The sequence below is a fragment of the Mirounga leonina genome, unplaced genomic scaffold (genome assembly GCF_011800145.1).
Source record: "Mirounga leonina isolate KUSES-001 unplaced genomic scaffold, KU_Mleo_1.0 Mir_125, whole genome shotgun sequence".
Taxonomy (NCBI): domain Eukaryota; kingdom Metazoa; phylum Chordata; class Mammalia; order Carnivora; family Phocidae; genus Mirounga; species Mirounga leonina.
The window spans coordinates 14,374,690-14,442,768 of NW_023270305.1; the positions used below are offsets into that span (position 1 = coordinate 14,374,690).

At 49.6% G+C, this 68,079-nt stretch overlaps 4 protein-coding genes and 1 pseudogene across 12 annotated transcripts in view; 2 read left to right on the forward strand and 3 right to left on the reverse strand.

Moving 5' to 3' along the window:
- Window positions 1-5,412: 5,412 nt before the first annotated feature.
- LOC118007409 lies at window positions 5,413-7,527 on the reverse strand (annotated as a pseudogene).
- A 9,065-nt stretch (window positions 7,528-16,592) lies between these two features.
- SLC5A6 (solute carrier family 5 member 6) lies at window positions 16,593-28,491 on the reverse strand. Of its 6 annotated transcripts, XM_035000774.1 has the most exons (19): window positions 27,891-28,068; window positions 27,648-27,714; window positions 27,494-27,565; window positions 25,308-25,402; window positions 23,807-24,348; window positions 23,417-23,482; window positions 23,019-23,070; window positions 22,567-22,634; window positions 22,119-22,273; window positions 21,349-21,489; window positions 21,020-21,149; window positions 20,385-20,473; window positions 19,852-19,964; window positions 19,454-19,521; window positions 18,957-19,043; window positions 18,627-18,808; window positions 18,330-18,433; window positions 17,987-18,105; window positions 16,593-17,568 (listed from the first exon to the last, which is right to left on the reverse strand). In XM_035000774.1, exons 5-19 carry the CDS (start codon window positions 24,197-24,199, stop codon window positions 17,416-17,418), a joined length of 1,920 nt encoding a protein of 639 aa, XP_034856665.1. In that variant the 5' UTR covers window positions 24,200-24,348; window positions 25,308-25,402; window positions 27,494-27,565; window positions 27,648-27,714; window positions 27,891-28,068; the 3' UTR covers window positions 16,593-17,415. The 6 variants fall into 6 exon arrangements, with proteins under 6 accessions (XP_034856665.1, XP_034856664.1, XP_034856662.1 ...); XM_035000773.1 differs by lacking the exons at window positions 25,308-25,402; window positions 27,891-28,068 and adding an exon at window positions 28,404-28,491; XM_035000771.1 differs by lacking the exon at window positions 25,308-25,402.
- Window positions 28,242-33,963, forward strand: ATRAID (all-trans retinoic acid induced differentiation factor). Its single transcript, XM_035000777.1, has 7 exons — window positions 28,242-28,617; window positions 29,315-29,436; window positions 31,989-32,060; window positions 32,273-32,344; window positions 32,445-32,566; window positions 33,292-33,389; window positions 33,613-33,963. Exons 1-7 carry the CDS (start codon window positions 28,519-28,521, stop codon window positions 33,715-33,717), a joined length of 690 nt encoding a protein of 229 aa, XP_034856668.1. The 5' UTR covers window positions 28,242-28,518; the 3' UTR covers window positions 33,718-33,963.
- An 80-nt stretch (window positions 33,964-34,043) lies between these two features.
- Window positions 34,044-58,463, forward strand: CAD (carbamoyl-phosphate synthetase 2, aspartate transcarbamylase, and dihydroorotase). 4 transcript variants are annotated; one of them, XM_035000767.1, is made up of 46 exons: window positions 34,044-34,437; window positions 34,691-34,830; window positions 36,708-36,837; window positions 37,915-38,057; window positions 38,230-38,371; window positions 38,561-38,732; window positions 38,940-39,125; window positions 39,307-39,419; window positions 39,748-39,893; window positions 40,164-40,295; window positions 40,437-40,670; window positions 40,803-41,024; window positions 41,228-41,416; window positions 41,674-41,798; window positions 41,976-42,106; window positions 44,635-44,747; window positions 45,192-45,436; window positions 45,642-45,888; window positions 46,255-46,353; window positions 46,543-46,767; window positions 46,845-47,027; window positions 47,237-47,455; window positions 47,748-47,915; window positions 48,695-48,877; window positions 49,014-49,118; window positions 49,548-49,787; window positions 50,031-50,112; window positions 50,304-50,470; window positions 50,629-50,793; window positions 50,935-51,066; window positions 51,253-51,454; window positions 51,846-52,036; window positions 52,145-52,285; window positions 52,503-52,604; window positions 53,057-53,153; window positions 53,404-53,454; window positions 53,746-53,790; window positions 53,895-54,064; window positions 54,176-54,250; window positions 54,790-55,002; window positions 55,168-55,293; window positions 55,488-55,643; window positions 55,730-55,831; window positions 56,040-56,134; window positions 56,243-56,299; window positions 56,924-58,463. In XM_035000767.1, the coding sequence occupies exons 1-46, from the start codon at window positions 34,356-34,358 to the stop codon at window positions 57,015-57,017; spliced, it is 6,777 nt and encodes a 2,258-aa protein (XP_034856658.1). In that variant the 5' UTR covers window positions 34,044-34,355; the 3' UTR covers window positions 57,018-58,463. The 4 variants fall into 4 exon arrangements, with proteins under 4 accessions (XP_034856658.1, XP_034856660.1, XP_034856659.1 ...); XM_035000769.1 differs by having other exon boundaries at window positions 56,243-56,295; XM_035000768.1 differs by lacking the exon at window positions 53,404-53,454.
- A 6,894-nt stretch (window positions 58,464-65,357) lies between these two features.
- The window catches only part of SLC30A3 (solute carrier family 30 member 3), an 8,260-nt gene continuing 5,538 nt past the window's right edge, over window positions 65,358-68,079 (reverse strand). The window contains exons 5-8 of the mRNA XM_035000459.1: window positions 67,944-68,079; window positions 67,596-67,701; window positions 67,204-67,338; window positions 65,358-66,282 (exon numbers count right to left, since the gene is read on the reverse strand). The exon at window positions 67,944-68,079 is cut by the window's right edge and continues 63 nt beyond it. Coding sequence (XP_034856350.1) covers window positions 66,134-66,282; window positions 67,204-67,338; window positions 67,596-67,701; window positions 67,944-68,079 — 526 coding nt within the window. The 3' untranslated portion in view covers window positions 65,358-66,133. The remainder of the gene's footprint in view (window positions 66,283-67,203; window positions 67,339-67,595; window positions 67,702-67,943) is intronic.

The following is a 68,079-nucleotide window of genomic DNA, read 5'->3' on the forward strand; positions in this document are numbered from 1 at the left end:
CGCTCTCTCAAATAAATAAATAAATCTTTAAAAAAAAAAAAAGAACTTACACAACTCAACATGAAAAAACCCCAAATAATCCAATTAAAAATGGGCAGAAGGGGTGCCTGGGTGACTCAGCAGTCAGTTAAGCGTCTGACTCTTGCTCTCAGCTCAGGACTTGATCTCAGGATTGTGAGTTCAAGCCCTGCATTGGACTCCACACGGGGTCTGGAGCCTACTTAAAAAAAAAAAATGGGCAGAAGTCATGGATAGACATTTCTCCAAAGAAGACATACAGATGGCCAACAGACATATGAAAAGATGCTCAACATCACTCATCATCAGGGAGATGCAAATCAAGACCACAATGAGATATCACCTCACACCGGTCAGAACAACTAACATAAAAAACACAGGAAACAAGTAAACAAGTGTTGGTGAGGATGTGGAGAAAAGGAACCCTTGTGCACTGTTGGTGGGAATGAGAACTGGTGCATCCACTGTGGAAAACAGTATGGAGGTTCCTCAAAAAATTAAAAATAGAATTACATATGATCCAGTAATTCCACTACTGAGTATTTACCCAAAGAATACAAAAACATTAATTTGGAAAAATATATGCACCCCTATGTTTATTGCATTATTTACAATAGCCATATTATGGAAGCAGCCCAAGTGTCCATCACAGATGAATGGATTAAGAAGATGTTGGCGCCTGGGTGGCTCAGTCAGTTAAGCATCTGCCTTCAGTTCAGGTCATGATCCCAGGGTCCTGGGATTGATTCCCACATTGGGCTCCCTGCTCCGTGGGGAGCCTGTTTCTCCCTCTGCCTCTGCCTTCCTCTCTCTCTGTCTCTTATGAATAAATAAAGAAAATTTTTTTAAAATGTGGTATATATATACAATGGAATGTTACTCAGCCATAAAAAATAGTGAAGTCTTGCCATTTACAACATAGATGGCTCTAGAAAGTATAAGGCTAAGTGAAATCAGTCAAAGAAAGACGAATACCATATGATTTCACTCATGTGTGGAATTTAAGAAAGAAAACGAACAAAGAAAAAAGGAGACAAATAAAAAACCAGACTCTTAATTATGGAGTACAAATTGATGGTTACCAAAGGGGAGGGTGGTGGGGAGATGGGTCAAATGGTAAAATAGGTAAAGGGAATTAAGAGTACACTTATGATGAGCACTGAGCAATGTAAAGAATTGTTGAATCACTATATTGTACACCTGAAACTAACGCTGTATGTTAGCTATACTGGAATTAAATATTTTTTTAAAAAGGGGCAAAGAGGGCGCCTGGGTGGCTCAGTTGGTTAAGCGACTGCCTTCGGCTCAGGTCATGATCCTGGAGTCCCGGGATCGAGTCCCGCGTCGGGCTCCCTGCTCGGCAGGGAGTCTGCTTCTCCCTCTGACCCTCCTCCCTCTCATGCTCTCTGTCTCTCATTCTCTCTCTCTCAAAATAAATAAATAAAATCTTTAAAAAAAATAAATAAAATAAATAAATAAATAAAAAGGGGCAAAGATTTGAACTGACACTTCACCAAAGAAGCTATATGGATGCCAAATAAGTACATGAAAAAATGCTCAAAATCATTAGTCATTAGGAAACTGCAAATCAAAATCATAATGGTATACCATTTCATACCCACTGAGATGGCTATAACAAAAAATACAGACAACAACAGGTGCTGATGAGGATGTGGAAACATTGGAACTCCAGTCCACCACTGGTGGGAATGTAAAATGGCACAGCTGCTGTGAAAAACAGTTTGGCAGTTCCTCAAAAACTTAAACATAGAATTACCACATGATCCAGCAATTCTACTCCTGGGTATATAGCCAAGAGAACTGAAAGCACGTTCACACAAAAACTTGTCCACAAATATTCATAGCAGCATTATTCATACTAGCCCAAATGTAGAAATAACCTAAATATTTGAGTGATGAATGGATGAGCAAAGTGTTGTATATCCATACAATGGAATATTGTGGAATGAAAAGGAATGAACTATTAATGCATGCTACAACATGGATAAACCTTGAAAACATCATGCTAGGTGAATGAAGCCAGACACAAAAGGCCACGTGTTGCATGATTTGATCCCATTTATACGATTGTCCAGCATAGGCAAACCCATAGAGACAAAAAGTAGATTAGTTATTGTCAGAGGATGAGGGTAGAAGGGGTCAACAGGTACAGGGTTTCTCTTGTGGGGTATCTTAATCAACTGCAGCTGCCGTAACAAAATACTATACACTGGGTGGCTTAAACAACAGAAATTTAGGGATACCTGGGTGGCTCAGCTGGTTAAGTATCTGCCCTTGGCTTAGGTCATGATCCTGGGGTCCTGGGATCGAGTCCCATGTCGGGCTCCTTGGTCAGCAGGGAGCCTGCTTCTCCCTCTGCCTGCAGCTCCCTCTGCTTGTGCGCATGTTCTCTCTCTCTCTCCCTCTCTGTGACAAATAAATAAATAAAATCTTTTAAAAAAATAAAATAATAACAGAAATTTATTTTTCACACTTCTGGAGGCTGGGGAGTCTAAGGTCAAGGTGCTGGCAAAGTAGGTTTTATTCTGAGGCTTCTCTCTTGGCTTGTAGACAGCCTTGTTGTGTGTTTACGTGACATTTTCTTGGTGTGTGCGTGCAGAGAGATCTCTCCTCCTCTTCTTCTAAGTGCACTAATCCCATCATGAGAGCCTCAAATCTCATCACGTCATCTATCTCGAATTACCTCCCAAAGACCCATCTCCAAATACCTTCAAATTGGGGAGTAGGGGACTTCAACATGAATTTCGGGGGCAATTCAGTGCAAGCAGAGGCTGATGGAAATGTTGTGGAATGAGATACTGGTGGTGGTTGTAAAACTTCATGACTATACTAAAAACCACTGAACTGTATACTTAAAACACACACACACGCGCGCGTACAGTAAGATACCACCACACATCTGCTAGAATGGCTAAAATTAAAAATAAACAAATAAATAAAACACAAATGACCATATATGAAGTGCTGCCAAGAATGCAGAGGGACCAAAAGTCTCATATATTGCTGATGAGAGTGCAAAATGGTGCAACCACTCTGGAAAAGAGTTCGGAAGTTTCTTACAAACTTAAACATACGCCTACCACATGACCCAGGAATCTCACCGCATGTTATTTGCCCAAGTGAAACAAAAGCCTGTGTTTAGAGAATAACTGAAAAACAAAAAACACCACACAAATGTTTACAGTAGCATTATCTGTCATCACCCAAACCTGGAAACAATCCAAAAAATTGTGGCACACCTATAAAATAGATTGCTAGTTAGCCATTAAAAGGAAAAACAGAACTGATGCTACATCGGCACGAATGACTCTCAAACACATTACGCTAAATGAAAGAAGCCAGATTCGAAAGACTTACATATGCTGCATTCCATTTATGTAACATCCTGGACAGGCGAAAGTGCAGGGGCAAAGAACCAATCAGCGGTTGCCAGAGATTCACGGCGCTTCCGCTTCCTGACCCTCTGCGGTGTTCTGCTGGGCCAATCAACTTGCTCTTTATTGGTGTGCCCTCCACTCCCCACCTCTACCTGCAGCACCCCTCCCTCAGGCTTAAGCTTCTCCATTGCACTCAATCACTTCTATTATCCTCCATCTGCTTTCATTTTCCAGAATTGTGTGGACATTTCTTTCTTGCTTTTTTTAAGATTTTATTTATTTATTTGACGGAGGGAGAGAGAGAGCCCACAAGCAGGGGGAGTGGCAGGCAGAGGGAGAGGGAGAAGCAGGCTCAACCCTTGGATCCTGACCTGAGCAGAAGGCAGACGCTTAACTGAGCGAGCCCCCCAGGCGCCTTGTGTTGACATGTCTTAACTCCTGTCATCTTCTCTCTTCTCTTTAACCCTATGGGTTTATGGTCTTTGTATTTATTTATTTTTTACTGTTATTATAGTGAGGATTTGGGAGGGAACAGATAAATACCTATTCAGTCTTTCATGTTAGCTGATACAGCTCTTCTTTAATCAAGTCTACAACATAAATATACTTTAGGGGTGCCTGGGTGGCTCAGTTGGTTAAGCCACTGCCTTCGGCTCAGGTCATGATCCTGGAGTCCCTGGATCGAGTCCCACATCGGGCTCCCTGCTCGGCAGGGAGTCTGCTTCTCCCTCTGACCCTCCCCCCTCTCATGTACTCGCTCTCTCTCATTCTCTCTCTCTCAAATAAATAAATAAAATCTTTAAAATAAATAAATAAATAAACTTTAGGAAACGGATACTATTTTCTCATGAATATATATAAAGTTTATCGCTGGTCAACCTTGGAAAACATAAGTGTTTATCAGACATGACCCCAGTAAGTATATCCACTCAAGCCATCTGATTTTTATCTCCCAGAGGGGACTCATTTAAAAGAGTCATCTAGTCTAATAGCGAGAATTTCCAACAGCTGCCTAGGCTATGGGCCAGAGCTCATGGGAGTATGACAAACCCACGGTTTTACTTGGAGCTGTGTGAACAGGGGCAGCCCCCTAACAGTGGTAAGCTGGTGACTCAGCAAAGGAGTTGTAGGTTTGTGTATGTCTATGAGTAACACCCCAGCAGTCCCACTTGTAATCGGGACCCAGAAATGCCTTCTCATTACTTACATCATAATCATCCCCTTACATAAATGCATAAAAATAGTGTTGAAACAGCTTTGACTCCCATAGGAAACATTCCTGTTCTCTCTCATCATTTCTATGGCACCATGCTCTTCAATCCCAAGTGATCTTTGAAAAGGCAGTAATACTCAAATCTTCCACATCAGGAAAAATCCAAGGTCTCAGGGAGCAGCTGGGCGGTTGTTTACCCCTCCTTTAGAGGCCGTGCAGCAAAGCTAAAGAACACTAGGTAGTGGCATTTAAAACTTTGGCTCATACAAATGTAAATTACAGGTTGTAACATGCTCTACACACATCTTACTTTTAACAATTCTGTCACTGGGGACGCCTGGGTGGCTCAGTTGGTTAAGCGGCTGCCTTCAGCTCAGGTCATGATCCCAGGACCCTGGGATCAAGTCCCACATCCTACTGCTTGCTCAGCAGGGAGCCTGCTTCTCCCTCTCCCTGCAGCTCCCCCTGCTTTTACTCTCGCTCACTCTCTCGCCTATGCTCTCTCTCTCTAGCAAATAAATGAATAAAATCTTAAAAAACAAAAAACAAAAAACAATTCTGTCACTGTTCATTTTTGCCAGCTCACACACACGCACACACACACACACAACTGGGCACCTTTGTGCTATGTGAAAACCCTGGGCCGTGTAAACCAGGACTTTTTCTTTTGTGTGTGAGGGTGTACAGTGTACTTTATTGATGGTCCACAACAAGGTAGGGCTCCCTAAATGCCTCTCCTTCTTCAGGGGTCTGGGATGGAAACTGTGTGGAAGGTAAGAGATTTTCAGTATATCAGGAGGTCTATCTGGGGCAAGGACTCCCCAGCACCTGAGCCTCTCCTGCTCTCCCTGGGGCTGGTGTTCCTGGGGCTCTTATTCCTGGGAGGCCATGTGGACCACAAGGTCCATCACCCTGATGCTATAGACAAATTCATTTTCATCACAGGAAACGAGCTTGACAAAGTGGTCACGGAGGGCAATGTCAGCCCTAGCATCGAAGGTGGAAGAGTACATGTCACTGTTAAAGCTGCAGGAGACAACCTGGTCCTCAGCACAGCCCAGGATGCCCTTGAGGGGGCCCTCTGCTGCCCACTTCACCACCTTTTTGATGTTGTCATATTTGGCAGCTTTCTCCAAATGGCAGGTCAAGTCCATGACCAACACCCACAAGGTTGGGGAAAGCCATGCCAGTGAGCTTTCCCATTTCAGCTCAGGGATGACCTTGCCCTCAGCCTTGGCAATACTGGTGGAAACAAGGACAATGTTGTGGACAGCTCCTCAGCCATCACCACTTACCTTCTCAGAAGGGCCTTCTACAGTTTTCTGGGTGGCAGTGATGGAATGTACTGTGGTCATGAGTCCCTCCATGATGCCAAAGTTGTTATGGACAACCTTGGCCAGGGGACCAAGCAGTTGGTGGTGCAAAAGGCATTGCTGACAATCTTGAGAAAGTTGTCATACTTCTTTTTCATGGTTCATGCCCATCACAAGCAGAAGAGGCAAAGATGATGACCCTTTTGGCTCTACCCTTCAAGCGAGCCCCAGCCTTCTTCAGGATAGTGAGGATACCAGTGGATTTCACGGTAAGTTCAGCACAGACCTCATTTTGTTTGATGTTAGTGAGATCTCCCTCCAGGAAGATGGAGATGGGCTTTCCATTAATGACAAGCTTCCCATTCTCAGCCTGGACTGTGTCCTTGAACTTGCCATGGGTGGAATTATACTGGACCATATAGACCATGTATCGAGGTCAATGAAGGTGTTATTGATGGAGACAATATTCACTTTGCTAGAGTTAAAAGCAGCCTTGGTGACCAGGCACCCAAAGTAGCCAAAGCCATTTAGTTGGGCCTTCACCATCATGTCTCAGGGACACAGCTGTTGTCAAATAGGGAGGGGCAGAGAGCCAAAGGGAGCCAGGATTTTCTTGAACAGAAGTTGAAGGAAATCTTGTAAAGCAAAGAGGCAGACGGTTGATTGCTACTTTTAGGCACCACTGTCTTATTCTTGCTAATGGAACACTGATTTTGTTAAGTATGGTCTGGCAACAGACTCAGGAAAGATGAGGGTGTCACCCAGCAGCATTGCCAGAATCTCAAATAAAAATATAGGACAGCCAGTTAAAACTGAATTTCAGACAAACAAGTAAGGGGCAACCCTTTTCACCCCATCCTCCATCCTCCCCCGGGGGTGAACTGTGATTGGTTAAGACAAGCGTGATAATCCTGTTACCCCTTGCTAAAGATTGGTTAGGAGGTGGGCATGTCACACACTTCTGACCAACTGCATATGGTGGAGAAATCTTCTGGGGGCTCTGGGAAAGATTTTCCTCCCTGATTACAAACAGAAGAACCAGTACTCGAGCAAGTGAGAGAAAGCACAAGAGCAAGCAATGTGGAAGTCCTTCATGCTTCGTGCCTTCACTAATCTCACGTGAAGGTATGTGCTGGGAACAGCAACAGTCATTTTGTCGCCATGAAGGAAAAGTCTTAAGTAAGTCAGAGAGATTGAGCCAGAACTCTGCCATTGTTGAACTTCTGACTGAGGCAGCTCTGGAATTCTTTTCACCAGACTTCTTGTTATGTGAAATAATGAATGTCCTCACTGTTTGAGCTTCTTTTAGTTGGGGTACTCTGTTTATGCTGCTGGGAGCATCTTAAATAATTCAGCTGAAAGTATTTTGAATCTCACTCAGTGGGTGTTAAATGGCTGTGGTTAATAGACCCAATCTTCTACCCAGATAAACAAAACTATTTTGTTATAACATCTCCTGGCCTCGTAATGTCGCTTGGCTCTTTCTCAACTTCTCACAAAAGAATCACAGAAACCCTCCCACAGACTTTTTGGGGTGGGCAGGAGACCATTTCTTGCTCCTTAGGATGGAATAATTATTAACAGTTCTCTGTGTCCTCAAAGTCACTGACAGCTTCAGAGATCTGAACTGGGTGCTTGGGGAGTGCTGGCCAGGCACGCCAGTTTTATGGGACAGGTGGATGCTGTTCCACAATTTGGGGTTTGAGATGGGCAACCTTTAGCCCAGACGAAGTTGAGGTTGTTGACCCTGAGATATCATTAGCCTCAGTGGTATCTGTGCTCTCACTTTTAATCCCAATATAGATAATACCCACTGTTCATTGGCTTTATTTCCAAACATTCTGAAGTGAATAAAATTTATGAAATGTTTACTGGCCACAATTTGTATATGTGGCAAACATTTTTACTTTTTAAAATTTTGAATAGATTATATATGCATATGGCATATACAGAATTCAGACCAGTACGTCCCCCATCCAGCCTGGTCTCCTTTTTCCCTTCTCCAGAAGCAGCCATTGTTATCAGGGTCTTGTGTATCCTTCCAGACTTTTGTATACCTGGACAAATATATAATATGTATAGCTCTTTTTAAGATACAAATGACAGAATATGGTACATATTAATTGTATCTTGGAGATTCTCCCACATCATTATTTTTTAAACTACCTTACTCTGTTCAAGAGCTGCATTGTCTTCTAATGCATGGATGTGCCATAACGTATTAGCTATCTCCAATTAACAGACACTTCAATGGACATTTGTCATGTTTTCTGGTTGGCCAACTTCTTTGGAACATTTTTCATGTTCGTGGAAATATTCACTCTCCAGTTTCCTTTGAAATTCCACCAACCAGCTGTACCCATGCCAATCTCCAAATCAGAAATGGACCCCAGGAGGAAATGGGCTTTGGGTAGGATACCTATTATGGCTGGCAAGGGTGCAGCATGGCCTTATGGCTTTGGGGACAGCATGGATTTCAAAGCCTGAGTTCCTGATGCAGAAGAGGTATTAGTGGTGCTGGTGTGAGTGACAGTTCCAACTGCAGTCAGGTTCTTGGTGGCAGTGCAAATTTAGCATCTAGTTTTTGGTGGCAGCAGAATTCTTCTGGGCCTTTCACACATCAGGCTATTTATATATGTGGTTTGTGGCTTTAATTCTTGAGGATTATCATCAAGCCTATTCTCTAGTCCTCACAGCCACGTTCTTTATAACAAACGACTTTCTGCTCATCAGCCAAAGTCACTTCTGCTGCTTGCAACCAAGAGCCCAGTCTGAGACAAATATTTTGTTTCCTTCTAATCTGTAGTTTTATCATCTATTTTGTAATTTGTATTTTCCTTGCATATACGTCTGTGTACCTGTGTGCAAGCGAATCTGTGGCATAAAATCCTAAAAATGGAAATGCTCTGAAAGAATATTTGAAAGACACATCTGATAAAGGAGTATCATCCAAAATATACAAAGAACACTTAAAACTCAACAAGACAACAATCCAACTAAAAAAATAGGCCAAAGACCTTACTAGACATCTCATCAAAGAAGATACATTAAATAAGCATATGGAAAGATGCTCTACAACATATATAGTCAAGGAAATGCAAATTAAAACAACAATGAGAAAAAAATTTTTTAATAAAATTCTGATTCTTTTCTGGAAGCGAAAATGTTCAATAACAGCCCCCAAAATCTGAAAAAGAATATTGAGTGGGAATTTGCCCTACAATATATGAAAATATGAATTTAAAGGTATATAAAGCTATGTAAACATAACACAAACAGATTTAGCAACCTACAATGAAGGGATAAAAATAGATCAGTGCAATAAAGTGCGAAACATCCATATATCTGTGCAAATGTTTATGGTTAGAGGCAATGCTTATTTATTTAGTTAGTTAATTTCGATAGTGGCAACATTTAAATCTATGAAGGAAGGGTGGCTTTTTCAACAAATCATGTGAGATAATTGGCTATCCACTGAAGAAAAAATAACATTAGATTGAACCTCCTCCCCATCACATCAAACACAGCTGGTACAAATAATTAAACATTTAGAAGGAAAAGGTTAAAATATCTTAAAGGTTTTTAAACTATAGTTTAAATAATATTGGGGTGGAGAATGCCTGCCTAAACAAGACACAAAACCCAGAAGAGCCATAAAAAACTGAGAGATTTGTTCTCAAAATTTAAAACTTCTGTTAAAAGAAATGCTCTAACAGAAGTTATAAGAAAAGGGAAAGTAAAAAAAAGGGGGGAAAGTGTGGGGGTAAATTATTGCATGGAATTAATATCCAGAATATACACAGAATTCTGACAACAATTATTTAAATCAACAGAGGATATGATCAGGAAACTCACAAAAAAATCCAAACCAAAAAAGAAGGAGGTAGAGGAGGAAAAAAAGGAGGTGGAGAAGAGGGGGAACAAGGAGAGGAGGAGGAGGAAGAGAAAAAGTAAAGGTGCTCAAACTCAATTATATTCAAGAAAAGTAAATTAAATGAAATATTTTTTTTTACCCATCAGATTGTTCAACATTTAAAAGCTTGCTTGTCTAATTGCTCTGTAATGCTCTAGTTGCAATATAATTCTGAAATGGTTTATAATTTCCAGTTTTAATGGTTTAAAATTTCCAATTTTATCTTTGATACAGGTTTATTTAGAAGTATTTTTTAAACTTCCAGATGTATAGGGCTTTAAAAATATTTTAGTATTGGTAATACATGAATTGTTCAACATCAAAATGTATAAGAAAGTGTAGAGAGATGGGAGACAAGGTGACCCCCCACCTCTGTCTTCTGGTCACCCCATCCCCTTTCACAGGCAGGGAGACTCCCCTCTTCATCATTGTAAGTTTCTTTTGTACCCTTCCAGAGACACTTTGTGCAGGTACAAACAAGTATTAATGTGGTCTTTTCCACATCATTTTTACTACAGTGACATGTACTATTCTGCATCTTGCCTCTCTTCTTAATAATATGTTAGGAGAGGGCGCCTGGGTGGCTCAGTTGGTTAAGCGACTGCCTTCGGCTCGGGTCATGATCCTGGAGTCCCGGGATCGAGTCCCGCATCGGGCTCCCTGCTTGGCAGGGAGTCTGCTTCTCCCTCTGACCCTCCTCCCTCTCATTCTCTCTGTCTCAAATAAATAAATAAAATCTTTAAAAAAAAAAAATAATATGTTAGGAGAGACAGCTATGTGAGTGAATGATATTAGCAGATTAAATTTTTTACTGAAAAATGTACATAGAGGGGCGCCTGGGTGGCTCAGTCATTAAGTGTCTGCCTCCGGCTCAGGTCATGATCCCAGGGTTCTGGGATCGAGCCCCGCATCGGGCTCCCTGCTCGGCGGGAAGCCTGTTTCTCCCTCTCCCACTCCCCCTGCTTGTGTTCTCTCTCTCGCTGTCTCTCTCTGTCAAATAAATAAATAAAATCTTTAACAAAAATAAAAAGAAAAAAGAAAAATGTACATAGAGCCTATAAGACATAGTTGTAATGTTTACAGTGAACCTTTATGATATTCCCATTCAGTGAAGAACTAGAATATTGCAGGTGCCTGCAAAGCCCCTCCCTGATCACATTATCCACACTTCGCTTGAGGTCATCTCTCTCCTGGCTTTAGGTTAATCATTCCTTTGCTTTTAAAATTTTTTTAAATTTTTTAAAATTTTTAAAGATTTTATTTATTTATTTGACAGAGAGACACAGCGAGAGAGGGAACACAAGCAGGGGGGGAGTGGGAGAGGGAGAAGCAGGCTTCCCACAGAGCAGGGAGCCCTATGCAGGGCTCGATCCCAGGAATCATGACCTGAGCCGAAGGCAGACGCTTAATGACTGAGCCACCCAGGCGCCCCCCTTGCTTTTTTGAAAAAATGGTCTCACCACCTTGTATAGTTTTTTCTGTTTTGAACTTTAGCAAATGGAATCACAGTGTTTTCCTCCATGACTTTGCTTTCTTTTGATCAACACTTGATGTGTGTGGTTGTGGTTAATTTTTTGTCACTGCTAGATAGCATTCCTGTAAGAATGTAACACTAGTTTTTATGGACTTTGGGGTTGTCTCCAGTTTGGCAGTATTATGTTCCTAAGAAAGTTCTTGTACATCTCCTTGCTTAAGGTAACAGTTCCTAAAGTGTGGTCCACCAACCCCTAGGGCTCTCTGGGACCTTATCAGGGAGTCACTGAAGTTAAAACTATTTTCTTTCATGCTAATACTAAGATGTAATTTGCCCTTTTCACTCTGTGAACATTCGCACTAGTTGCAGTCACCTTAGCACAAATCAAGTCGATTTGGAGTCATTTTTTGCCAGTTTGGTTAAGTATGTAATTGCATGTTATTTTGGTTTTAATTGTCATATCCCTGGTTACTAATAAGACTGAATTCTTTTTGTCATATTTATAGATCATTTGGATTTCCTCATTTGTAAAATGCCAATTCAAATCTTTCCCCCATTTTTGAGATGTCTTTTTTATGTTCTTAGTTCTTTATGGTCATTTAAAAAAAAGATTTTATTTGTTTATTTGACAGGGAGAGACACAGCGAGAGAGGGAACACAAGCAGGGGGAGCCTGGGATCATGACCTGAGCCGAAGGCAGACACTTAACTGAGCCACCCAGGCGCCCTGTCATATGTTCTTTAAGTCAGATATATGTGTTGCAACTTTATTTTCCCTTTTTCTATGTTGTCTTTTTCACTTTCACGGAAAAGTTTTTGACATGTCAAATTCATCACTTTTCCTTTGTTTTGAGCTTTTGTGTGCTCACTAGAATATCAAGTACAAAGGTGAAATGAAATTATAATAGCAAGCATCTTTATCTTGTTCCTGATCTCTAAGAGATAACTTCCAAACCTCATCATCAATTTTTCCCCCACTGTTTCCCTTTTTAAAAACAACTTTGAGGAGCACCTGGGTGGCTCAGTTGGTTGGGCGACTGCCTTTGGCTCAGGTCATGATCCTGGAGTCCCGAGATCGAGTCCTGCATCGGGTTCCCAGCTCAGCGGGGAGCCTGCTTCTCCCTCTGACCCTCTCCCTCTCATGCTCTATCTCATTCTCTCTCTCAAATAAATAAAATCTTTAAAAATAATAATAATAAAAAAATAATAAAAACAACTTTGAGGGCGCCTTGGTGGCTCAGTTGGTTAAGAGACTGCCTTCGGCTCAGGTCATGATCCTGGAGTCCCGGGACTGAGTCCCGCATCGGGCTCCCTACTCAGCAGGGAGTCTGCTTCTCGCTCTCCCGCTCCCCCCTCTTGTGCTCTCTCTCTCTCAAATAAGTAAATAAAATCTTAAAAAAAAAAACCCTCTTGATTAGAGTTAAAAGAATTAAATTATTTTACCTTTAATTTTGGTTATAGTTTTAAAAGTTTTGTTGTAGATTGTTTTCATAGATACCCTTAATCAGGTTAAGGAAGTCCTTCTAGTGCTAGCTTTTCTCCTAAATGAATGTTAAACTTCATGAAACTGTTTCTGCATCTGTTAAGATAGTGAGATTTTTGCTCTAATCTGTTAATGTTAAGGATCATATTATTTGAGTTTCTATTGTTAAAACAACCTCTCATTTCTGAGATAAACTCAATGATGATATATTATCTTTTTTATATACATTGCTGAATTCAGTTCACTAATATTTTGTAATTTTGCAGCTATGTTTGTAATATTGACCAATAGTTTTCCTTTCTTCTTATGCTGTCTCTGCCTGGTTTTGGTATTGGATTGATGCTGATAAAAGATTTAAAATTTCATGCTTTAAGTGTTGCTGGAAAACAGAAAACACATTCAGGAAGGTTCCCTCTTCATCTATACTCTGGAAGCATTTACATAAATTTAGAATTATTTATTCCTTCAAAGATTAGAACTCAATAGTGAAGTCATGTGGGCCTGGGGTTTTCCTCATGATTAGATGGTTTTATTTATTATTGTTTCTATTTCTTTTTTTTTTTAAGATTTTATTTATTTATTCATGAGAGACAGAGAGAGAGGCAGAGGCAGAGGGAGAAGCAGGCTTCCTGCTGAGCAGGGAGCCCGATGCGGGACTCGATCCCAGGACCCTGGGATCATGACCTGAGCCAAAGGCAGACGCTTAACCAACTGAGCCACTCAGGCATCCCTGTTTCTATTTCTTTAATGGGAATAGGACTATTCAGCTATCCTATTGTTTCTGGAGTCTGTTTTAGTGATATTTTTCTAGTAATTTGTCCAGTTTTATCTAAAATTTCAAATTTGTTGGCCTAAAGTAGTTCATAATCTGATTACCATGTTAATATCTAGATATCTGTAATTACGTACCCTTGTTATTTCTGGAATTATTTATGTCTTCTCTTTTCTCTTATTTTGCCAGTTGGTTTTATTATTCTTTCAAAGTCCCAAATTTGGACTTGTTGAGCAATGTGAAATTGGACTGCAAATCCACAGGAGAGCTGATTTGTGATTTTCCAGAGATTTTATTCACTGTTCTGTTTGGCTGTAATCCAACTCTCCTTGCACTGGGCTGGCCCCTGTGCAGGTGTCCATCACCCTGCTTAGGCTGACATCACACCCAGACTGCCTCACCCTACTTGGGCTCCCATCTGACTGCAGGTCTTCCTCCCATACAGATGCACTCACTCCCACGTTCTAACAGCCCAGGCTGGGCTGCTCCCATGTGCAAATGCCCTCTTCATTCTGCAAACTTTGATTCTCCAGGTGGGACACATACAGACACATACACACTGGCTCTGACAACTCCCGTCAGGCCACCTTCTATGTGGTTGCCCTCCTCCCCCTGCTCAGACTCTGACATGCACACCAGACAGCCCCCAGCACCAATGCTACCTTGCACTGTTCCACCTAATGGCTTTAGGACTGAATTATGCAGGAAGAGAAGGGAAGAGGCATTTTTTTCATGAAGTGTTTTAGTAACATAATGCAATGTATGAGTGTATGGGATCATAACACGAACATATTCTTTTTTAAATATTTTATTTATTTATTTTTTGAGAGAGAGAGAGAGAACACATGAGAGGGGGGAGGGTCAGAGGGAGAAGCAGACTCCCTGCTGAGCAGGGAGCCCGATGCGGGACTCGATCCCAGGACTCCAGGATCATGACCTGAGCCAAAGGCAGTCGCTTAACCAACTGAGCCACCCAGGCACCCATGAGCATATTCTTAACTGTGGGTCTGTCAAAGGTTTGAAAGCCACTGACCTAGAAAGGTTTTGGAATGATGGTATAGTAACGCCCCATTTAGAGCATTATAGTTTTCTGGGCTACTGCCTCAAGATTCCCTGCCACCTGTGTGGACACCCCATCCAAACGGACGCTTCCCTGGCTGACAACAGAGATACAACTTTGGTGGGCTACTGGGAGTCACAGACCTGAGTTCTAGTTCTGCCCCTCAACTTCTCACCAGCCAAGCAATCTGGTTATCCTATACACTAAAAATGCAGATGATACGCGCCATACCTCCCTCCCAAGGCATAAAATCAGGTAGTACATGAAAAGTGCTTTGAAAACTACAGCAAATATACAATAACTGACATCTAATGAATGTTTAAGTCCTTTACATGCAATGTAACTGAATCTTTAAACAACTCTGAAATTCACATTTAATAGATGAGGAAACTAAAGCTTAAGGAGGTTGAATGGATGAGAGGGTATTTGAATCCAGGTCTGCGCATTCAACTATACCCTCATCATCATTAAGCAGTATTTTTTTTGTTGGTTTGTTTTTAACAGAGAGCGAGAGCACACAAGTGGGGGAGTGGCAGGCAAAGGGAGAAGCAGGATCCCCACTGAGCAGGGAGCCGATGTGGGGCTTGATCCCAGGACCCTGGGATCATGACCTGAGCCAAAGGGATTAAGCAGTACTTTTAAAGATTTTATTTATTTTTTTTAAAGATTTTATTTATTTATTTGACAAGAGAGATAGACAGAAGAGCACAAGCAGAGGGAGTGGCAGAGGGAGAGGGAGAAGCAGGCTCTGCACTGAGCAGGGAACCCGATGCGGGACTCGATCCCAGGACCCTGAGATCATGACCTGAGCCGAAGGCAGATGCTTAACCATCTGAGCCACCCAGGCGCCCTAAAGATTTTATTTTTAAGTAATCTCTACACCCAACGTGGGGCTCAAACTCACAACCCCAAGATCAAGAGACGACTAATTTTCCGACTGAGCCAGCCAGGCACCCCGTAAGTGGTACTTTCATCATATGTGAATGAAGCAGAGCATCTTTGTTCTGTTACAGAGTTTTATATGGATATGGAGAACCAAATGTATTTACCATTTCCCCATTAAACATCCTAATTCTTGAAAGCTTTGAATCCTGCGGACTTTCACCTTTTCTATGCAAATATAGCTAACAGGCAAGGATCTGAGACTAAATGAGGTCACTTTGAAATGATGGTGGTACCTATACAGGGTCCAGTGGTGGCAGTCAGTTCCTTAGCTGCAAAATGGTGGCCAAGTTTAAGGCCCTTGCACGTAGGCAATGGATAAATATGTTGAAGAACGAACAAATGGGAGCCTGGTTAGGTCTAGAACTCTGGCAGCTTGGTGGGGTGGGGTAGTTAGCCAAGAGCAACGGCCCCTCAGCCCCCAGGTTGAAGGACTGTCAAGAAGAGAGCAGACCTCAAGGCAGAGTCCACTTGGCATTTTCTGAAACTGTCCACAGATCTGCCTGGGATCAGGTCTCTGCTGAGGGGCCTGGAGAGTCTGTGTAGAGCTCCTTCTGAGCAGCTGGATGAGTCCAGGGCAGGGCAGGGCCCAGGGGTGGATGGGTTTGAGCACAGTGTTCTTCACAAGAGTCCAGCTCAAATGTTCTATTTTTAAAGCCAAATAACAGCATTCTTCCTCCAGCCCCAAAAGTGAAAATCTGAGCAGCAATAATTTTTCTGGCCAAGGACAAGGTGGAGGTGGGACAGGAGACAGAATGAGCCACAGGGGATGAAAAGCAGCAGAGAGAGAGTGTGCATTTCCACCCAGATGAGTCCACTGCTGTCCCTGAAGACATGCCAGCCAGTCTCCAAATCTCCACAAGCCAGTGCCAATCCCCTTCCACCTCTCCTCAGCAGAGGAACACCTGTGCAGGGGAGGGAGCACTTTACCCCTGCCATGGATGGGACCGGGGGGATGGGGGCAATGACGATGACAAGAACAGCTGTGAACAGTACAGAAGCCCAGATTCTAGGTCCAATAACAGTTTTTATTCCCTTGGAACAAAGATCTGTGGGAAAGAAACTCCAAAAAGGAAACATGAACATGAACAACAAAATGACACTAGAGTGGTGTGCCAGGTGGATGGCACACTCCACAGTGGACCTGGTCATGCCCTGGTTTCTTGGATCAATATTTGCTCCGCCCCCAAGTGCCCATGACAGGTGGAGGGTGGGGGCAGTGAGGTGGAAAGCTTCCCTACTCTATGCAAGGGAGATGAATGTCACTCTGAGGTCTCTCAGGGACACCAAACCCTCCCCCTCAAGAATAGAGGTAGACAGGTAAGAATGAGAGGGACCTGGGTGTCACAGATAATGAGAAAGTAGTCATGGACCCTTTGTGGCCGACAGAATCTATGCTTAAAATAGTACCACAAGAGAAGCAACAGCTCGCTGAGACAACTTTGTGTTTCATGGTAAACATGGCCAACCTTGTCAAACCAGGCCCCAGAGCAGTGGTAACTAGCACTACTGTTTCTATTCACTTCAAAGGAGCCTGGTGGTGGTTAATCGGAAGCCATTTCCCATTTCCCAGAGGATTTGCTTCGATCCCCTTTTCTAGCAAAATCCTATCCCCTGCAAGCCTGGTCCTCTATAGAGAATAGGCTGTAAAAACCCTGTCCTACCCTCACACTTCCCATGACACGACAGCTTCTACTGCCGCCCAAACACCTAAAAACAAGGTCCTTTGGTGGGCTAGATAATCCAGTTCTCGATTGTCCCTACATTGTGTATCACCTAACTCATCACTATACTACAGGATGGCCTCTGGCACTGGGACCCGAGCCTAGATCACAGTGAGGTCTCCTGGAGGATGAAGGTGGGGCTGTTCCCTTGGTGGGCTGAGCTTTCCTCAGGCACTGCCATGACCTCCTTGTCTCTGCTGTTCTTCAACATCCCATTACTCATCTTTTCCGGAAACGTAGGAGTGTCCACTGAGAGGTCCTGGAGAACACAGAGCAAAGAGAGTGGAGGGGGTGGGATGAACATGAGACAAAGGGGTGAAGGAACTCAGGCAGAAAAGGTGGAAGACCCTGCTTTGATCCCTGCTGGAAGGGAGATCAGCAAAGGGCAGTGGGGGAGAAAGGGAGGAGCAAAGCATGAGGTGAGTGGTGGTGGTGGTGGGGGGGCGGTAGGGAGAGGAAAGGCCAGCACACTAGGCACCTCTCTGGGCTGAGACCCTTCTGCCCACCAAGTCAGCACTCCCCTGAGGGTAGAAGCCAGGGCAGTTACTGGGGGATGGTCCAGGTTCAGACAAATAATGAGAGCTGCTGGGGAGGAGAAAGGAAAGGGAGGGAAGAGAATCTGGAAGGTCCGGCAGTAAGAGAGGGAGGGGAGGGTATAATCTGGACAACATAGCTGCTACCTGGCTGTAGCTTATGCAGTGAAATCGCTTCTGACAGGACAGGGGCAGCAGGGCAACGAGCTTTGGTAACACTGGGTAAATGGTCCGAGGATTCAGGGTCCGGCCCCGCATTCCTCCTGAAGGCAAAGGCACTTCTGAGTCTCCTACCATGTAACCAGTGCACACCCAGCAAGCCATCTGTTCTCAGGGCTCTGGGTTCCCAGCCCCTGCCCACCTCCCAGAGCTCAGCCAAGAAGCCCAAGGAGCCCAGAGGGCTGGGTCAGTTTTCCCCCAGAGCCAGATTCCCTGAGTGGCCTCCCTCAGTCTCACTTCTCTGGGTCCCCATTCCACACGCCCTCACCAGTGAGCAGACTGACAATCAAGCCCACCACAATGACTGTGGTTGAGTTGTGAGCGCTGTACCATAAATACGACAAGGAGTAGAGACGCTGCAGTCCTGTAGGCCTGGGGAGAACCGAGATAAGGACAGTTAGCAATTCGCTGACAGGGCATTCCTCAGGGACATAGCCCCCGGATGTTGGGACCCAACACCTAACATTTCCCTGAGGACTCTGGTGGCCCATCCCTTAGCAAGACCCCTGGGAAACCCCTCAAAAATGAGCTATTCTCACCAAGGAGAGAGCGAGCCCCAACTCACTTGGAGAGGGTGGTTGAGGGCATCAGTGTGGTCATGGTGACAGAGGTCAGGTTGCTAGGCAGGGAAAAGCTGGATATATTAGGAGGAGAGGGTGCCATGCGGGAGGCCATGTTGGTCACTATGCTCCCGATGCCGATCCAGAAGGCCATGATGAGTCCAGCCAACAGGCCCACAATGGCACCCTGCCCAGAGACACAACACATTCTCCTGTCATGATGCCAGCCCTAATAAATCTTCACATCAGTTCCCAGAACTCATGGGGAGAGCCCGGCCAAGATAATTCTCAGGTCCACCCCTGTACACGACTGTGGAGCCAGATGGATCACTCACAGGAGGGTTGGCACAAGGAAAGAACATCCCAAGACAGAAGAGTCCGAGCAGCGGCCCCCCAACCATGCCAAAGATGCTGAGTGCTGCCTGTGGGCGACAGGGATGAGGAAAAAACGAGAGAACATTCAGGCTCAGAGAACCCCAGCCTCACCAATGTAGAGCACAGCCACCTGCCAATGCCTCAGCGCCCCACTTGTCGGATCTGCCTGTATCTTCTACCTGGAAACATCAGAATGTAGGATTCCAGAGGGCAAATCCTGGGAATGTTAAGGGAATGTACTTTGGGTTGTCCTCTGTGGCTGATCCCTCAGATGTCTCTGAGCTGACAATGTCCTGGGACTAACTCTAGGGAACACAGCTAACGGTGGTCCATCAAAGGTCAATTTTTGACACCCATCCCTATACCATTCCCTTCACATCAGCTGTCTTCCTCAACTTCCTGTTTCAATCGCTCCTTTCTCCCTTAAAAATTGCTTTCTTCTCTGCACAGTCCTTACCTGTAACACGGGTCCCATCTGGGAAGAAATATAGGCCATTCCCAGACAAAGTAGCCCATAGCCAAAGGCTGGAGAAAAAGAAGGGAGGAAAAAGGCAGAGATAAGAAAGGAGAAAAAGTAGAGCAAAGCTCCTTCCCCAGCCAAACCATTACCTCTGTGTCCCTGGAAACAGCATATTCCTTCCTGCCCCAGCTCCAGGTCCCTCCCACCTGGTCTTCCCATCTATGTGACTCAGAGACCTTCCCAGGGAATGCCCTGAGATGCCAACAAGTTTGTGTGCTTCGTTTGGCAAGCACTGAGCCCAGACTAAAGCTGGTGCTGTGAAGCAGACTGATGACAGTGCTTAGAGTGTGTTTTAGAAAGAATACAACTAAAAAAATGAGGAAACATAATCCCACCGAGGATTCTGGAAAGCATGATGGCCTGGACTTCAGAGAATTGAGGGAACCAGGGTCGGATCAGATCTTCCATTGTAACAGTTGCCAATGAGTTAAAAGCAGAAGATATGGTGCTGAAAGGAGGAAGACAAAGATGAGCTGTGCTGAGCCCGGGAGCTGAGGGCAAAACCAACAGGGGCCCTACTGAGGGAAGAGCGCCCTAAAGGCAGGAGAGGACATATGCAGCCAGGAGCCATCCTCATTCCTCATGGTTGGCAGCTGAGGAAGAGGTCCAGAAGGCAAGGGCACTTGTCCTTTCTGAACGGGATACAGGTTTTGATCAAGTAGAATCAATTCCTAGAAGAATCCTTCTCCAGCAAGGGGGATCCCCTGGGAGAGGATATGCGCTATTCTACACAGATGAGCTGTCCCTCATCATCTATAGATGGATGGGCACACTGAGAAACTCAGAGAGATCCCCTCTTCTACCTGTCACCTTGGGCCAAGTAGGGCTCAGCTGCACCAAGCCTGAGGGAAACGGTCGAAGAGGGTACCTGAGGGAGCCACTGAAGAGGCAGGCAACAAAGAGCCCAGGCAGGCCTGGCAGGTCTTTCAGGAGATCCATCACAAAATACAGGACGAACTGCAGGCAGAGCAGAAGTGCACAGCTCTCTTGAGAGAGGAACGCTTCCCCAGAGTGAAGCGTGTGGGAAGCCCCCTGCACGTGCCCCTACCAGTCTATGGAGAGTGAGTGACTAAGAAGGGGGCTAAGCACTGAGGGTGTCCCAGTTAGTGGAGAGAAAATGGGCTCTAGGTAGAGAATGACGCAGTTCAGCTCCCAACCCTGCCCCTGACTAGCAGTGTGACGAGCATTCCGGCCACCTCGATGAGGCTTTTTTTTTTTCTTTTCTGTAAAATGAGACAGTTGTAAGGATTACAGGAGACCAGGTACAGTCGTGAGCCAATAATAAAGGCAGGTCCCACCCCAGCAGGGTGAGCACTATGATTAGGTGATGCTGGCCAGGGGCTGGGACCCTCATGTGCTAGACTGTAGAATCCCAAGTGGAAAACGACTTACATCCATTTCCTACCCAGGGTGAGAGTCCTTTCTGCAGCCAACCAGACACTCCTCCTGGGGAGCCAAGCTGGCCCTCATGGGCAAAGAAGGGTGCCAGGGAGGACTTCTCACCTGGTCAGGGGCTGCTTGAGCCTGCTGGGTGCTCATGGGATACTCCTGGTAGTAGACAAACATGACCAAGCCAATGAGGCAGCTCATGCAGAGGACCAACTGCTGGCAAGGGAAGACTGCATAGCAGGAGCTGCAGAGAGACCAGTGCCAAGGAGACAGAGGCTGTTAACAGACACCCTCAGGCACGTCTCCGAGCTCCAGAAAGCAGACCCATATCCTGACCCCAGTGGGTGTGTGTGTATGCTCTGGCATCCTGCCCCAACCCCACCTGCCCCGTGGAACGGGGCCCCCCCCCCGCTCCTCCCCGGTCTTCCTGTCCCTGTACTCACAGCACAGCAGCCTTCTCCGTGCGGGAACTCAGGTAGCGCTGCACCTGAGCCTGGTTCACCCCATACAAGGAGAGCATCATGAAGACACCCCCAAAAGCCAATGTCCAGAAAGTGTGCCGTACAAAAGGATCTGGATCCAGCCTACAACAGACACTGACTGGTCATTGTGGCATAGCCCCAGACAGACACAGCCTTCCTCACACTCCTACAACAGGGGGCAGAGCAGAGACGCTGCTGCAGGGCAAAGGAGCTACTGAAGGCAAGAACTGGGTGGACACAAGGGGCGCCTGGGTGGCTCAGCCGTTAAGCGTCTGCCTTCGGCTCAGGTCATGATCCCAGGTCCTGGGATCGAGCCCCACATCGGGCTCCCTGCTCCACGGGAAGCCTGCTTCTCTCTCTCCCACTCGCCCTGCTTGTGTTCCCCCTCTCACTATGTCTCTCTCTGTCAAATAAATAAATAAAATCTTTAAAAAAAAAAAAAAAAGAACTGGGTGGACACAAGAAACAGCACAGCAAGATGGAGGAAGGGTTCTATCCCTCCAACCCACAGCCTCATGCCAGGTACTGAAAACATCTTGACCCTCCTTTACCCACCAGCCAGATCCCTGTGATCACCCTCCATCTCTGCAGTGCCAGCTTCCCACCTGTCTCACTGCTGCCCCTAAGGCTTCCACAGCTTGTCCTGTTTACTGCAGCCCTGAGTTCAGGTTCTAGGATGGGCTCGGCCCCCCGGCACTACAGACCCCAGCCAGGGGAAGGGGTGTACTTACACGATCCCAGAGATGCGGCCATGCTGGGAAGCCACTTCCCACACATGCCTCAAGCCGCCCACCTTGGCTGACCCCACAATGATAACCACCAGCTGCCCTAGGAACATGACCAGCGTCTGGAACACGTCTGTCCAGATGACTGCCTTCAGCCCGCCCTGCAAGGCAAAGACAGCATGCCTGCCACAGACGTCTTTAAAGCCATCCACAAGTGAAGACACGACACCTACCACCAGCAGGCGACTATACTGCCACCAGGGGCATAACTGCTGAGCCTCTGTTGACATCAGTCCCAGTCCGTCTCCTACCCCACCAAAGTCCCAGCCCGTCTCCTACATCCTGACTCGTCCCACTCCAGAGCTCCATCCCACCTCACCTACATTTTTACCTCATCCCTTCCCTTCTTTTCCCTCCCATCTCCTCTCCCTCTCCTAAGACTTACTACACTTACCAGAGCAGTATAGACAGTACAAACAATGCCTAGGGTCAGCACTGACAGCCACAAGTCAAAGCCAGTCACTGTAAACAGATAAAAACCACATTCCTGTCTCTGGAAGAGGGTTTCCCAACAGAGAAACCAGAAAAACCCTAGTAAGACATGAGGCATTTGGTCATTAAGGATGAAATAAATCATTCACCACAATGGAAAAAAAAAAATGTTTGAATCCCACCAAAAGGTGTTGATTAACCAGTTCAGATGAGACACGGTAATGTTTGATTAGCTTTCGGGTGAGGTGAGCCAAGGCACTTCCACCTCCAGCGGAGACCAGTCAGGAGTCCTTGCAGGGAAGTAACTCCCTGGCCAAGGTCGGATTCTTTTCTGCACACTCTCCTCTACCGGCCCCTCCCAAAGGTGTTTTCCCAGTCGGCTGTGGCTGAGAGCCAAGGGCTGTGACTCCTCACCTGCATTGAGGGCCAATGATGGTGCATAGAGCACGACTCCCATGTAGATCACCTGTTGCATATGGAGAAGAGAACGTGAGGGGGAGGGGAAAGGAAGGTGGGCAGAGGGAAGGGAAAAGATGGACCTCAGCTCCAATAACCTGATGGCCTCCCTTTGTCTCGGCTCGCTTCCCTCTCCCTTCTTCCAAATCTTGGCCTGCTGCCACCATGGTGACTGTGCTGCAACTGGAAGGAATAGGAAGCAGGCTGCCTCTGGTGGCTTCAGGGACACTGGCCCCTAGTGGGACCTTCAATCTTGCCAGTTTGAGAGCAGGAAAGGCTCAGAATCCTTCGACATACCCGAGTTTGGGTCCCTCTACCATATCTCAAGCTCAAATTCTACCCTCATTCCTACTTACCATCTGAAAGATGAAGGTCAAGGTCCCACAAACCCGCACAGCTTTATTGAATCGGAGCTCCAGGTACTAGGTAGGAATACGTATGTACACATACACATATATATAAGTAAGTAAAAGTATTCCTCCCCACTCTACCCCATAATTCGACTTCCCTCAAGAAACCCCGGAATGTGAAGGAACATTCAACTCATATCTGCTCTGGGCCTCCCAGCACAGCACCCTCCTCTTCCCACCTGACCTCACCCAGAAAGAACTTGGAAACACACAGTGTGTCTCATCATTCTCATTAGGCAGAAGAGGTCCAGCGACCCAGATCCCTCATATATGGCCTCTTCCTTCTTTCTATTCCTGACCCTGATGGTCCTATGTGCTCCTCTTCCCCCCACTCACCTCATAGGCACTGGTGAGATGCAGGCGGTAGAAGACAGGGATGAAGACGTGTGCAGGGATCAGCAGGCCCAGAAAATAGCAGCAGCCCAGGAACCAATACTGGGTCCCAAATCGGTAGATCTCGGACGGCACACCCAAGATGGCCACGGCTGATTGGAAGGTGGCCAGCAGAGACAGAGCCACAGGAAGACAGCTCATTTTTCGGTCTGCCATGAGCAGTTGGCCAACAGTATGCCGGCCCCAGCCACGAAAGGCATGGTAGAGCCCAATAGCAAGGGAGAGAACCAGCAGCAGCACAAACACTACATAGTCCACAAGGGAGAAGGTAGATGTGACAGTGTTTGTGTCTGAGGCCGGGAGCAGGGGAGCAGAGGTGCTCACCACCACACTCATATCTTCGCCGTGTCTGTGGCCTATGGCCACGTGCTGCTCCTGGGCTCTGGGCTGCCACTCAGCTGGGCAGTGGCAGGCAGGTGGCTACAACCTGGCTTCTAGCCACGATCTCACAGTCCTTCTCCACCAAGTGACATCGTCCAAGTGAGCTGCAAAGGAATCAGCTCCTAGTCAGGCTTACCCTGCCTTCATGGGCACCCATCCTCAGGCCTATATATCCCACACCCATCAAACCTGAACCAGCCAGCTCTGTACAGCCCTTGTAAGTCTAGAGGTCCTAGTATGGATTTGGTAGGGGAGGAAGGAAGCAGCAGAGTGAGACAGCCAGGTGACAACTGCTTGTCCAAGATCATTTTGGGCATACACAGCTGTGAAACATAAAAACCTTCTTGGGGTGCCTGGGGGTTGCAGATTGTGAGATCGAACCCTGTGTCAGGTTCTGCACTCAGTGTGGAGTCTGCTTGAGATTCTCTCTCCCTCTGCCCCTCACCCTCCTCTCCAAAATAAATTAAATCTTAAAAAACAAAAACAAAAAACTAACCTTCTTAGGTCTCCACCCCAATCACAAAAGAAAAATCAACTCTAGCCCACATTTCTTCTCAAAGACTTCCCTGCCCCCACTTGCAGGCACAGACCCAGTCACTACAGCATGCTAAGCCAGCAGACCCCAGCCTGGCGCCACAGCCCAGCAGGGAAGAAGAAAGGGAGACTAATAACAGCATGGTTTCCTCTCTTTCCCCCAGCCTCAGCCCCCATCTCCCCTATTCTCAATGTCACCTTCCTAACAGGACCCCTTTTCAGCACTGATCCCCAGTGCGATTACCTACATGGCAGCCCCAAACTCCATTCCACATATCCCCAGGCCAACCACTTCGTTCTCCCCAGCACTACTAGAAAAGCCCTGCCACCCATCTCTCAGCAACTCTCCCAGCAACACTACAGTCAATAGCAGATCTGGGGAGAGTGCTGGGATTCAAAAGTGTGAGGGCAATGTGCGGGAGCCAGGAGTTCAGAGTTATGATACAGAGAAGCAAACCAGCCAGGGAGCTGGGGGCAAGGGAATAACAGCCAGGGAAAGTGCGCCTCTCCTCCTGGAGCAGGAACCTACCTAGAGAAGTAATCTCTGTTCTGAGGCAGTGCTGCCTGGAGAAGCTGTGTGTGTCTGGAGCTGAGCAGAAGCTGAGGGTCTGGCTCTATAAGTAGCTGAGGTGAAATCAGGAATTAGGGGCGGAGTGAAGCTCAGCAGCTATTTGCTCTGGCCCCTTCAGGGAACCAATCAATGTGATTCAAATGGCCCTATCACCCTATGGCCCCCAAACTCCAGCTCAGTCCTAGAGGCTCCAGAGTGGGGAACAGGGAGCTCACATTCAACAGCATTCCTAGCTAGATTAGGCTTTCACTGTAAGTCACACTTGGCACTGTGTGCTAGAGGGAATTACAAAGTAGGAGCCCAGGGAAACGGGAGTTGCTTTTCTGACTCCTGCACCAAAAATACTAATCCTCAAAGAAATACAGCATTATCCTCAGAACAAGGACAGGATTATGCTACTTCAAAACTTAAGGGAACATTCAGAGATCACTATCATGACCCCCCTCAGTTACCAACAAAGATACTGAAGCCCAGATGACTCAAGTGATCTTTCCAGAACCACAGAGTCGATTATTGTCAGTCTAGATTAGAGCTCAGGTCTACTGATTCCCCATCCATCCACTCTTCATTTATACCATAATGTCTTTAGAAGATATCCACGACATACTCATCGATATGGAGAAAAAAATACCAAAGCATGTAGGTTTTCAGATAGCCTAAATGATGACAGTTAACACTTTTTGAACACCACCCCTTTTTTTTTTAGTGAAGCAACTCAGCTCTTACTTCTTGTAACCCAGCTGTGTGCCGTGAACTTTACAAACTTTAATAATGATAATGAAAAAGTACCCTTTGCTATCACTTTTAAAACACCACCTCTTGTTTATGAACTTTAAATGAACACTCTCTAGCTCTCAAGGAAACGGAGTCAGAAAAGTTAAAGAACTTCCTTAAGGTCACATGGCATGATACAAAACAAGGGAGAAAGAAAGAGTGCTATCTGCAGGTAGGACAGGTGATTTACCAAGGGGCCCATCCTTACCATTCCTAGAACCAGGGCGGGAGCAGAATGTTAATTGTAGTCAGTCATTCACGGAACAAAGTTTAGATTCCAACTAGTGTAAATACACATTAATATAATCTATGTCTTCTGTTCTTGCCCACTAGGAGAAAGATCAGCCTGGCTGTCTTCTGGTTCACTCACACTGTGTTCTTGGGCAGATGTCGCCCGGCTGGCAAGATATGGTCTTACAGAGACCAAACCTGAACTCTGAACCTCGTGGGGCCAACAAAGAGAGGAAATCAGAGGCGGCAACTCTAGGATCACATGTTCTACGAGTCACAAATGTTCGTACCCAGAATAGTATTCCCAACAGGCCACTCTGGTTTAACCTAAAGATGCCCTGGGCCTTTGTACATTGCAACATCTTTAGTTCCCACTCCTCTTTGGCAAATTTTACTATGATAGAGGTGATGGAAAATACTGGAGAATAAGAGAAGATGTCTGCTGTGTGCAAATAAGAATGCGTAGCTGTAAAGGGTTAGTGATAAGGCTACGCTGGTTACGGAAAGGAAAAACGATCTCAGTGTAGACTAGAACACAGACATACAGAACTGGAAACTCTCCTGCTGGGGTAAATTGGTGAAGCTTCTAGATAGAATTCTATTTGCATGAGGTGTAGAGAACCTTCCTGGATGGCTGAAGACAGAGCCAGGCAAGACAGGAAAAACCTGACCCAGTAACAACGTGTTCCTCAGACATGATTCTGATTCTAAGAACAGGATAGTGGCTTTCTAAAAACTACACTGCTCTAAACCCCATGGACTTGCATCTCCCTGAGAGAGGAGGAGCCAAAACAGCAGAGTGGTTTCACTAAAACTGTAACACACAGGGCACAAAATAGTGGGCTGTGAGACCCCTTTCTAAAAGTATGACACACACAGAAACGGAAGACCATCATTCTACACCACCGTTACCCCCTTTGACAGCCTGCACTGAATTGCCTTGACTCCTACAAAGGGCAAAGGGGGCCACTGCAGGACCCACTGTCCCAAAAAAGATTCCTTAAAAATCTGCCCTTGTGCTTAGAATTCCTCGAGGTCTGAAAGCTTCGGTACCCTCATTAAAAGGCTAAGAACTATCAACGCCTCAGAGAACGTGCCAGCCAGCTGAAAGTAAATCCTTTCAAGGAGATTCCACATACCTGCGGTGTGTGGAAGGGAAGCCGGGGCCGGCCACTCAAGACGAGTCAGCTTTGACGAGCTTTTGCCTGGCCCTATAATCAAAGGCAACACTCAGTCCCTCCGGGCGCGGGGCTCCCGAGGGCCACCCTGGGGTAGCGCTCGCCTTTCCCTTACCTCCGTGGCTCCGCCAGGGCTAAGAAGGTCCAGTCGTTTGTCCTGAGATCAGCATCGCTCCGTTTTTCTGGGAAGGAAAAGGAGTTGGGAAGGCAGGCAAGCGCCTACCCCGCCCCTCCCTCCTCACCAAGGATCCGGCCGCCACGCGGTCTCCGGACTGAGGTGAAGGTGCCAGGGCCCGGAGCCTCCCCAGGCTTGTCTCCTCCCGCCGGGGTTTGCCCTTCACTCTTCTATCACCCTTACCCTCTTTATTTGCTGGCTTCCCGCCTTCCCTCCACACGTGAGGTAGCTTAACCACTACACCACGCGGTCTCAACTCAGATCTTCCCGCGCCTCCACGCGGGGAACCAGCTCGCCCTGCCCCTCCCCGTCCCCGCGCCACTCTCGGGAGCCTCTGGGTACTGGCCCCCATGCGCTGGCCCGCCCAGGTGCAGCCCATTTGCCGGGTCTCCACCTTTGGGTGCAGCGGAGTGGCCGAGCCAGCCCTGCCATATGCCGGCTGAATGACAGCGGCGGGGGTGGGGTGAGGTGGGGGAGGGCCCGCCCCCTGGCCGCCTCACGTGGCGCCGCCATGTTTACTGAGGGCGGACGGAGTGGGCACCGAGCCACTGCGGCGACGCGACCTCGGCGTCCGGAAGCGAGGAATACGGAGCTGAAAGAGCGGCGGCGGGGAGGCCTTCGCTAACAGGGGAAAAGGAGAGGGGGTTGGCCAGTCCGCCCTAACGGGGACAGGGGCGCGCAGAGAAGAGCTCTAACCTCCTCGAGCAGCCGCAAGCCCCAGCCCGTACCGGGCGACTAGGCCACGCCCTGGCAGGGCGGAGCCACACGCGCAAGTCTCGCGAGGCGCTGAGAAGGACGAAAGGAGCAAAAAATGTCTCCGCGCGGGCCGGGCAGTCCTTCGTTCCTGGTCCCTTGGGCAGCGACCTTGCTCCTCGCTCTGGGCGCGGAAAGGGCTCTGGCGCTACCCGAGGTACAGAAGCAAGTTAGAGGTCGGGCTGAAGCAGAGCTGCTGGGCAACCTTGTTTCGCGCTCGCCCGTCCTCGGCTCTCCCCTCTCCCCAGCCCGCCCTGGCTCGGATTTGGTCCCTGAGGCTTCCCTAGCTGTAGCCCAGCCGGCTCCGGCTCCTGAGTACTCACGCCGCGCAGGTCTCCCGGTGCCCTCGCCCTGCTGACGAAGACCTTTAAAATTTGATCTCCTTGTTCCTTAATCTTTGAATAACTTTAAATTTCTCGGCTACCGACGAGTCCTCTGGCTCTTCCTCAAGCTCGTCACGCGCCAATGCCGTATATCGTGCTCTGGCAGTACTGTACCTTGTGTAAAGCTTGATGAGTTCTTTGTATGCTTTTATACCTGGCCAAACCGGGTCTGTCAGATTGAGAAGTCACTGGAGAGGGCATAAGAAATATGTTCGAATAGTGATCTTCAAAGATGAGGGCCTTTCCTGGGCAAGGTCTGGTGCAGAAAGCCTCTAGTATGCTGATTTAGCTCCTGGCTCTAGGCGAAGAAATGAATCCCGTAGGCAAACTTGATATATGAAAATAGAACACTTACCTGCCTAGTATTAAAGGGATTCTGAAGAGTGTACTTACTGGCAGTTAACTTTTGCTACCTATTTGTTCTTTTCTTGGCTTTTCTTTATGGAATTCTAATAGTTTTCTCTTTTGCAGATATGCATGCTGTGTCCAGGGAGTGTGCGGGATTTGTCAGAAGTGACCCTTTATTGTAAGCAGACACCAGAGCTAAGGCTGCACTCCCGCTGCTGCCTGAATCAGGAGGGCACCATCGTGGGGTGAGGGAGGAAAAGACAACTCTGGATACTGGAAGAGTTCCCAAACCGGATTCCTTTTTTTTTTTTTTTTTTTAAAGTAGGCTTCATGCCCAGTGTGGGGCTTGAACTTAGGACCCTGAGTTCAAGACTTGGGTGGAGATAAGAGTCCAACACTTAACCCACTGAGCCACCCAGGCACCCCCTCTCCCCCCAGATTCTTAAAGGCTTGCCTGATTGGCTTTGGGATAAATATCCGTGCCTGTTTTGGGGGCATCCAAACCATGATTCTGTGTTACAGCATTTTTAGCTAGGTAAACAACCCTGTGATTCTTCCTGGTTGAAACTGCATAGAAGTCACAATTTTTACCCATTAAAAAAAAAGCTCCTTATGACTTCCTCTTATTTTTTTTTTTAAGGTTATTTATTTGAGAGACAGTGAGCAAGAGAGTACGGGAGCAGGGGCAGAGGGAGAGGCTGACTCCCCACACTGAGCAGGGAGCCCGATGTGGGGCTCTATCCCAGGATTCCAGGATCATGACCTGAGCCGAAAGCAGACGCTTAACCAACTGAGCTGCCCAGGCGCCCCTACGGCTTCCTCTTAAAAGAAGTTTTGTTCTTTTATTTTCAACTCTGGATTACTTAGTGTATATCTCCATGAAATGGCTCCCTTAGCCTCCGAGGCAATTTATTAATAGGGTATTCTTCCCTTCTGGTTAATTCATGTTTGTCTTTGAGGCAGATTCCTCTTCTGCAGATTCTGTCCCCTTATGAAGGTTAGTCCCTGCATTTTCTTCCTTTACACTCTGAGGATTCACTCTTCGTACAGTTTCAGCTATAACCACCGTGCAGGTGTTTCCCCAAACTAGATCTCTTTTAGTATCCTTGGCCACCTCTCCAACCTGAAGGTACACATGAATACCTCTAGCTTCCTATTATACATTTCCTCTTGAGTGCACCCTCACTTCAGAATCCTAAATGTCATCTGTCTTGCTTCCATTCTCCTCTCTCCCTAATTACCTAAATACTTCTCTATAGGAAACTATCTGAAAACCAATTTTTTTCCCGTCATCCCTCTCTGGTTTTAAAATTAGAATTGTCTGTTGCCCTCAGGATAAAGTTTAAACCATAAACCACTACAGATTGGTCTCAATCCACTTTTCAAACATTTTTTTTCCAACTATTTGTCCACTAAACCCTTCATGAGGGTCTGGCTTGAGCCAGACTTGCCTACTTTCCAAAAGCATTCCGCTTTTGTTTCTTTGTTCATTCAGGCCTCCTTATCTGAAATTTCCTTCCTCCACCAAATTAAAACATATCCATCCTTTAATTCCAGCATCTTCTGTAATGCTCTCTACTACTCAATGTTAGAATATCTTTGTTTACTTCTTCTAACCCTTAGTGTCTGTACCACTCAAAATTATTCATATATTGTCCTGTGATTACTTTCAGATGATAATTTAATGTTTATGTTGTTTTTATATTTGGTGATGGTCTTCCTCTACTACATTGTAAGCCACTTGAAAACTAAGATACTGAGGGTTTTCTTTTTATTCTCCCAATTTTCGCAGTTAATAGGCACTTAGTATGGGTGCCTAGGCAGCTCAGTCGGTTAAGCAGCTGCCTTTGGCTCAGGTCAGCCCTGCATTGGGTTCCCTGCTCAGTGGGGAGTCTGCTTCTCCCTCTCCCTCTGCCACCCCCACTGCTTGTGCTCTCTCACTCTCTGTCAAATAAATAAATAAAATCTTTTAAAAAAATAGGCACTCAGTAAATATTTGAAGAATAAAGGAACAGACAGCAATAGATAGTGACGGAAAAATAATGTGGCATGGTCCTTAATATCTAGTAATTTGTCTTCAGTCTGTGGTAGAAAATGCACTTGGAAAAAACTTTCATTTATGGGACTTGAATTTTTTCCCCATTTGAAGGCCTTTGTGGATCTGAGAATCATAATGCTACATTGTGAAGATTCACTAACCTAGACAAGGAACAAATTTCTTCCAATATATGCACAGATGCATAGATACACTGGTTAGAACAGGACTGTCCGATAGCACTTCCTGCTATGATGGAAATGTTCCATATCTGTACTTTCCGATATAGTAGCCACTGATCACATGGTGAGTGGTTACTGAATAGTTGAAATGTGGCTAGTGCAAATAAGAAACTGAATTTTTTTTACCTAATTTATTTATTTTTTTAAAGATTTTATTTATTTATTAGAGAGAGTGAGAGCAGGAACACAAGCAGGGGGAGTGGGAGAGGGAGAAGCAGGCTTCCTGCCGAGCAGGGAGCCCGAAGCGGGGCTCCCAGGACCCTGGGATCATGACCTGAGCCGAAGGCAGACGCTCAATGACTGAGCCACCCAGGCGCCCCTTTTTTACCTAATTTAAATACCTACGTGTAGCTAGTGGTGACTGAACTGGACAGTGCAGAATTAAAACATCTACCACAGCATCTAGTTTGTGGCCCTGAACACAGCTGTGTTCAATTAATATTTGCTGAAAAGAGGGTTATATTAGCTTACCATTGGTGAAGAGAGACATATAATTACACAGATTACTGTGTTTCCTCAGGCTGGATCTCCAGAACTGTTCTCTGAAGGACCCTGGTCCAGACTTTCCTCAGGCACATACTGCCGTCATCATGTAAGTGGTTGGTTATCCTCCCTCCCCAACGGCAACTATGATAAAGGGCTGATGGGAAAGTCTTTGAGGTTGGACTCCTAAAAAGATGTTTGAATATTAATGTCCAAACTTGGACAACTCAGAATGAGAACTGGATTACCAGCCCAGGAAGATGTGTGAATGGAAGTAGAGTGTTTTCCTAGAGCACACAGCTAACAGTGTGTGCTTTGCAGAGACCTGCAAGCAAACCCCCTCAAGGATGACTTGGCCAACACCTTCCGTGGCTTTACCCAGCTCCAGACTCTGTGAGTAAGGGTATAGGGTTGGGGAGAGAACCAAAGAGGGACAGTGCTGTGAGCTCAGCAATTTTGGGCTGTGCATTATGACTGCCTGTGTTGTGTTCAGGATACTGCCCCAAGATGTCAGCTGTCCTGGAGGTATTAATGCCTGGAATACTGTCACCTTCTATATAAAAAACCAAACCTGCCAAGGGCAAAGGAACCTTTGCAACAGCACTGGGGACCAAGGTACGCTGTCTCACCTCCACCCTTCCAGGAACTGCCTTTCATCCCTTATATTCTCCATTTTAGATCTGACAGTACTAAGTTGCTTAAGTGCTTCTTGTTCAAGTTTCTGAACCTCTAACCCCTTGAAAGAAAAGGTTGTAAGATGTATTGTTGTTATGTTCTTTTTAAAAAATTTTTTATTTAAATTTAATCAGCCAACATACAGTACATCATTAGTTTTATATGTAGTGTTCAATAACTTATCAGTTGCGTTAACACCCAGTGCTCATCACATCACATGCCTTACTTAATGCCCATCATCTAGTTACCCCATCCCCCACCCACCTCCCCTCCAGCAGCCCTCAGTTTCCTATAGTTAAAAATCTCTCTACAAAACTAATGAATCTTTGAACACTACATCAGAAACTAATGATGTACTATATGATGGCTACTTGAACGTAATAATAATAAAAAAGAATCTTTCACAATTTTTCTCCCTCTCTGATGACTTCCCATTCAGTTTTCCCTCCTTTCCCTTATGATCCTCTGTGCTGTTTCTTATATTCCACATATGAAGGATAATTGTCTTTCTCTCTTTGACTTTGTTGTTATGTTCTGATTATTTGAAATCTTCTTTCTTCTGCTTTTGACCTAGAAATAGTTGAGAGAATCTAAGTTGAAGCAGATATTTGACAAACCTACATAATGAGATTCAGTGATGTTTTCTGTTTTTCTCTGGCTCACAGAAATGTGTCCTGAGAATGGATCCTGTGTACCTGATGGTCCAGGTCTCTTGGAATGTGTCTGTGCTGATGGCTTCCATGGCTACAAGTGTATGCGCCAGGTGAGGAATTAGGCCTTCTAATTAGGGATAAGAGAAATGCATAAAGAAGAACCTCTCTGAAAGAAGAGCCCTAAGACCAGAGCTGATGCAAATCATCTAGAGAAGGAAACTATAAGAGAATTGCCCTGGATAAGGGGATAGGTATACTAGCAAAGAACTAGGTGTTAGGATGTAGTCCTTGGTGTCACGATGTATGAGGGGTTTTTTGGTCTGTCATTCATAGGGTTCCTTCTCACTGCTTATGTTCTTCGGTATTCTGGGATCCACCACATTATCCATCTCCGTTCTGCTTTGGGGGACCCAACGCCGAAAAGCCAAGACTTCGTGAACCACCTAAGTCTTCCTACTGACCTAAAGATCTTCTTGATCTATCTGAGCCCAGTCAGGGAGATTCTCTTCCTAGACAGGCATGGTTGGCCAGCAGGTCCTCCTCAAGACTGAAGCCACTTTTGGCAGGAAGATGGAAAGTTGCATAGTCTTGGGGTGTCGTGGACACTGCGGTCCAGGAGTGGACGGGGCTGGTGCCCCATTTGTGCTTGTGCTTGACTATAATAAACATCTTTTCTTGTCGTTCTTTTTTTTTAGAGAGAGGCGACCTGGCTTTGTGTATTTCTTGGTTAGAGTGGGAGAGCTTTGGGGTAGTCGGTTTTCCAGTTTTCCCGGGGCTTTGCAGTGGGGCGGAGTTGGGGGGAGAGGAGACGCCGTCACGCTGTTGCTAGCTTGGCCCCGCCCCTTACGTGCTGGGCCCCGCCCCTCACGCTGCCGGCTCCTTGCGCCGCCGCAGTCTGCCTCCGCCCAGCGCGCCTGGAGCTCCTGCGCCTTCCGCGGCCCGCGCTCCAGCCACCGGCGCGGTTAGCCACGTGGACCGACTCCTGGCGCGCCGACCTCACGTGGTTCCAGCACCGGCTGGGGCTTGCTGCGCTTGCCGCTTCTCTGTGCTCGTCCCCGCCTCTGAGCTCCGTTCCCATGGCGGCCCTGATGTTGGAGGATGGGTCGGTCCTGCGGGGCCAGCCCTTTGGGGCCACTGTGTCGACTGCCGGGGAAGTGGGTAAGCAAGCTCGGGCCGGCTGCCGACCTCATCCCACTTTCTGCTGCCCCTCTCTGCCCAGCTTGCCCTGCCCAAACCCGCCATTTTCCTGCCTGCATACCCTCCTTCCCACCCCCATTTGGTATCCCTGTCCCCATCCCAGCCTCTTTCATCCCTCAAGGTCAAGGCAGCCTCCGCTGGGGCATTGTCATCGCGCAGGGCAGTGTTGTGAAGGGTGTCCTGCCCGAGCCCCAGCCCTGCCTTTTTCTTGCAGTGTTTCAAACCGGCATGGTCGGCTACCCCGAGGCCCTCACTGACCCTTCCTACAAAGCACAAATCTTAGTGCTGACATATCCTCTGATCGGCAACTATGGCATCCCCACAGATGAAGTGGATGAGTTCGGTCTCAGTAAGGTAGCCACACCCAAATGCTTTCTCTACTTTCCTTTTCAATTCAATGATTATTAACTGTTAGTCAAGTGAAGACATTGACATTAAGTTAGGCATCCTGGAGCGAACAAAGATAGACACACACTGAAATGATAAGCTAAATCCCACCCAGGGCTTGAATACCCTGAGAGGCACAGAGCGCTGGAAGCCACGCCAAAGAACCTGGGCTTTGGTAAGGAACCAGTGAAGATTTTTTAGGAGCAGAGTGGTGTGATGGGGGCAATGCTTTAAGATTACACATAGTGGGAAGAGACTGGAGGCTAGGGTCACACCCTTCCCAGTGACAGTGGGTCCCAGTTCACCTACCAAACAGTCAAGTCGATAATCTTTTAAACCTATTTTCCTTACCTTGACTCATTTTTGCCACTTTTCAGTAGAGTTCTTATCTCTAGATAAGAAAACTCAGTCTCCTCCCACAGTGAGCTTCCACCTATTCCTCCTCCTCTGGAATTTGGAAACTAAGTTGCACTGACAGTTCAACTAATGAAAAAAATCAACAAATTCATAGTGGAAACCACCCCAGCCTAGGTAGAATATTCCTCCAAATGCATTTTGTCCTGGTTTTCCAGGCTTAATGAGCCTTTAATTCACCCTGACTCTTAGGAGAGGGAACTCTAGGTAAGGGACACTCTGTTATTCCTGGAAAGGACCAGTCCTCATCACAAATCTGTAAATAGACTGCATTCTTGTTTATAACGCAGTATGCTGGTTAACATATGGCAGTCTTCACCTTTGTCAGCTGTGGACACACTGACAAAATAAGCGTTTATAAACCTGCAAAATCGAGGCACTTAACAGAATCAGGGTGAGTAAGGCCTCCTAGAGCCTCCAGTCCCCCATGGATGCGTTTGTGGCACATGCGCTGTGAATGCACCGGTCCATACGCAGATGAGTCTTCCATGGCCATGGAAGGTTCTGCCAAACTATCCTGCAGATCCCTAAAGAACACTAAACGGCCATCATCTTTTAAACCTGTACCACTAAGCATATGTGACTTCGATATGCCATCCCCTCCCACGTAGATGACCGAGTTCTCTATTTAGTTATTAAATGCTTATGTATTGGGTAGCAAACTTGTGTTAGCTTTCTTTTTTTTTTTTTAATGAAAATCCCCTACTAAGGGGGGGGAGGGGCATAATCATGGCTAGTGTTGTACCTTAAACCTTTATTTTTATTTAACAAGGTATTGTGCATCTATCTTACATTCTGCTTTCATCGTGCTCTGTAATTACAATCTTGTTTATTTGCATGTTGCTTTGTTAATTTTCAGGCTTCTTAAGTAGCAAATTAACCTAGTGAAGACCGGGACCTTGTCTTTTTGCCTACTCACTGCTCCTCCCCCAACATCTATTACAATGCCTGGCACTGAGTGGGCACTCGGTAAATGTTGACTGCTACTATGTGTCGGGCACCTTGTTCCTGAGGTATTCATAGTTCTGTGATGGGGAGACACACAAACATGTTTATATACAATGTAAATAGCAAGAACAGTGGAAATAAAGTGAGTTTAGGTGAACCCTAAGGAAGAGGCACAAACTGCCAGGGGTGAGGAGGCGGTATCTTCACAGAAGTGGGATTTATAATCTCCGTTTTGGATAAAAGGAAAGGAAGGAAAGGAAAAGCTCACTCTCAGTTATTAACGAGGGCCTGGTATTCAGTGTTTCACATGGCGAACGGCATTGTTGGTAAAGGACAAAAGCGTGAGGTGCTGGGTGTGTTCAAGGAATTGCCAGGTCTTTCAGTGTGGCTGAAGTGTGTAGGGCGCCTGCTGTACAGTGGGAAAAGAAGATAGGAAGATCTGTGGCCCTGGGCTCCTCACGATCTCTTCCTTCTGTCCACAGTGGTTTGAATCCTCAGGGATCCACGTGGCAGGACTGGTGGTGGGAGAGTGCTGCCCCACGCCCAGCCACTGGAGTGCCACCCGCACCCTGCACCGGTGGCTGCAACAACATGGCGTACCCGGCCTGCAAGGTACGGCGTGAGCCTGCCCGGACCTGGGCAGAGCCCAGGTGCCTGGATGGGAAGAATCGAGAAGTCTCTTGTGCACTCTTGGGCCTTGAGTCCAAGGTTGCAATAGAATGTATCGGATTTGGAAAATTTACATTGGGGTCTGCAGGTTGGAGAAGGAACTGAGCTCTCACTCCAATGGGAAGAAATAATATAATGATCCCCCAGCTTCTGTAATCATTAACTCAGGACTAAACTTACTTCACCACTACAACTAGAACCCCTTCATTTTTTCGAAGCAGATCTCAAGATACTGTATCATTTCATCCACAAATAGTTCATTGTCTGTGAAAAAGGAATCAGGAATCCTTTTTAAAACAAAACCATGATAACATTATTGTACCTTTAAAAAAGTAACAGTAGGGGCGCCTGGGTGGCTCAGTCGTTAGGGGTCTGCCTTCGGCTCAGGTCAGGATCCCAGGGTCCTGGGATCGAGGCCCACATTGGGCTCCCTGCTCAGCGGAGAGCCTGCTTCTCCCTCTCCCACTCCTCCTGCAGTGTTCCCTCTCTCGCTGTGTCTCTCTGTCAAATAAATAAAATCTTTAAAATAAAACAAAAAAGTAACAGTAATTCCTTAATATCAAAAATCCAGGCAATGTTTACAATTTTCTCTATTATCTAAATGATTTTTACCGCTTACTTGAATCTGGATCTAAGGTCCGTGTATTGCATTTGGTTGATATGTCCCTTTGATCAATGGACCTTATAACCCATTTGACAAAAGCAAGTCAGTTTTCCTTTAGAGTATCCCACAATCTGCATTTTGTTGATTATGTTCCGATAGTGTTGTTTAGCATTTTCTTTGTCTCCTGGTATTATTTTCTGTAAACAAATCTAGAAGTCATGGTTCAATTCAGATGTGATATTTTTAGCAAGAATACTTCATGGTAGTGTACTTCCATCAGGATGGCCCAGGATTTTGATGCCCCTAGAACAGCTGTGTGTGACTCAGGATTCTGGAATGCAGTGCTCCTGAAAGTCTAACCTCATGCATGACTGAGTTGAGCGAGTGTGATCTCTGAGAGAGTGCTATTTTGACAGGAGTGGATACTCGGGAACTGACTAAGAAGTTGCGAGAGCAAGGGTCTCTGCTGGGAAAGCTGGTCCAGGATGGGACAGAGCCTTCAGCCCTGCCGTTCTTGGACCCCAATGCCCGCCCCCTGGTGCCAGAGGTCTCAATTAAGGTACAGACGTAGAGTGGGAGAGCAGTGCAAGCATAGCACGGTAGTTTTATTCTGTCTGTAACTGGGGTGACCACTTGAGGGCAAATCAGAAGAGGCCTCAAAGGCAGGGGTTGGTGTGTGTTCATCTGTCCTCACTGATCACAGCTGCCAACCGTTACCCTTTATTCCTCAGGCTCCACGGGTGTTCAATGCAGGGGGCGCCCCTCGGATCCTTGCTTTGGATTGTGGCCTCAAGTATAATCAGATCCGATGCCTGTGTCAGCGTGGTGCTGAGGTCACTGTGGTACCGTGGGACCACGCCTTAGACAGCCAGGGTGAGTAGCTGGGGTGTGTACAGGGCTACAGACAGGCAGCATGGGCGGAAGATCTGTCCCTTGGTCTAGTTGCTGTAAGTTGCAGGGAAGGAGACAGAGATCAGGGCTTTTGCTCTGATGGTAAGGGCTGCAAGTGTGTCTCTCTGGTTAAACTACTGGTTTTGACATCATCTTTTCTGCCCACTCCAGAGTATGAGGGTGTCTTCCTGAGTAATGGCCCTGGTGACCCTGCCTCCTATCCCAGTGTGGTATCCACACTGAGCCGTGTCTTATCTGAGCCTAATCCCCGACCTGTCTTCGGGATCTGTCTGGGACACCAGCTGTTGGCCTTAGCCATTGGGGCCAAGACATACAAGATGAGGTGGGACTTGTGGGGAGAGGAAGGGCCCGAACTACTGATGTGAGCGGTGGGGAGTCTTGGGGATGGGAATAGAGTTGGTGTTGGCTAGTGTTGAAACAGGAGCAGGGGCCGGTTGAGGGTGCTGAGCTCAACAGAAGCTGGGTTTGGTAAAGTGGTGAAGGGTGGGGGGTGAGAGGGGCCAGTGACTCAGTGTGCTTCCATCTCCAGATATGGGAACCGAGGCCACAATCAGCCATGCTTGCTGGTGGGCTCTGGGCGCTGCTTTCTGACATCCCAGAACCATGGGTTTGCTGTGGAAACAGACTCGCTGCCAGCAGGCTGGCTTCCTCTCTTTACCAACGCCAATGATCGTTCCAATGAAGGCATCGTACACGACAGCCTGCCATTCTTCAGGTGGGTCTGGGTGATTCTGGCAGGGTGACTGAATTTCTACAGCTTGGAAGCCCCAGGGTCTTGAAGATCAAAAAGTAAAGCACAGTAATGGGCCCCGGTCATCTATCCCACTACCTACTCCCAAGACTGCCAATTCAAGGCAGGGATGATGGCAGGTTTCGTGATCCTGTCTCTTCAACAGTGTCCAGTTTCACCCAGAGCACCAAGCTGGTCCTTCAGATATGGAGCTGCTTTTTGATATCTTTCTGGAAACTGTGAAAGAAGCCACAGCTGGGAACCCTGGGGGCCAGACAGGTAAGCACCTGAGTAGACCCAGGTTGTGGAGAACTAAGAGTAGGGTTGGCTCTGGGATGGGCATAAGATGGACGTGCCCCAGGAAACTGAGATATGTTTGGGAGCTTAAGGGGATGGGGTGGGAAAGCAACCAAGCCACGATGATTATTTATGCCTCTTCTGTGGGAAGGAGCTCCAGAGTCATGAGTCCTGGGTTTTCGTCCTGCCTCTGCTACTCATGAGAGGCATGACTTGTTTTGGATTTTTCTGTAAAAGGAGGGGGTTAAGGTAGGTGATCTCTCAGGTCCCGTTCAGCTCTAACGTTCTATGACTTTCTTTGCCTCCACAGTTCGAGAGCGGCTGGTTGAGCGCCTCTGTCCACCTGGAATTCCCACCCCAGGCTCTGGGCTTCCCCCACCACGAAAGGTTCTGATCCTGGGCTCCGGGGGCCTCTCCATTGGCCAAGCTGGAGAGTTTGACTATTCAGGCTCTCAGGTAAAGCATGTCTATCCCTGCCTCTCTGGGTGTGTGAACCTTAGGAATGGATAGTCTTGAGGAGAGGGCTGAGGCATGAACGTTGGTTGTAGGGTGGGAATGAACCAGGAGATCTGGGGAATGTGTGGAGAGGTGAGGTGCTGAGGAATAGGAGTTGGTTACTAGGGACTGAGAGCACAGGGAGGGAGAGAAGAGACACTCTGGTGGTCTAAGACCATTGATAGTCTTGCTTCTGCAGGCGAGGCTGATTGGCCATTTTTGTCCTCCTAGGCGATTAAGGCCCTGAAGGAGGAAAACATTCAGACGTTGCTGATCAACCCCAACATTGCCACAGTGCAGACTTCCCAGGGTCTGGCTGACAAGGTCTATTTCCTTCCCATAACACCTCACTACGTGACCCAGGTATGACTGGGGTAAGGCTGGACTGAGGAGGGGACCCACGTGGGTAGGGGGATCCTGTGGTCATTCTGGGTTCTAAACTTCTTTGATCCTCTTTTCTGGACTCCCAAGGTCCTAATGCTTATTATTCTTCTCCTCCCTCAGGTGATCCGTAATGAGCGCCCAGATGGAATCTTACTGACTTTTGGAGGCCAAACAGCTCTGAACTGTGGTGTGGAGCTGACCAAGGCTGGAGTGTTAGCTCGGTATGGGGTCCGGGTCCTGGGCACACCTGTGGAGACCATTGAACTGACGGAAGACCGGCGTGCCTTTGCCTCCAGGATGGCAGAGATTGGAGAGCACGTGGCCCCCAGTGAGGCGGCCAATTCTCTTGAACAGGTTCGAGGGTGACTGGGGGACGGTGGAATGGTGTCATTGTCTTTGTATCTTATTTTCTGTGGGGCCAGGCACCTTCTGTGCAGCAAGCAGTCGAGGTCTGATCTGTTTGTGCATCTCTTCTGCTCCTTGCAGGCCCAGGCAGCTGCTGAGCGGCTGGGGTATCCCGTGCTGGTGCGTGCGGCCTTTGCCCTTGGTGGCCTGGGCTCTGGCTTTGCCTCTAACAGGGAGGAGCTCTCTGCTCTTGTGGCCCCGGCTTTTGCCCATACCAGCCAAGTGCTGGTCGATAAGTCCCTGAAGGGATGGAAGGAGATTGAGTACGAGGTGGTGAGAGATGCCTACGGCAACTGTGTCACGGTGAGTAATGGAGGCGGGACGGGAGTAACGTCGGACAGTATGAGCTGTAGTAAGAGCAGAGCCCAGGGCTGAGATCTTTGAGGGTTCGGTGTCCCTGAGACCTGCGGTGGGGTCTCACCAGAAGTCACAGGGCCCTGGGATGCAGTGTCCTGCCTCTCCTGCCTCCCTCTGGCACGGACCTCCATGGGACCTTCCCTTCACAGGTGTGTAACATGGAGAATCTGGACCCACTGGGCATCCATACTGGGGAGTCCATAGTGGTGGCCCCAAGCCAGACGCTGAATGACAGGGAATACCAGCTATTGCGGCAGACCGCCATCAAGGTGACCCAGCACCTTGGAATCGTTGGGGAGTGCAATGTGCAGTATGCCTTGAACCCTGAGTCTGAGCAGGTGAGACTCTAGGCCCTGGAGCTGATATTCTAGCTCTTGGACCCCCGTCCGTAACTTTGGGGCCTTTTGACCCTACAGACCTTGGAGTAGAAGTCAGGATTGTCTCTGGTAGGGTTGGACTGGGATGGGGGTGGTGCTTCTGCTCTCTGTCCCTTCAGAGAGGGCTTTGTTTTCTGGCCCTACTGATATCTCCCTCAGGTAGGCCTTCTGGGCCAGTTACCTGGTAACACTCTCTTCCTGTCTCTCTCTCTTTGCAGTATTACATCATTGAAGTGAATGCCAGGCTCTCTCGCAGCTCCGCCCTGGCCAGTAAAGCCACAGGCTATCCGCTGGCCTACGTGGCAGCCAAACTAGCTTTGGGCATCTCTCTGCCTGAGCTCAGGTACGAGGGTGGGGAAAAGATCAGAGAGGGGGAAGGGGAGCTGAAGAAGACATTCATGGGACAGGGATTATGAAGAGGACATTGGTTTGAATGTGTGGGGACAGAGGAAGCTATCTGGAAGCTCACTCTTTTTACATCTCCCACTCTGTCCTGGCACCTCCACATGATGGCTCCCAGGAACTCCGTGACGGGGGGAACAGCAGCCTTTGAACCCAGCCTGGATTATTGTGTGGTGAAGATCCCTCGCTGGGACCTCAGCAAGTTCCTCCGTGTCAGCACAAAGATTGGGAGCTGCATGAAGAGCGTCGGTGAGAGAGACACACCCCCAGAGACCCTTCCCCGGGTTACTCTCTGGGATCCCAGCAGTCCTAAGAATCTAGAATGTCATAGAGTTAGTTCCCTGGCATAGCCTTTCAGATGCTGTTATTAGCAGTAGCTTGGGAACAGGGATTCTCAGAACTCACAGGGACGTTTCAAATCCAGTAGTCTTCATCAAGAGTGGGAATTAAAGGCATCTGGAAATCTGTGCCAGAACACACATGCCACCTCCACTCCCCAGATGGCGGGCGTGTCAGAATCTCGGGGATGGGGTGATAGCCATCAGACTAGCTCATCTCTCCCGCTTTACAAATGAGTAAACTGAGGTGCCCGCAGAAGGAAAGTGATGAGGCTGAGGAGAGGGTAGAGCCAAGAACAGAAAACTAGATCCAGTCGCTAGTTACACGCACCTCTGTCACACTCTGCTGCCTGTTGTTGGCGAGACTGGCTTCGTGAAACTCTACCCACAGCCTTGCATTGCATTTTGCCCATGGTCTCATCACTAGGCTGTTAATGCCAGTGACAGTTTGTTCTCTGTGCGAATTTAAATACTGATGCTTCGGGGAAGTGAGACCTGCTGTTCTGTGAACCCTTCTCTATCCAAGTCAGTGCAGTGGCAGCCGGCGTCTGCCCATCTCCTCCTCCAGGCGCTTTCTGCCACCATCACCAAATTTTTTTTTTTTTTTTTTAACCCAACGTTTAAGATCAGAGCAGGACATCTGAGACCTTTTTCATAAAAACAAGGAAATGTAGCAGTGAAAATGACTGGGTGTAATGGTCAACATCCAGGCGGTGGTCGAATGTGCTGGAATTGAGTTAACATGCTTCCCTGTGTCCTTTTAAGTCACTCTATCTAGACTGTTCTAAAACATTTCAGCCAAAGCAAGCGTTTCACATACCACAGTGCTTCCAGCTATGGATAAGAGCATTTCATTGTGTTCCAAATTTCCATTAAGAGCAATACTAGCCTTTCAACAAGCAAGTCTAAGTAAGCTCAGATATTATTTTGGAATTTTTAGAAATCATACAAGACTGCCAAGTTGTTCCTTCTGGAGATGAATTTCTGTTATATGAAAATTATAATAAACATGGGAATGAAGCCATAATTAAGTTGTTGGTAAAAAGAAGTGGACTGAAAATAGGAGAAAGATTGATTCCCAGATGAGACATTTAAACGTTTTACGTCTTATTCAAGTATTCTTAGAATGTGATCTTTGATAACTTTTTGTGACTTCTATTATATAAGTAAGATACATGAACCATTAAGAAATTAGCAATGTAGTTGAACCAAAAAAGAGTAGTCACCTATAATCATGTCACACAGAGATTAATTTGGGTATATATATGATTCCAGAATCTTCCTATGCATGCATATACAAATATGGCAGGTTGCTCTTTTGCCCAAAATCAACACTTTTATAATATAACCATATTACAAAGGAATTGCATAAAATCACTTATCATCCACTTCCCTAACACTACTATTAGCATTTTAAAGTTTTAAAGTTCTTTTAAAGAAACAATTAGGATTGTAAATAGAAAAATATAATTGGTAAGAAATACTTGAAGACCCTAGGGTAAATTGTCAGAGGACATTACAATACTTTATGGAAGAGGAAATCAATAAGCAAACCTGGAAAGTTGTAGACAAGGGAGTTCCCTTTTATTAGTAAATCGAAATCTGTTTAAAATGAGGTAGTATTTTTGTTTTGAGCAAAAATTGTTTAAAATAATTGTATATATTTCTTAGAAGGTGGTTAAACTTACACCGTGTATTATAAAACACAAACTTCTATGAAGCAAGTAATATTTATTAAAGGCTTTATCTATTGCCCCTGCACTTCTGAAAATTTATCCTAAGGAGATAATCCAAAGCCCTAAAGACATCACAGGCTCACTTAGAAGGATAAACACTTCAAAGCTAGGGGAAGTTATGGTAAATGATACAGGAGTTAAACGGCTGGTAATAAGATCACATAGCAATGTGGGAACAAGTTTATGATGAGAGAAAAAGCAGGTTAGAAATCATACTATTTACACATGGTTATTGTATAACCATGTGTAAAACACATTTGAAAAAAGTCCAGGAAGAAATACTTTAAAATAAGAGTTGTAAAACATGATTACCTCTGATGGATTCAAAGAGTAGTGGGATCATCTTATTATCCAGACTATTGAGAAGTTTGAAAGGATGAGACAGATCCCAGATAGTGTCACAATAGGAATAAAGCAAATAACCGGATAACCGTCAGGGGTTGGGCCACTGTGATAAACTGTAGTGTTCTAGTATCTCTGTGTCCATTTTAGGCATTTTAATTCCGTGGTCTCTAATAAATATAAGACATGAAAATTGTAAGTAAAGGAACTTCCGTTTAAGATTCCTCAATAATGAAACACCATACATACCACCACCATGGGACTTATCCCAAGAACCTCCCAGAGACTTGACTAAATCATAGAAATTCTGGGCAGCATCTCCTGGCTCCAGGCCCTCAGTCCTTACATCCTCTTCCTCCAGGTGAAGTCATGGGCATTGGGCGTTCTTTTGAGGAGGCCTTCCAGAAGGCTCTTCGCATGGTGGATGAGAACTGTGTGGGCTTTGATCACACGGTAAAGCCGGTCAGTGATATGGTAAGTGGCTCCCTTCCCCTGGCCCATGAAATGGACCGCCTCTGCCCCCAGCCCACGGACTTGTTACCACTAGTAGAGCAGTCGGTACTGGACATTTGCTGTGTTTTCATGTTGCTGAGAATTTTGTGGTTCGTCTCCTCTATCATAGGAGGATGTATTCTTGTTTCCAGGGACAATGAAACAGGCCTAGAGAGCTTGTGGAACTTGCTAATACACTCTCTGCACAGCCAGAAAGAGGCAGAGCCAAGATTTGCATACAGGTTTTTGCGATCACAGAGCTTTGGTTCTGGTTCCTTTTCCACAGCTTCCTTTCCTAAAACAGTGAGGTACTCGTGCTCTCAGACTTTTTAGATGCTAAAAGTAGATTCGGAATATTTTGCGTAACATTCGGACATCTCCCTCTCCACAGTCCTTCCATATCCGTTTGCCTGCCCTCCCTATTAGGAGCTGGAGACGCCAACGGACAAGCGGATCTTTGTGGTGGCAGCTGCTCTGTGGGCTGGCTACTCGGTGGCGCGGCTCTATGAACTCACTCGCATCGACCGCTGGTTCTTGCACCGGATGAAGCGGATTATAGCACACGCCCAGCTGCTGGAACAGCATCGTGGACAGCCTTTGCCCCCAGACCTGCTGCACCAGGCCAAGCGCCTTGGCTTCTCAGACAAGCAGATTGCCCTTGCAGTTCTGAGGTTAGAGGTGGTGGTGAGGGCCTTGGGCTGAGGATGTGGGGCAGAGAATCTTTGTACTAGTGAGGGGCCCTTGGGAGGGAGCTTTGTAGGCTTCTGACCTTCGTCCCTGGGATATTTGCCTCTCAGTTCCCTGCCCCAGGATCTCACTTCTTTACTTAGTCCACGCCCCACTCCCAGGGCTATGTTTTTGACCCTTCTCCTTCAGCACAGAGCTGGCTGTTCGCAAGCTGCGTCAGGAACTGGGGATCTGCCCGGCAGTGAAACAGATCGACACAGTTGCAGCCGAGTGGCCAGCCCAGACAAATTATTTGTACCTGACATACTGGGGCACCACCCATGACCTCACCTTTCGAACGCCGCACGTCCTGGTCCTTGGCTCTGGCGTCTACCGAATAGGCTCCAGCGTTGAATTTGACTGGTGTGCCGTGGGCTGCATCCGGCAGCTCCGAAAGGTTTTTCATATTGTTTTCTTTACTGTTCCATTCAGTTCCAGCAATTGCCTTTCGCCCAACTTATCCTGGCATTTTCTATTAATTGCTACATTTATATTTATTTTAGGACTTTGGGAGGTGTGGAGGGGGTCGGGGGGGAGCCCTCCCCTTAGGCCATCTTGTGCCTCTCACAGGGCATGTGTCTTTTCTCCATCACTTTGTACCTACTTCTCTGATACCTACAGGGCTGGCCCTACTTCCCTCCCAAGGCAGGTGTCCCTTACATCCATTTCAGAGAAAGCTGAGGTGAAGTAGGGGTTTTGCCTTAGTTTTTCTATGTTCTTCCTCCCACCTCTTAGCTAAATCTCATTTCCCTCTCTATCACAGATGGGGTATAAGACCATCATGGTGAACTACAACCCAGAGACAGTCAGTACTGACTATGACATGTGTGACCGACTCTACTTTGATGAGATCTCTTTTGAGGTGAGAGGAGTATGAAGACTGCTCATTAGCCTGGGTGGCCAGGGTCACATGGGAGTGGCTGGCTGACCTAAGATTCTTTGGAACTTGTGGGGTTTGAGGGGAAGTGGGTAGAGGGTGAGGAGCAGTGAGCAGGAAAGCTCAGATCCCTGACCACTTGCCACCTCCACTCGATTCTCCTCTTGCACCAAGGTGGTGATGGACATCTATGAGCTAGAGAACCCTGAAGGCGTGATCCTATCCATGGGTGGGCAGCTGCCCAACAACATGGCCATGGCTTTGCATCGGCAACAGTGCCGCGTGCTGGGCACTTCCCCTGAAGCCATCGACTCAGCTGAGAATCGTTTCAAGTTCTCTCGGCTCCTGGACACCATCGGTATCAGCCAGCCTCAGTGGAGGGAGCTCAGTGAACTAGAGGTGGGCTGGGGCCTGGTGGGGGGCTGGGAGCTGGATGAGGTCATGGGTGAGTGTGACCAACCCAGCTGCACCCTTAGTCTGCTCGCCAGTTCTGCCAGACGGTGGGGTACCCCTGCGTGGTGCGCCCCTCCTACGTGCTGAGCGGCGCTGCTATGAATGTGGCCTACACTGACGGGGACCTGGAACGCTTCCTGAGCAGTGCGGCAGCCGTCTCCAAGGAGCACCCCGTGGTCATCTCCAAGTTCATCCAGGAGGCCAAGGTAGGGCCACAGACAAAGAAGTCTCTGAAGGCGGGCTCCTCAGCCTTGGTGGAAACTCCCCTCTCTGGTCCTACAGCACTTTGTAGGCACAGTGGACTGGGAAGGATGGGTTGTACCAAGGCTCTCAAAGGAAGGGAGCCTCCTGGGGCAAGTGGGGGAAGAAAATCGCCCCCCTGCCCTGTATCACATTGCCTTCGCATCCCCGCTAGGAGATTGACGTGGATGCTGTGGCCCGTGATGGTATGGTGGCAGCCATTGCCATCTCTGAGCACGTGGAGAATGCAGGTGTGCATTCAGGTGATGCCACGCTGGTGACCCCACCACAAGACATCACTGCCAAAACCCTAGAGCGGATTAAAGCCATCGTGCACGCTGTGGGCCAGGAGCTGCAGGTCACGGGACCCTTCAATCTGCAGCTTATTGCCAAGGTAGTAAGAGGGCACTGAGGGAAGGGAGTAGCACCTCCTCATTCTCTGGGGCCGCAGTGCCCGCGAGGCTCACTGTCTCCTGCCCTCATCAGAGTAGGCCCGGAAGCTGGAGGGAAGGGGTGGTAGCTATAGAGCCCGCATTGTTGTCAGGGTTTGTGACCGTCAGTTACCCTGACCCCTGTTCCAGACTGATTACCCACAGAGTGGTAAGTCAGGGGAAGAGTCAAGGTCAGTGGAATAGCATCAGTAAGCCCATACTGCGGAAGGCCTGACTAGTCCCTCTCTGCCCCAGGACGACCAGCTGAAAGTCATCGAATGCAACGTGCGTGTCTCTCGCTCCTTCCCTTTCGTCTCCAAGACACTAGGTGTGGACCTAGTAGCATTGGCCACACGGGTCATCATGGGGGAAGAAGTGGAACCTGTGGGGCTCATGACTGGCTCTGGAGTCGTGGGGGTAAAGGTACGGAGGATTGAAACCTTGAGGTTAGAAGTCACAAGCAAGGAGACAAATAGTGGGAGAGCTTTCACTTACCGCTCACGTAATACGTCAGTCAACACGTAAACCAAGCAGCTATTGTAGACAAGGCATCACTGGGCCATAAGGGTGATAGGATGGTCTCTGTCCCTTAGGAGCTCATATTCCAGTGATGGGAGGCAAGGGAAGTTGGGTCCAAAAACAGCTTGCTTCTATAACAGGCCATGATAAACCTGCGTAGTAGAGAGAAGAATAAAATGCGAAACGAGTTTACAGACAAGAGATGCCACTTCCAAAAGGGGTGACCTAGAAAGGCCCAGGAGGAGAGCTGGTGCCTGAATTGAGTCTTTTTTTTTTTTTTTTTTTTTTAAGATTTTATTTATTTATTTGACAGAGACACAAGCAGGGGGAGTGGGAGAGGGAGAAGCAGCCTTCCCGCAAAGCAGGAGCCCGATGCGGGGCTCGATCCCAGGACCCTGGGATCATGACCTGAGCTGAAGGCAGACACTTAACGACTGAGCCACCCAGGCACCCCCTGAATTGAGTCTTGAAGGACGGTCAGGATATTTGGTTTACTGAGCTTGTTGAGGAAGTGTTCCAAGGCCAAGGAATAGGCCTTGTGGAAAGGAATAACGAGTGGAAACTGAGGGAAGACCCAAAGTATGTTCGGGAAGCAGAGGACTGATAGAGCAGTGGCGGGGAAGGCTAACCTTGCCATTTGGCTGAGGCCCAGGAGCTCGGCATCTCGCTTCCTGCTCTCTCAGGTCCCTCAGTTCTCGTTCTCGCGCCTGGCGGGTGCCGACGTGGTGTTGGGCGTGGAGATGACCAGCACCGGGGAAGTGGCTGGCTTTGGGGAGAGCCGCTGCGAGGCCTACCTCAAGGCCATGCTAAGCACTGGCTTTAAGATCCCCAAGAAGAACATCTTGCTGACCATTGGCAGCTATAAGGTACAGACTCCAGCGTCAGGGTTTGGGGGGCTGCCCAGAGAGGCTGGGGCAGATGGCCTTGGCTCTCTGGGCCTGGGCTGACCTTGAAGTGGAAGACGGGAGAGACACGACTTTGTCCTCCTTCTGCTTGGTTCAGAACAAAAGTGAGCTGCTCCCCACCGTGCGGCTGCTGGAGAGCCTGGGCTACAGCCTCTACGCCAGTCTGGGCACCGCCGACTTCTATACTGAGCACGGCGTCAAGGTACCAGGGCGCCCACAGCCTACCCCACGTTGTACCAGAGAATTCTGTCTTCCCCTGCTTTTACTGTCATTGCACAGGTCCCGTGTATTCCACGTAGAGCAAATAGAATATACGGAAAAGCAAGGGAAAAAGTCTCCTACGGTTTCTTTACCACTGTTAATGTTCTGGTATATTTTCTTCCAGAATATTATTTCTCTGTGTATAAGTGTGGGCTCATACCGCATAGAGTCCTTGGTAACCATAGAGTAGATATCTTCCGTGTCAAGAAATACACTTTGCCAGTACCAAATAGAGCCAGCCCTGGTCCCCACCCTGTGGGTCCTCATTCTCCTCCTCATGGGTTCCTGGGCCACCTCCCCTCCCTTTAGGCTGTCCTTCCTGACTCCTGCCAGGCTCAGGTTAGCCCTTGACCTTGTCTCTGGGCCGCAGGTAACAGCTGTGGACTGGCACTTTGAGGAGGCAGTGGATGGTGAGTGCCCACCGCAGCGAAGCATCTTGGAGCAACTGGCTGAGAATCACTTTGAGCTAGTGATTAACCTGTCAATGCGCGGGGCTGGAGGCCGCCGTCTCTCTTCCTTTGTCACCAAGGGCTACCGTACCCGGCGCCTGGCCGCTGACTTCTCTGTGCCCCTCATCATTGATATCAAGTGCACCAAACTGTTTGTGGAGGTGACTGGGGCCTGGGTGCTGGGAGGCCAGCAGCCAGTGTTAATGGGGCAGGAGGGAGAAGTGGGTGGTCGTGGGTTGGGAAATCTCAGTATGAAGGAGTCATGCAAATAACCAGGCTTTGTGGCTTCAGAGAGAGAGAAGGGGGTAGAGAGGGGTAGAGCCTGGTTTATGGGAAAGCCCAGACCCTACCTACGACTCGCGGGATGCCCTCAAATGAGAGCTGACCGCAGTTTTCACCTGCAGGCCCTAGGCCAGATTGGGCCAGCCCCTCCTTTGAAGGTGCACGTCGACTGTATGACGTCCCAAAAGCTTGTGCGGCTACCAGGTGAGTGCATCTTTTGGGAGGGCCAGACTCTTCTCACTGAGCTCTTTCCTCTCATGACCCACTGTGCCCCTGACTGACCACCTCTCACTCGTATCAGTCGCTGCTGCTTTTCCTGCCACCCGGTTCATATGTTTGATGTCCTTTGTGTCTCTGAACCGTCCTCTAATCTTGCCACGTCCGCGTTCTCCCAGGATTGGTTGACATCCATGTGCACCTGCGGGAACCAGGGGGGACACACAAGGAGGACTTCGCCTCGGGCACCGCCGCTGCCCTGGCGGGGGGTGTCACTATGGTGTGCGCCATGCCTAATACCCGGCCCCCCATCATTGATGCGCCGGCCCTGGCCCTGGCCCAGAAGGTGAGCCCTGCACGCCTGCTTCACGGTGACCCAGATGTCCCTGCCTGCCTCCCAGACCCCTCCTCCCCCTGCCCCTCGTAGAAGCGCGGGGGCGCAGGCCCCTGGTGCCAGGCCGGCATGGATGCCAGAAGGCCTTGTCTCCTGTGTACCCTCTCCAGCTGGCAGAGGCTGGTGCCCGCTGTGACTTTGCCTTATTTCTTGGAGCCTCGTTGGAAAACGCAGGGACCCTGGGTGCTGTGGCCGGGTCTGCTGCTGGGCTAAAGCTCTACCTCAACGAGACCTTCTCTGAGCTTCGGCTGGACAATGTGGCCCAGTGGATGGAGGTAGGGAGCGGGCCTGTGGGAGGAGGCAGCCAGTTAGTGCGTCCTGGCTTGAGGACCCCGTAGAGTTGGATAACAGCAGTGAAGTGTCAAGAGCTCCGTGAGAGCTCTGCACGCTCCCTACTAAATTCTTTCTGTCCCCAGCACTTTGAGACGTGGCCCTCCCACCTCCCCATCGTGGCCCACGCAGAGCGGCAGAGTGTGGCTGCCATCCTCATGGTGGCCCAGCTGACCCAGCGCTCAGTGCACATATGTCACGTGGCCCGGAAGGAGGAGGTGAGAGTACACCAGAGGTCCCGGTGCCCTTCCTGCTTGGGTACGAGGGGGCGGGGAGTGTGGAGCCAGCACCCTCCGCCTGCCTGCCCCGTAACTTTCCTGGAGGGGAGCTTGGATGCGGAGACCTTGCGGGGCAGGGCACGAGGGAGGCCTCCTCTAGATCTCCCCGCTCTCCGCCCACCCCAGATCCTGCTGATTAAAGCCGCCAAGGCACGGGGGCTGCCAGTAACCTGTGAAGTGGCGCCCCACCATCTGTTTCTGAGCCACGATGACCTGGAGCGCCTGGGGCCGGGGAAGGGCGAGGTCCGGCCCGAGCTTGGCTCCCACCAGGACGTGGAGGCCCTGTGGGAGAACATGGCTGTCATCGACTGCTTTGCCTCAGACCATGGTGAGAGGCCCCACAGTGTACCTCTGCCCAGCAGGGCTCGCACCCCACCTCAGGGCCTCTAGGCTCCGTGAGGACTGGGACTTGATCTGTGTAGCACAGCACCTGGGCTGTGACAGGTGCTCGATAAATACTCCCCAAAGGAACTGATGAGCACATGAGTAAAATTATAAATAAGAGAAGGTGGGTCCTTCTGCTGGTCCTTCAGCACCTGGGCTGTGACAGGTGCTGCTGGTCCCCAAATGATGGCAGCCGCCCCAGTTTACAACTGTTTGCCACGTAACCTGAAGAGATGAGCATCGGGGCTAGGGAGGCAGTGCAGTCCTGGTGGCCTGTGTGACTTCCCAGATGGGGAGGTGATCGGGCCTGACGGGGCCGCTCTCTTCCCTCCCAGCCCCCCACACCTTGGAGGAGAAGTGTGGGCCCAGGCCTCCCCCCGGCTTCCCGGGGCTGGAGACCATGCTCCCACTGCTGCTGACGGCGGTCAGCGAGGGCCGGCTCAGTCTGGATGACCTGCTGCAGCGGCTGCACCACAATCCCCGCCGGATCTTCCACCTGCCCCCTCAGGAGGACACCTACGTGGAGGTGTGGGCACGTGGGCCTGGCGGGGGGCGGGGCGGCGATGCACTCTGCAGCCTGCGGCTCTGTTCCATGGTGTGGCCCTACCCTCGCATAACCCGTGTCTCTGGGCAGGTGGATCTGGAGCACGAATGGACCATCCCCAGCCACATGCCCTTCTCCAAGGCCCACTGGACACCCTTTGAAGGGCAGAAGGTGAAGGGCACCGTCCGCCGTGTGGTCCTACGAGGGGAGGTGGCCTATATCGACGGGCAGGTATGTATGTGGCGCAAGCCCCATCCCAGTAGTGACTTCCTCGGTCCCATTGTCGTCCTGCCCTGGCACGTCTCTGTGGTGCCACCACCACCCCCAGCTGCCCTGAGGCGGGTGTTTGTTTTTTGTTTGTTTTTTTTTGCTGGCTTCCACTCCTGTAGGGTCTCAGTCTGGCTTTGTGCCCCCTGCTTATTCGTCTGCTCCTGCCTTCCGTCTGCAGGTCCTGGTGCCCCCGGGCTATGGACAGGATGTACGCAAGTGGCCTCAGGGGGCTGTTCCCCAGCTTGTGCCCCCAGCCCCTGCCACCAGTGAGATAACCACGGTATCTGCAGTGCTTCGGGCCTGGGGGTGTGGGGGGGTTTTGGGGGATGTTGGGGGGTACAGCCAGGGACAGGGCTAACGGCACAGATGGTTGCATTGGTGGTTTAGAAGGTGGAAGGCTCTGCACTTGACACTTAAAATTTCCACCACCTACCTCTTTGTCTGCTGCATAACATAGAATCAGCTCCCAGTTTAGGAGGTTACCTAACTAGGGGAAACAGGCCCCTTATTAACCCAACCAGAGATTTATCTGGGCGCCTGTCATGGGACTAGTTTGTCTGTCTCTGTCAAGGACAGTGTAGCAGAAGGATGGACCAGAGGGGGAGGTGACGGAGACTGGGACCCATTCCATTCTCACTGTGGACAGTGAGCAGTTTGGCTTTTCTTGAGGGGTTGAACTTGAGAAAGAGTTGGGTCAGTACTTTTCAAAACTCTAGACCTGTGTCTCTCCAGACGCCTGAAAGGCCCCGCCGGGCCGTCCCAGGGCTTCCCGATGGCCGCTTCCACCTGCCACCCAGAATCCACCGAGCCTCCGATCCAGGTCTGCCAGGTAAGAGGGAGGTCCTGTGATATGTGGAGGACGGGGCCATCTGGACTTAAGAGATGTGTAGGGAGGGACAGGCTCCTCTTCCCCCCCAGTGTCGCTGATGGACGGGGGTCACTTTGGTCCACTTACCCTGTCCTTCCGGCCATCCCCTTGTCCTAGTCTGATCCACTGTACTCTCCTTTGCCTAAATCAGTCTGCCCAGCGTGAGGTAGGCACCCCACAGCTTCTCACGGCCCTTTCTTGTTGTGGGCAGCTGTGTTCCTCCGCCCGGGAGCTGGGATCCCACGGGGCAGCAGGACGTGGGGTAAATCCAGGTTGTTGGTTGGTGTGAGCCTGGCCGTTCCCCTTGCCTAGGATCCCTTTGCCTCCTGGGAGGGCCCTGGGAGGGCACCACTGCTCACACACAGCAGCCCCCGTGGGAAGTCACTTGTGTGTTCCCCGGGCTGCTGGTCCTTCTTGTTTGCCCCTAACCTGCTACAGCTACTGTTGTGTGAGTTGGTTTAACACAGACACTGTGATCCAGAGTGTGGGGAAATGGAGGCTCTTCACAGACCTTAGTTGCAGGCTTACATCTGTCCCGTTGCCCTGTTTGTAGCTGAGGAGCCAAAGGAAAAGTCCTCTCGGAAGGCAGCTGAGCCAGGTGAGACTCCCCTGGAACACACGCTCACCTCGGGGACCTGTCTCATCTGGCTTGTGTAGGAGGAACCCTCTGACCCACCTCTTCTGCCCCGTCCCTCACTGCAGAGCTGATGGGAACTCTCGATGGCACCTGCTACCCTCCACCACCAGTACCCAGACAGGCGTCACCCCAGAACCTGGGGACCCCTGGCCTGCTGCACCCCCAGACCTCACCCCTGCTGCACTCATTAGTGGGTCAACATATCCTGTCTGTCCAGCAATTCACCAAGGATCAGGTGCCTGGGGGAGAGCGGATGGGGACACCCAGAGCTTTGAGAATCTGGAAAGTTGGGGCTAGGACCTCTGGGGGCCACCGCCTTTCCAGCTGACTTGGGGATCTTTCTTAGATGTCTCACCTGTTCAATGTGGCACACACGCTGCGTATGATGGTACAGAAGGAGCGGAGCCTCGACATACTCAAGGTCAGGGTCAGGGCTGTGGGTTATGGGTCCAGGACCCTGTCAGCAGGGCTCTGCAGCGATCAGAGGGATCTCCCTCTCCTGCCATAGGTCCCTTCCTGTGAGTTTAAACCCTCCACTATAAGTTACTCCGCCTTCTCTACTCTGGAAGGTCCGGCTGCCCTAGGCCCCCCAACCCCCACGTTTGCTCTCCTCTGACCAGTAGTTAGCTGACTTACAAGGCCCTGAGCACCAGTGTATCAGCTTACTTAATCTGGTCACTTGGTCTATGCAGGTGGATTCATGGGACAGAACTGGGGTATTTCCTTCTCCCCCAGAGAACAAGTATCTGGTTCAGATACTTACCCATGGTTTTGTTGGAAGCGGAGCCTTTAGCTCCGTGTGACACTAATGGAAATGTCAAGGTCAGGACAGGTCACGAGGAGGTTTGCGGGGAGGGGTTCTCTCAGTACCTCTCCTGTGTAAGTGGGGGAAGCAAGCCGCAGCCGTGCTTTCCCCAAGATGAGCACCCACATTTACATCGAATCTTGCCCTCCTGCCAGGGGAAGGTGATGGCCTCCATGTTCTACGAGGTGAGCACGCGGACCAGCAGCTCCTTTGCCGCGGCCATGGCCCGGCTTGGGGGTGCTGTGCTCAGCTTCTCGGAAGCCACATCTTCGGTCCAGAAGGGCGAATCCCTGGCTGACTCCGTGCAGACCATGAGCTGCTACGCCGACGTCGTCGTGCTTCGGCATCCCCAACCTGGAGCGGTGGAGGTGAGGCCAGCAGCGCACTGGGACGGGGGAGTAGGGTGGATCCAGGGACATGACTGTGAGTGTCTGGTTGGGCCGGACGGGGAAGGGGACCCAGGAAGAGTGGGACTCAGGCCGGGAGTGGGGGCCACTGAGTTGCAGAAGACAGGGCTCTCCTTGTTTTCGCAGCTGGCAGCCAAGCACTGCCGGAGGCCAGTGATCAACGCTGGGGATGGGGTCGGAGAGCATCCCACCCAGGCCCTGCTGGACATCTTCACCATCCGGGAAGAGCTTGGGACTGTCAATGGCATGACGGTGAGGGTCGTGGCAGGGCTTGGAGGCCTGCTTGGGGAAGGTCTGGAGAGGGAGGCCGTTGGGAAGAACCGTCTCTGCTCCGAGGCATGCTGCAGCAGGGAAGCCTCCGTCCTGCTCCTGAGACTGCAAGCTGTGAAACGGGGGTGCAGGTGTTCAGTCTGGGGGCCCTCTTGGTGATCGCGTTCCTCCCCTAGATCACAATGGTGGGGGATCTGAAGCATGGGCGCACTGTGCACTCTCTGGCCTGCCTGCTCACCCAGTACCGTGTCAGCCTGCGCTATGTGGCCCCTCCCAGCCTGCGCATGCCACCCAACGTGCGGGCCTTTGTGGCGGCCCGTGGCACCAAGCAGGTGAGACCCTGGGAGGCCACGGGGCATGTGGGTTGGGCAGTGAGGGCCCGGCACTGCATGCACTCTGGCTCGACCTCGCCCTCCAGGAGGAATTTGAGAGCATTGAGGAAGCACTGCCCGACACTGACGTGCTCTACATGACTCGAATCCAGAAGGAACGCTTCGACTCTACCCAGGAGTATGAAGCTGTGAGTGCCACGGTGGAGGGGAGGCCAGGGCTGGAGCTGCGGGGCATCCAGACTAGTGGCTGGGAAGGCGGGGCCCCAGGAGCTTGACTGGGCCTCTTGGTCGTGATAACTGAGTGTGGGTGAGGAGGGGACCCTGGAGGATCCCAGGCTTGTGGCTGCACGGCCACCCCAGCCCTGAGGTGCTGACAGGGCCCCTGTCGCCTCACAGTGCTTTGGCCAGTTCATCCTCACTCCCCACATCATGACGCGGGCCAAGAAGAAGATGGTGGTGATGCACCCAATGCCTCGAGTCAATGAGATAAGGTGACACGGCTTCAAAGTGGAGGCTATGCTGGGGGCTGGCTGTGGGAGGGCACCTGGTTCCAGACAGGCCTTGGGGGCTGTGTGCCAACCGTTTTCCTTCTCTTGCAGCGTGGAGGTGGACTCGGATCCCCGAGCAGCCTACTTCCGCCAGGCCGAGAACGGCATGTACATACGCATGGCTCTCTTAGCCACTGTGCTGGGCCGCTTCTAGGGCTTGGCTCCTCAGACTCTTGTCAGGCCTAGCCGCTGGGCCCGAAATCGGTGCCCCCCACGGGGGCAGCACACTTAGGAGATGCTCTGGGGCATCCAGATAGCTCATGTGCTCACAGGCGCACCTGCAGACCGTGCGCCAGGCACCGGACTGGACCGGAGTGCGCTAGCATGAGAGTGGGGCCCCGTCTCCCTTACTGCACCGCAAACCTGTAAAGTCATTTTTCTACTGACTAAATAAATAGCTAAGCTGCTTGTAAGTGCCTGCTTCCTCGCATGTATCCTGGCTTCAGCATAGGATGCCAGATGTCATGGGCAGGGCTTTCTTCTGGAAATTGAGAACAGTTTACCAAATCTAAGAGCAGCCTTGCTGGGCGGGCCCTCGCTCTGGCTGCATTTTCAGAGCCGTGGCTCTTCGGGGTCTGAGCCGGACTGTGCTTTTGTGTTGGTGCTCTCTGGGTCCTGCGCTGCCCGGGTCCCTGTGCAGCCGTCTTTCCTCAATTTGCACTCAAAATTCTGATACGAGTTACAGGGTCCTGCCTGGTGAGGCCTTTATTCTTCTCCCGTCTGTGTGTTTAGTCCTCTCCTTCAGTGGCTGAGGTGGCCTTGGAGTTCATCTGCCGTCACTGTTAGGAGCTCCTCCCACCTACTCTCCTTGGGAGCCTCTGGCTGACACTGGACTTTCGGAGACCGTGGAGGGCTGAAGAGCGCTTGGCTTGGAAACCCTGGGATTGGAGACTGGGGTGCAGTAGCTCATGTGTCTTTGCAGGTCAGGGCTTCTGTGGATCATACAAAGTATGTGAGCTTTTCCATTCCGTTCCATGAACTTTAGTAGCATTAAAGAAATTTCTTGATCCAGCAGACTTTACTTACCACCCCCGCCTCCACACCGAGTACAAAGCACCATGTGTAATGGGAGTACAAGAATGAACAGGATCATTTGAGGCTTCTTAACTGGTAAGGCATTCAGTGACTTCTACAGATTGGACTGCCACATGCTGGCTCAGGATGGTCCAGACTGCACCAGCATCACTCAGGAAGAAGCCACAGAACTATTAGCGTGTTACAAGGATAGGAAAGAAGGAACTCGTTTTCTGAAAACGATGTGAGCACAAACCTTCACATATTCTCATGTAAACTTATATCAGCTTTCTAACCATTTTACTGATGCAAAAACTGGCTCAGAAAAGTTACTGGGTGGCTTACCCAACATCACATAGCTAAGATTCATATACAGGACCGCTTGACTTCAAACCCATCTTTCTAGTAAAACGAAAAGGAAAACATCATCTCCAGCTTTAAGGGGCATCCAAAACCAGGGTGAGAGAAAAGCCACACAAATCTGAACAAGCAGAGAACAAGTCTAAGGTATCTGGGGAGCCAGGTTTCAGAAGAGAGATCAGCACAAACCTGGACCTTGTCTGTGGAATGGGATTTGGGCTGTTGCCCAAGGAAAGGACAGGCTCAGGCAGGTTGGATGGGAGGAGAATCTTACTGCTAGCACAGCTTGAACACAGGAGTGGGAATCCTGTGTCTGCAGCACTGAGGGGCTCTACACCCAGACCCAGCTGAGCGCCCCTGCTTTGTACTGTTGGGGTTCAGAGCGACAGACCAGACCAAGAGGTTTGGGTGTGCGTTCCAACAGAAACAGGAATTCATAGCCGCAGGTACTGTTGGAAGAAGGGTGGGACTAGGTATAAAGCCATCTGCTCCTGGAGAGCTGAGACCTCTCCTGCCCTGCTAATGTTAACCCTTCTAGGCTTCCTGGACCCTGACCCTGACAAGTTCTCCCTCGGGGGCCCAGAGAACTTTGTTGGCTGGAAAAGAGGACCACTTATAGAAGGCTTCTCCTTTCTAGAGCTTCAGTTACCCTTCTGAGGTTATTCAAACAAGTCAAGGGATTATTTTCCCAAGTACCTGGGAATCTGTCACACACAGATTCCCACAGAACTCGGAGAGCCTAGTCCTCAAGTGGAAGCAGCGTTTGCTGCCAACCAGCACACACATTCTACTCAGTTGCTAAGTGGTGGGAGGTGTTCCTGCTCTGTTCCTTTCTTTGGCTCTCCTAATCATAACACAGCTCTAAGTTGAATAAACTTCTTTCCCCTACAACCAGAAATGAGATCTCAGTACCTTGGGAAATAAATGAAGCTATCCGCAAGAAATAAAAACAGTGCTTTAACCAAAATGTCTGTATCTAAGGTTGTTCCACACCCATTGAGAAACAAGCTCATACGCTCCATATGGTTGTCATTAACTATAAAGAGTTTAAAAAAAAAAAGTTTTCTGGTCTCCTTTCCTCCTGAATACTTAAGCAATTTGATCTATTTTTTTAAGTTAACATAGCTCTAAGTATGTGCCAAGCCCTGTTCTAGCACTTTACAAATATTAACATTCTTTTTTACTTTTACTTTTGGATGAACCCTTTAGATATACCCCTCTGTGAAAAGAGGTCTGACCTAATGTGTTCCCTTATTATCATTGCAAAGGCATTTTCCCCAGCTCTTCACTGTCTACGCTTGTGAAGAAGAAAATCTCAAAGTAGGCATTCCCCTTGGAACTTGGCCACTTTCGTCCTATTCCCACATGTTACCATTAACGAGCTGCCACCGTGCAAGTCGGTGCAACTTCGGGCTTTAGCGTAAAGGGCAGAGTTGGGAGTTCCCAGTGTAACACTGGTAGGTGTCTGTAATTCTGTAGTGATATCCCGATATCCCGTAGACATATCCCAATATCCCATGGACGGTGGGGGCGGGGTTGGGGGGGAGACATGGGCTGGTGGGGGTGTCGAGCAGACAATGAGTGCCAGAAGTGAGCGCATGGGGAACGGGGAAGACTAACCTGGCAGCAGCATATGGAAGAGATGGGGGATGGGAGCCATTCCACCATCAGGGAAGCCAATTAGGACACTGCTGCACTAAATGCAGGTGATGGATGAAAAGGGTCTGGACTAAGAGGCAGGAATGGATGTTAGGAAATGTGAAAATACTAAGGATAGGAAAGACTAAAAAATGACTCCATGGCATGGGACCTTGAGATTGGGAGAAGGAGGACTGATGCAGCTCAGTGAGCCAGTTTGGGAGAGGGAAGGACGAATTCTGTTTGGGCATGATACTTTTCAGCTGCTGTAGGGCATATATGGAGATGTCATGTAGATAATGAGGCTAGGGAGTTAGGGCAACCTGCGACGAAGATAAATATGTGATTACATAAGGGACATTACTCACTAATATATCCCAAGCACCAAAAGTATTGAGCCCATAGCAGGGGCTCAGTAAACATTTGTTGACTGAATCATTAACATAAAGGTAATTAAAGGGGGCGCCTGGGTGGCTCAGTCGGTTAAGCATCTGCCTTCAGCTCAGGTCATGATCCCAGGATCCAGGAATTGAGCCCCACCTTGGGTTCCCTGCTCAGTGGGGAGTCTGCTTCTCCCTCTGCCTCTCTGCCCCTGCCCCCTGCTCATGTGTTCTCACTCTCTCTCCCCCTTCTCACAAATAAAACAAAAATAAATAAAGGTAATCGAAGCTCTTTAAATATGTACCTCTGTATTAGTTCACCAGGAGAATGAGAGCAAGGAGAAATGAGCAGAATCTCGGAAAGGGGCGGAGAACTCAGAAGAAAGCCCTCCAGGAGTCCCAGAGTTGCAGGTGTGTGACGTCTGGGGTGAGGTATCAGCAGCTGAGATCCTGCAGTAGGTCAAAGAGAATGAAGTCTGAGGCAGGGACTTGGTCATGGTAGTTACTCTGATGCTTTGTGGCTGTAAGATAGACACCACATTTCATGGGCTTCGTGAGGGACTGGTGGTCTAGAAGTTGAGGTCATTTGCCAAGAGGCAAGGGATGTGGCATTAGGACCAGAGAGAGTCCTGGAAAGGCTGGGAAAGCTGTGATGAATCCTCAGGAGAGTCATAAAAGGGTCACCGAGTGGGGTTCAACGGGAAGACGGACATCTTGAGCTTGTGGTAGGGGTGGGGAAGCAATGTGCAGGGCAAGACCAGGGGAGAGGCGTGTCACCCACCGTGAGGGACTCTGGCAATATTGATTACTTCCTCCTAGAGAGGCACCGGGTTAGTTACCACCAAATGCTGCTGCAGATCTGCCCTGGAGAGTCAGCTTGTAAGGCGCTGGCTCCTTGGCCTATGGTTGGGAGCCTGAGGACTCAGATGGCACTTTATAGGGGCACCTGGCTGGCTCAGTCTGTAGAGCATGCGACTCTTGATTTGGGAGTTGTAAGTTCGAGCCCCACGCTGGGTGTAGAGTTTACTTAAAAATAAAATCTCAAAGAAAAAGATGGCACTTGGGACGCCTAGGTGGCTCATTTGGTTGGGCTTCTGCCTTCTGCTCAGGTCATGATCCCAGGGTCCCAGGATCGAGTCCCATATCGGTCTCCCTGTTCAGTGGAAAGCCTGCTTCTCCCTCTGCCTGCAGCTCCCCCTACTTGTGCTCTCTCTCTGATAAATAAATAAAATCTTAAAAGAAAAAAAAAAGATGGCACTTTATAGGCTTTATATGACCCCACGCCCATTCGTTTACCATCTTTTCATCCACTCATTCCTTCACCAACAGTTATCATTGAGTGTCTACTAAGTGTCAGGCAAACATGCGGAAAGCAGTGCCTTCTTCCCTCCAGGGGTGTGTGATTTGCAGAGCAATCCCACCCCATCCCTGTGCTTCCCAGAAGTCCTGTGTGACCAAGTCCTGAACTGAACCCTGCTCTGGTGCAGCAGGTGGGCAGGATGGAGCGGAACAGGGAGGCGATCTCTGGGCCAAGGAAAAGCAAGTTTCCTAGTGTAGGGCCTGAAACCTGCTTATTTTGGTGAGCTCTGTCTTGTCTTTCCTGGGTTTGGTTCCATTTTGTTTCTCCTTAGGTTTTTGGCTCCAGTCCTTTTAAAATTTATAGTCTGTCTTGGTTGAGCCAAAGAGAACAAGAGTGGGATTGAATGTTCAGACTATTTGGGTCAGAAAGTCAGGCAGAAATCCCTGGGACCAGGTGCCATGGGCACAGCACCAAACTGGAGACAAAAACTCAGAAGGGGTGCACCTGGAAGCCCCCTACACAGTGCTTTCCTGCTCTATTCTGGGAAGCTTTTGTTTCCCTTTAAGAATGGAAACTGGCTTGTTCAAGGAACCTACAGCCTCCCCCTAGGAGCATAGTACTAAGCTAGGGTGGGAGACGGTGTTGATGGCCCCACTTGCCTTCTCTCCCGTCCTGAGGCACCCACTTGGGAATTGACCAGGAAGTCTCCCACAGGGAGTGGAAGTTCTGGCGCAGGAGGGGAGGAGGGGAATGGCCCACGAGCGGCCATGAGATGTGCCCTTCCTGGGGTGGCCACCATGGCCTCTACGCTGGTGCCTAGTGCAGAGGGTCAGCCCTGACAGGGAGGAGACCCGTTCTCGGGTGAGCTTCTGCAGGCCCAGAGGGGGCTGCTTCCCAGGGCTTCAGGATGCTGTAGCCAGAGAGCCGTGAGGGGCCCTGGGGCAGAGAGAGGGCAGGGAGTGCGGGGCTGAAGGAGAGAGGCACAGGCTCTGGCCACCCTGGGCCCCTCCTTCCTGCGCGATCTCGCCGCCCACTTTCTCCGGCTGGTCCTAGCAACAGGGCCCACTTTGTAGGACCATTTATGATCGGCTCAGACTCTGCCCCACTGCCCATCACCCCTTGGAAGGTGTTGGCCAGGTGGTGATGGGATGGCCCTGGGGCTCAAACCAGGGACGGGGAGGCCCTGGGAACGCCGAGAGTTAGGGACAAAGAGTCCTTCAAGTACAAAGGGAACTCCCTAAATGCAGTTCAACACAGGGGTGGGGGGAATCTGCCAGGAACAGGGCGAGGGCTCTTCCCACCCAGCCTCGGTCCGGAGCTATCCTCCGGAGCCTCGGGCCGCCTCTGCTGCTATCATGGCGTGGGCCTCAGGGGGGCGCTGCTCCCCCTCGGACGGTCTGGCTAAAGGCGGCCCGGACGGGCTCCCAGCTCACTGAAGTTCCTGAAAAGGCAGCAGGGTCACCAGAAGGAGGAGGACACCAATTTATCACCCTGTGCTTCCTCCTGGCCCCAGACAGGTGTTACCCTGGTCCGCTGGGTCTTCAGGTCTCGCCCTTGGACCCGGACTCGGAGGGTCAGCCCCGCCCCGGCTAGCTGGCCCTAGGTGAGCCCCACAGCGAGGGGGCGAGGCCTGCCCTTCTGCCCGGATGTTCCCACGCCCCCTTCCCGTAGCCAAACACCCCTCTTCTGGCTTTTCTGTCTGCTCGGTCTCACGTCTCTCTCGAACCCTCCGACAACTGCATCTCAGCATGACCGGCCTGTCCCTCGCTCCCCCCGTCCACCCCATCTTTCTCTGGTCCCTATCTGCCTCACAGGCGGCCCTCTCCCCTCCCATCCCCTGGCTAACCGGCTGTGTAAAGAGCTGCCAGGGCTGGGCTGATGGATGGGCCCTTCCCCTGCTTTGCTCTTGCTCTGGCCTTCCCTTCCATCCCCTCCCCGCTGGCCCTTTCTCCTCACCTCACCCTCCACCACATAGTTTATCATCAGGGAAGGGCAGCAAGAGGAAAGGAGCTTCTGGATAAGCAAGTGGAGGTGGGTTGGGAGATAATGGGGGGGATGCGGGCAGCTCCTGCAGATAAGGATTTCCTGAACTCCCCGGAGAGCTCTGTATGAATGAGGGAGAATGCTCCTGATCCTTCTGTCCTTCCCAGTCCCTGACTGAGCAAAGCCTGAAGCTGGGAGATGGGTGGAAGGGCGTGGGGGTGGGGGGGTATGTAAAAAGGGTGGAGGTTTAGAGCAGCCAGAACTGAATCTGCATCTCAATCCTGACAGTTATTAGCTGCATGACCTTGGGCAGGTATGCCTTAGTTTCTCCATCTGTAAAGTGCTGGTAAAACCGTCTAGGGTGCCTTGCACCAGTGTAAGCTCAGTAAATGTGGGCCCCTGTCCCTGCCGGGTGCTGGATCATCCTGGTCCCCTGAAAGCTCTCCCCTGCATCCTGGATTCCACCCAAGAGAAGCTATTCCCACATGCCCTCTATTTACCGGACACATTCAAGCCCACCGTACTATGTGATCCTTCTTTTTATAATTAGGAAAGCAGGAAGGCAGAGAGGTTAAAGAGACCAGTGTATTAATAGAAGGCCACGGCAGAACCCAGAAGCCTGAGTCCAGAGCCCCAGGACCTCCTGTGCCAGGGGCAGCAGGTTGCTGAAAAAGCTGAACAAAGGTTTCCTGAGAAATTCAACTGGACCCGAGCTTCCAAGGGGCCTGAGTGGGAATGACAACCCTGGCTCTGCTCTTGCCCCTGTCACCTGCTGGGTGACCTTGGGGAAGTCATTTTCCTTCTCTGAGCCTTAGCTTCCGCTTCCTCCTCTTGCCAGAGTGTGGGGCGGAGATGGACTGCATCTTTGTGAGGTCTCATTCCGCCCTGAACACTGTGTTCCCTCCCCTGCAAAGGGACCCAGCATTGTGATAAAGAGTGGGCTGCAGCTTCAGGCTGGTCATAGGGTGAAAAATCTCATCCTCATTTTCCCCATCCTCCATTTCCTCCCTCTTCCCAACCCCCATCCTGTCACTTGGGGCCGATAATCAATGAGTTGTAAAATGAGAAAGTATCAGGAACTAGCAAAGCATGGAGAGCAGCTGGGGCGGCCTCAGCACACTGAGTGTGATGGACTGTCAGCCCTTCACCTCAGCCCAGCCTCCCACGCCTGACTCGACTGAGGCCAGCCAGCCAGCCAGCCAGCCGAGACTCACCCAGCCTGCGGGGGAGGGGAGTGCAGCTGGAGACCAGAGTAGGGAGGCCTATTTTCCGTGAGTCCAAAAGCCTCACCTTACACAGAGCAATGAGATCTATGTGTATTGACATGGGAAGATGCATCCAGGATGTGTAGTTGAATCATAAAAACAGGTTACATGGGGCTCCTGGGTGGCTCAGTCATTAAGCGTCTGCCTTCGGCTCAGGTCATGATCCCGGGGATCCTGGGATCGAGCCCCGCATCGGGCTCCCTGCTCAGTGGGAAGCCTGCTTCTCTCTCTCCCACTCGCCCTGCTTGTGTTCCCTCTCTCGCTGTGTCTCTCTCTCTCCAATAAATAAATAAAATCTTAAAAAAAAGACCAAACAGGTTACATGATCTTACCTATAAAGTGATCCCATCTATGTTATTATATAGAACTGTTTGGACATACATAAAAATATGGGCAGAGAGACTCCAAACTGTGAATAGCAGTTACCCCTGGGAGTAGTAGAATAGGGGAAACACTTACTCTCTACTTTATACACTTTTCCTTTGTTGGACTCTTAAAGCAAGCATATATTGCATTTATAATACTTTTTAAAATATCATTTTATGATAAAGATTATTTCCATTATGCAGAGGAAAGCCTTGCAGAAGTATGCACAGGCTAATGAAAATGCTCAGCGTCTTTGCTTCAGGCTGGAATTGTATCCATCTAGGGTGGCAAGGCCCGTGAACTCCTGCTGATCCAAAGCACTAGCTCTAAAATCAAAGCACGAAGAGTTTGAGTTCTTAAAAGAGAAAATCCACAATCCCTTAAGTTTAAGGGATCCCTGAATAGTAACGATAATCCTTTAAGTTTGGCTTATAAAGACTAAATCTGTCAAAATACACGATACTTTAAGGCAAAGGGGAAATAATGGTAAAAGAGGTCCTTGGCGTCTGCAGGCCAAAACTGGCCTCGGGGTTGGCTGCTGTCAGCCAGGGTTGGAACCCTCCCCCTAACACCTTCCGCAGCTTGGGAACCAGGCCCACAACGGCATGTGGTGCAACCGCTCTCCCCCAACGGGACTAGGCTTCCCTCTGACCAGCCCGAGGCCACGATGGCCTGCAGGAGTCTCTAGGAATGACTCTCCAGGATCCCTTGGCTCCCTGCCTTCCAACTTTCTCCTGCAACCAAGCCCAGGGCATGTGGGAGCTCTCCCTGAGCCAGAGACCCAGGCTGTGGAGTAGGGGACGGGAGTAAAGGGACTGGTGGGTTTTGGCCCACACGGGAATGGATACTGGAGGGTAGAGAAGGTGGAGGGGCTGGGTAGGAGGTAGGAGGGCTGTGGAAGGTCACTCTGGCTGCGGGACTCTGTCCCCCTCCTGAGGAGTCAGTACAGGGACTGAAAGTGGCAGTTAGACACAAGTTTATTGGGCGGAGCTGCGGCGGAGTCGTCCTCCCTCTCTCTGGGATAGCCGAGGGCACAGCACCAACAGAGGCATGGACAGACAGACCCCGAAAAGGACACATGGATGGTGCGGACTCAGACCATAGCACAGCCACATAGGCACAGAGACACACGGGCCACAGCACCAAGAAACACACACACACACACACACACACACACTGAGACAAAACCACAGGGCTCGAACACACGAAGTGCGGGCTTTGGGGCTCCTGCATAGACAGAGCGAGGGCCATGTGGGGAGGGGGCCCCTGCTGACCTCCCCCAGGCATAGGCACACCAACAGCACACAGACAGGCAGATGCCCCCAGCCAGACAGCCAGCCTGCCACACAGACAAATGAACTGCATGGAAAGGACGCTTGTGCTCCCCAAACCACAGGGAGGGGGGACCAAGGGGCTTCTACACAGCCCCACCGACTGATTCCCGTTCAGCCTGAACCCTGCCTCCCCCACCACCCCCCACACTTTGGTCTTGCCCACCGGGGCTGGGGGCTAGGGAGTGGGCAGGTGGAAGGAGGGAGAGAGGAAGGGGTACGGGCCCAGCTCTGTCCCTTCTGCAAGAGCGGGGAGGCAGGTACTGAGAGTCCGGGCCTGAGCCGGGTGGGGGTGGGGCCTCGGCTCAGGCTTGGGGGGGGTCCCGGCAGCGCAGGCACTGGGCCATCTCGGGCTGGTACTGCTCAACCTGCAGGGTGCAGCTGGAGAATCCAAAGCGGGAGTGGAGCTGGGCTGTGGCTTCAGCCAGGACAGCTTCAGGGTCAGCCGTGGAGTCTGTGGGAGAGTGATAAGAGGCAGCAGGTTCCCAGGGGAGTTGGGAACCAGGCAGGGGCCAAGATAAGGACCGGTGCATGGGGACCCTATGGCTTGCACAGCATTAAAGCCAGGCTTGAGTGAGGAGCTTTATTTTCTTTCTGTATTGTATGAACAGCATAAAACGCCAAAGAAAAGGTTGGAGACTCACCCCCTAATCAACCACGCCACCACGCTAACACGCCAGACTATTCTTATTTTTCTATTCTCTTCTGCTCTTTGACTATCCATATACAGCTGTATGTTTCAGCAGCCACAGCACCCGATTCTCCAAGACAATCCAGATGTTAAATATTTTCTCCCATTGTCCCTCTAGAGTTACCATCAACTATCCCACAAAGTATAATATTTTTGGCATCCAAATTGCATGTCTCTGATTGCTTCTTGCATCTGGAAGAAACTCAAAAATCCTTTGTCAGCTTGTGAGTCACCATATATATTTTTAATAGTTGAATCATAATGTAGATATAATTTTACATTCAGCTTTTTTCTCTTAGCATTATACCATAAACATTTTTCCTAGTTGCCACACAGTGTTCATCATCATCAGTTTGAATAGTTCCGTCATATGTCACGGTCACCACTTACCTAACTGCACCCCGTTGCTCGACCTGTTGGTACTAGTGATCTTTTAAAGGGTTGCTGGTTCTCTGCACTACTTCAGAGAGGGCGATCCCCACCCCCACCAGAACACCCTGCCCAGGGTGCCTTGTCTCCAACACGCACATGTGTGTCAGAGACAGATCAAGAAAGAGAGCTGGAATTGCAATCCCAGCAATTCAGTCTATCTTCCTAGGTTTGGAAGGGGGGGCGGGGGCGGGGGTGGGGTGTGGGGGGAAAACATTTCTAGGAGGTAACTGGCTAGGGCCAGTGTGGACTCACCAATGGCCAGGTGTGCGGAGACAACATGGTAAGTAAGCGTAAGGGACCACAGGTGCAGCTCATGAATTGCCCGGACTCCTGGCACTGACAACAGTGTGTCCCGCACGGGCTCAAAGCCCACACTTCGGGGGGATCCTGCAAGCAGCACCAGCCACGCCTTACTGCCAAGGCCGCTCCTGCCCAAGGGCGGCCCCTCACCAGACTCTACCTCCCCCATCCTGTAACTGCTCAGCATTAACCTCCACAATTCACCCTGTGCCTGAATCTCCTTCCAGCAATAGACCCCAGGACCCAGGCCTTCTCCCGACACTCTCTTGAGAGAAAAGAGGTGGCTCCGAGCTGGAGTGAGGTCAGAGAGGGCGCCAGGTGGGGAGAAGTGGCATCTGATTTACCTTCCATGAGGACACGAAGAACATCTCGGAGGGTGGGAGCCGTGGATCCAAGGGCACAGATGGAGAAGAGGAAGGTGCTGATGGGGTCTGCTGCCTTGTACTGAGGCTGTAAAGAAAGAGACCTCTAAGCCCAGGAAAGAGGAACCCTCCAGAGGAAGACCTAGGGGCATCTGGGACAAACAGGACCTGAGAGGCTCCTGGGAGCCCTGCTGAGGGGAATGGGACCATGCCCCAGGGAGTTCTGGGGAGCTGGGAGCTGGAGGCGGGGAGGGAGGCCGAGGGTGCAAGGAGGGGGCCGGGGTGTGGAGCTGGGGGAGGAAGCCTGGGGCAGGCCTGTGTGCACAGTACCTTGAAGTAGATGAGGACAGAGGCGGCCAGTACCCCAAGGCTCTGCAGGAGGTCCCCCAGCACATGCACAAAGGCTGCCCGGACGCTGGTGTTCCCGAGGGGCAGGGGCTCCCCCGGCCCCTCCTCCAGCGGTGCA

Excerpts from the sequence above, each read along its gene's own strand:
- SLC5A6 (XM_035000773.1), bottom strand. The coding sequence starts at position 24,199 with ATGAGTGTGGTGGTGAGCACCTCTGCTCCCCTGCTCCCGGCCTCAGAC. Across the intron at positions 21,490-22,118 it reads GGCCGCATCTCTGGGATCGT|GCTGGATCCAGATCCTTTTG; the intron begins GTAAGTACACCC and ends TGTCTGTTGTAG. Across the intron at positions 18,106-18,329 it reads GATTGTCAGTCTGCTCACTG|GAGGAATGCGGGGCCGGACC; the intron begins GTGAGGGCGTGT and ends CTTTGCCTTCAG.
- CAD (XM_035000767.1), top strand. The coding sequence starts at position 34,356 with ATGGCGGCCCTGATGTTGGAGGATGGGTCGGTCCTGCGGGGCCAGCCC. Across the intron at positions 36,838-37,914 it reads TGGCGTACCCGGCCTGCAAG|GAGTGGATACTCGGGAACTG; the intron begins GTACGGCGTGAG and ends CTATTTTGACAG. Across the intron at positions 47,028-47,236 it reads AGTTCATCCAGGAGGCCAAG|GAGATTGACGTGGATGCTGT; the intron begins GTAGGGCCACAG and ends CATCCCCGCTAG.
- ATRAID (XM_035000777.1), top strand. The coding sequence starts at position 28,519 with ATGTCTCCGCGCGGGCCGGGCAGTCCTTCGTTCCTGGTCCCTTGGGCA. Across the intron at positions 28,618-29,314 it reads GGGCTCTGGCGCTACCCGAG|ATATGCATGCTGTGTCCAGG; the intron begins GTACAGAAGCAA and ends TCTCTTTTGCAG. Across the intron at positions 29,437-31,988 it reads CAGGAGGGCACCATCGTGGG|GCTGGATCTCCAGAACTGTT; the intron begins GTGAGGGAGGAA and ends GTGTTTCCTCAG.